Genomic DNA, 53,700 nt, shown 5'->3' with positions numbered 1-53,700 from the left:
CTCTCACTTTCTTTAGAACCTTTCAAAATCATTCTATGGGGGCAGGGGAGAGAAGGTCAAAGTTCCTGCCTGACTCAGCACCCCCTCTGTCCCTGCTTTCTGTCTTCCCTGAGCTTCTTGGGTTCAGACCTCAGGGCCTTTGCACTGAATTCTCTTTACACAAGCCTCAGAGTCCTTCACAGAGGTTCCCAAGCTGCTTCTCCCATCATTTGCTTTACACATTTCTTTCTTTCTTTCTTTCTCTCTCTTTTTTTTCTGGTCTCTCCACCTTACGCGCTTACAGTTTTGGAGTAAAGCAGACTGATGCCTGGATGGGGTGGGCGGTGCAGAAGAAAAGGATCAGGGTCTAACATGCCTGAGCAGAGAATCTGGGATCAGTGAGTCGGGCGGGCTCTGACTGACCCTCCTTCACTTTCATCTGGACCGGAGTGTGGCTGACCGGGTTAGGGTAAGGGTCACATCCCACTCTCAGGAGGAGGGCAGGAGCCCCAGGCAAACAGCATGGGTCAGAGTCATTGGTCGCCCAGGGGCCAAAGAGCTGGATTCTCTTGCCTGTTTTATGCCATCCCCCTGGGTGTCAGGGACGAGGCAGTCCGAAGCTCATGGGATGCCAGGACAACTCGGCTTCTAATTAGGGCAGCGTGAGATGTGGAGAGCACTGGGGAGGCTCCCCGTGTCTGGAGCATGAGCTCCTCTGAACAGGCCCGGTGCTGACCTCGCTGTGGAGCTGTGTTTGGGTTTGCAGACGAAGAAGGAGAGGCTGTGTTTGACACTGGCCAGAGACATGCATGTTCCTGTGTGTGTACGTGTGTGTGTTGGGGTGAAAGAGAGAGGGACAGATAAAGAAAGAGAGAGAGAGAGAGAGATGGGCTTTGAGAGGAAGGGGACTAGCCAGGGAGGCACCTGTTGTAACCTTCTCAAAACATGCAAAGGGATTGTGGGTTCCGCGCAGAAAGTGGGCTAGATTACTCGTGGTCCCATGTGGTTGATCACGGATTACGCAGGTGGGTACTGGCGAATTTCTCAACCTCCTGCTTTGAGGGGAGTCTTAAAAATGTGGCAATGGGGGGTTGTGGCTGACATTTCCTCTAACAGCTCACTTTGCAACAGACACTTGTCACATACTCTGAAAACACCTCCTCTGTGCCTGCTCCTGCCAGGCCATGTGGGATGTTAAGAAGTGCAGAGTACAATCCCTCCCTGCAGGGACTTTCCAGCCTGTTGCAGAGTCCAGAGTGACACAAGTGGAACAGATTTGGGGACAAGCTGAAGAGCGGTTTCAGGAAAGTACTAGAGTCCCACGGCCCCGGAGGGAAATGTCCAGTGGCATTGGGAGCCAGGGTGGCGGCCGCCATGAGCCTGTGGGGTCTCCATTCCCGGAGGAGCCGCCCGGGGGGAATTTGCCGGTTTAGAGGGGAACACTGCACACGTGCACTGGTTATCTGAGCCGCTCCATTTGTGGGTGTGTCCGTGTCACCGCGTTTGGATGTCCAGCCTGTGACACATGGTAGCTTGGAGCCACCCCACTGGGGACCTCATGCTGGGAGGACTGTCAGCTGGAGGTCAGTCCTGGACAGACGGTCAAGCAATGCTTTATCAACGACTGTAAAACCTGCTTAGGCAGAAAGCCATCAGAGGCAGCACGTCTCACACCGTGGACGCCTTTCCAGTGTCTGCCTGCCCTTTGGAGTTCCTCTCGGCCTCACCTTCTGTCTTTCTTGGGACTCACCTGCTTTCTCCAGTGGCCCTTCCATTCCTACTGTTTAAGTCTAGTTGTTTCCCCAAAGCCTTTCCTTACTCCCCAGGCCCAGGCCAGTCCTCCGATGCTGCGGCTTCCAGGGGATGGAAGTGCATGGGCATTTCTCCCTAGTCTAGATGGCCAGCCCCGTCCTTGTTCCCAAGCCAGATTCACCTCCCTGTGAACGTCCCATAGGCTCAAGGTTAACCCTGGCCTCCTCTGCATGGGGTCAGTTAAAGGCCTCCGTCTCCCATATCAGCTAGGACTCTGCCCACCTCGGGCTCTAACCTCTCAAGATGCTAGAGTGTGTCCTCCATGTTCCCTCCTGTCCTATTTCCGTAGCCACACCCTTTCTCGTGCTCTCCCAACCAGTATTTCAGACATGTATGATGAAATATGTATTTATTAGCAGAACTCCACTTTCCTGTGCCCCAAAGCAACCTTCGTTGGAACTCTAACAAATGACATTTAAATAGCGCAGCCTTGTGGTTGTGGCTGGTTCAAGGGCTTCTGTGTCTGTCTGCCCCACACCCGCCCCTGGCCCCCTGACAAAGGACCTCAGAGATCAGGTCATGAACACCCAGGATGGCCTCCTAGGCCATGTCTTTGTCCTTCCTCCCCCTGAATTGTTTCTAAAACCCAGACCTGGCAAGGCTCAAAATCCCCTTTACTTTTCACAATTCACACAGTAAAGTCCAAACTCTGGTACGGTCATCGGTCTGACCATCGGTCTGACCCGGAGTGACCTTTTCTTCTACCCACGCTTCTGTTTCCCTCTGTGCCAGCACTGTGTGGCCATACGAGGAGGCTTGGAATCCACCAGGCCTGTGCTTGCTTCAGGCCTCCGTGTGCTGCCCCCGTTATTCCCTCTGCCCGGGGAATACCTTTCTCCGGCTTTCCTCCTGGAGCCCGGTGGTGCATTCCTCGCGAATGGGTTAGAGGTCGCCTCCACAAAACCTTTCTTTTTTTTTTAATTTTTTTTAATTTTTATACTTTATTTATTTATTTGGCAGAGAGAGAGAGAGATCACTAGTAGGCAGAGAGGTAGGCAGAGAGAGGAAGGGAAGCAGGCTCCCTGCTGAGCAGAGAGCCCGATGTGGGGCTCGATCCCAGGACCCTGAGATCATGACCTGAGCTGAAGGCAGAGGCTTTAACCCACTGAGCCACCCAGGCGACCCATCCACAAAACCTTTCTTGAGCTTCCTTCCCATCACACAGGTTGTTACTCCTTCTCTGGTTCTACGACGTTCTGTTTATACTTAAAAAATTTAATTTCATTTATCTCATTGCACTCTGGTCACACTAAGAACGGGGCAATGTCCTGTTTGTTTTCAGGTCCCCCAAACACCCAGCCTGGCGCGCAGTAAACAGCAGGCATCCATTTCACGTTTGTGGAATCAACAACTGAGAGGATGAGTGAATGAATTTGACATGCGCCGCCAGGGCACTGAGACCTCACCTGTGTCCTCTTTCATTGGCTCATCATCCTTTTTTTTTTTTTTTTTAATTTTTTTTAGTTTAAATTCAATTTAAATTCATATAGAGTGTTATTAGACTCAGAGGTAGAGTTAAGGGATTCATCAGTTGCAAACAATACCTCGTGCTCATTCTATCAAGTGTCCTTCTTAATGTCCATCACCCAGTTACCCCCTCCCACCCACCTCCCCTCCAGTGACCCTCAGTTTGTTTCCTATGGTTAAGAGTCTCTTATGGTTTGTCACCCTCTCTGATTTCGTCTTGCTTTATTTTTCCTTCCCTTCCCCTATATTCTTGTTTTGTTTCTTAAATTCCTTGTATGAGTGAAATCATATGGTCTTTGTCTTTCTCTGATTGACTTATTTTGCTCAGCATAATACCCTCTAGTTCCATCCATGTCATTGCAAATGGCAAGATTTCACTTTTTTTCTAATTAAATTTTTATTTTTTATTAACATATAATGTATTATTAACCCCAGGGGTACAGGTCTGTGAATCGCCAGGTTTACACACTTCACAGCACTCACCATAGCACATACCCTCCCCAATGTCCATCACTCCACTACTTCCCCTTACCCCCCTCCCCCCATGATTCCACTTTTAACAAGACCTATTTCTAATCTGCTTTGTGAATAATTAGCTGGGGGGTGGGCCCAACAAAAGGATGGCCTTTGTTTGCTTTTACATCATTTTAATACCTTGTAGGTGAAAATACAGTACTCTGATAGCAGACGGAAATAGCGTGTTCCCTGAATTGTTAAGACCATAGCACCACACACATTCCCTAGATCTGCCAAATTCTTAGGCCAAGTCTCAGGAGGACAGTCCAGGCATAAGCTCTCTCTGGTGGGGGAACGGGGGAAGCTAGATGAACAATGCAGAGGAGACTCTGAATAATAACCCCGGGCTCCTGGACATCAAACTGCGGATGAGAAATCCCACGCCCCTTCCCCCATCCTCCGAATGCTTGCTTCCCTGCTTGAGGAATGAACCCGATGATAGGATCTCACACACCTACATCAGCGTTCTTGCAGGAAGCACACACCCGTGGATTCGTCAGTTCTGCAGCCTGGCTGAAATGGATTAGATCTCGAATGGGGTAAAGGTTGCATCTCCCCTTCATTCCTGGGCGGGGAAAGGGAGATGAGGTGGCGGTGGGCTCGAGTTTATTTTTAAGATCCTTTATTGTCTTGATTCTGTGGATAACCGCAAGGGCATCCCACTCCCCATCCCCACCCCCACCTCAGTGCTCAGCGTCCCTTCCAGAGGGGGAAAGGATCTGGAGGCCAGATTTCTTCCCCTGCAGCTAAGCCTGCCCCTTTCCTTCCCAGCCAGAGGCACACAGCAACTGGAGCCAGAGCCTGCAGCCTCCCCTTCCCCAGGTGCCCTGGAGAATTCTATCTTAATTAACCAGGAGACCTAAAGCACCGAGGATTTTTGGAAATGGAGCACGCGCCCGCTTTTTGTCTGCTTCCCTTCCTCCGGTCCCCACGATGGCACCGAAATTTAAAAACAAAAACCCAAACCCAACGAACAAGGGATCTCACCTACACATGCCGCGGACAAAGTCTGGCAGAGGACCCAGACCCAGTCGGGCAGCGCCGCCGGAGAGCAGCCGTCCGCTGGGAGGATGGGGACCTGCCGCGACGGGGCGGGGCGGGGCGGGGCGGGGCGGGGCCCGCGCGGTCACGTGGGCAGGGTGCCTATACCCGCGCCCTTCCTAGACCGACGGAACAGAGACCTTAGCGCTCTCGGGATTCGGCCTCCCCGCCGATATGGCCGTCTGGGGCGAGTTCAGGAGCTGCTTGGCGCCGGGCCTGCTGCAGCACCAACTGGCCATCGTCACCGGAGGGGCCACGGGTATCGGAAAGGCCATCGCCACGGAGCTTCTGCACCTGGGTACGCGAGCGGGCCCCCTGGGTCAAGCTACCTAAAATCAAGAGGTCGGCAGAGACACACACTGGCCTCAGGGGGTTTCGGGAGCCAGGAGGTGGGCGGCAGGGCTGGGGGACATGGACTGGCCAAGCCAAGAGGCTGTACCTGTAGGAGACGTTGAAACCGCGGGGGGAAAGGGAAGAGTCTCTCTAAGAAATGCGGCAGAAGCCTTGAAGTATGAAACCACTATTTGTGCACTAAAGGCAACAGTTAGAATCACAGATAACGTGCTCGAGTAGGGAACAAGGAGACCTGTGGAAACGTGCTGTGGAATTCTTTATAAATGTGTTTAAAATGAACCCGTCCTATGGATTACCGAATGAGGAAACGCGGAAAGCCTTTTCATATTTTTCTCTTTATCACTGGTTTATTTAATGATATCGTCATTGCCATTTCTGTTTCTGTTTTTATTAACTTTTCTCCTCATGGTGGGTTGGACTTACCTGCTTTGCATTTAAAAAAATTACTGCTTTACATTTTTAATTTTACCTTGTTGGATGCTGGTTATTTTTATATTCATTTAAATATTCTTGAGCTCTGGGGCGCCTGGGTGGCTCAGTGGGTTAACTCTCTGCCTTCAGCTCAGGTCATGATCTCAGGGTCCTGGGATCGAATCCTGCATCGGCTCTCTGCTGGGCAGGGAGTTTGCGTCCCTCTCTCTTTCTGCCTCTCTGCCTACTTGTGATCTCTGTTTGTCAAATAAATAAAATCTTTAAAAATAAATAAATAAATATCCTTGAGCTTTTGTTCTGTGTTAACTGCATCCCAGAAGTTGTTATTTCTGTTGTTAGGTTCTTTGGAAACAGTTTGATACTTTAAGAAAGACTTGTTATATGTTAAGTATTGACCTGAATAGTCTTTAATCTAGTTAATCTAGAGTAATTTTGCTTCACCACTCAGGCCATACCCTTCTGAGTATCTTACCCATTGCTTTTCAAATGAGGTTTTGCCTGTTTGAAACACTTTAGCGGGGCGCCTGGGTGGTTCAGTGGGTTGAAGCCTCTGCCTTTGGCTCAGGTCATGATCCCACGGTCCTGGGATCCAGCCCTGTATACAACTCTATGCTCAGCGGGAAGGCTGCTTCTCCCTCTCTCTCTGCCTGCCTCTCTGCCTACTTGTGATCTGTCTGTCAAATTTTTAAAATCTAAAAAAAAAAAAAAAAAAAAAAAAAAAAGAAAGAAAGAAACACTATCTCCAGTGCCTTCTTGGCCTACCTTGACTCCCAACTTCATCTCATCCTGGAATCTGAATGGTTCCCCTTCCTCCTCCCTGGGCTGTACCTGGGAAACTCTCCAGTAGCAAGCTGGAACGATCATAGGGCTCACATTGTTTGTTTCCACTCTCTGAGATAGATCACTGAGCCATGATACCCCACGTCCTGTGCCTGAAAGCTGTTCTGCATTATACTTTGACCAGTTTTTTTGTTCCATTGGTCTGGAGGATAAACTCCATTATTGATGTTTGATTTTAACCAGAGGCAGAAGTCCTGATTCACCATTTTTTTTAAAGACTTTATTTATTTATTTGACAGATCACAAGTAGGCAGAGAGGCAGGCAGATAGAGAGAGGGGGAAGCAGGCTCCCCGCCGAGCAGAGAGCCAGCCCCATGCGGGGCTGGATCCCAGGACCCTGGGATCATGACCTGAGCCGAAGGCAGAGGCTTTAACCCACTGAGCCACCCAGGCACCCCCTGATTCACCTTTTTTTAATGGGTACACATGAAAGAACTTCTGAACTTGTTTTGTTCTTAATTTAGACAACCAGTGAAAGTATATTTATCAATGAAAGCATATTTACTATTTCTTGACTGTTTTCTTTTCAGGGTGTAATGTGGTCATTGCATCTCGTAACTTTGATAGATTAAAATCTGTTGCAACGGAACTGAAGGCCAGCCTGCCTCCCAACAACCAGGCTCAGGTCACTCCTATAAAATGCAACATCCGCAATGAAGAGGAGGTAATGCAAATGTGTCTATATCCTTTCTTTATTCATTCATTTCATTTATAGTAGTGTTTCCTAAAACTAGTACTTCAGATGTTCCTGTGGTCGAGGTCTTATATGAGGTTAACTAGAAGCAGAGGCTGTAAAAGAGATTCTTTCACTAATGATATCTGAGGATTACCGCCTGGGGGAGGAGAAGAAAGAAACAATCTTTAAGGAAGCTAAGCAAGGATGTGGGCTCAGCGAGATTACTTTTTGTGCCTTTTGCCCTTTAAGTCATTTCTTTATTTTTTTTTTAAGTTCTTATTTTTAAGTGATCAGTCATTTCTGCACCCAACGTGGGGCTCAGACTCACAACCCCAAGATCAAGAGTCACATGCTGTACCAACTGAGCCAGACAGGTGCCCCTTTTAAGTAATTTTTTAGTGTTAATTTTAACTGGATTTCAGCTACTGGTACTGATACCATTTACTGTGACAGACTGTAAGTTCTTCTCCCAGAGTAAGCTATCAGTCCAGCTAGCAAGTGAAGTTGTTAACCAGTTTACTTTGAACATTTTTCTTTAGGTGGAGAATTTGGTCAAATCCACCTTAGATGTTTACGGTAAGATCAATTTTTTGGTAAACAATGGAGGAGGCCAGTTCACGTCTCCTACAGAACACATCAGTGCAAAGGGATGGCATGCTGTGATTGAGACCAACCTGACAGGCACCTTCTACATGTGCAAAGCAGGTGAGTATGACCAATAACCCAAAAAGGCAAGGTGTCTTTATTTAAAGTCGTAGAGAATCTTTTTTTTTTCTTTAAAGATTTTACTTATTTATCAGAGAGAGAGAGCGCGCACACATAAGCAGGGGGAGTGGAAATGGAGAAGCAGGCTACCCCTGAGCAGGGAGCCCGATACCGGACTCAGTCCTGGGACCCTGAGATCATGACCTAAGCCGAAGGCAGAGGGTTAACCCACTGAGCCACCTAGGTGCCCCTAGATCATAGAGAATCTTCGAAGAGAATTGTTGGGGACTCAGAAACTCCATGTCTGCAGTACTGACTGCCCTGATTTGCTTGCATAGGACACAGAAATGTAAATTGCTGCTTTTCTGGATAGTCATTTGGCAATATTTGTAAAATATGGGAATGGTTTGATCTTACAATTTTATTTCTAGGAATTTATCATGAGAAAATTATTAAGAATCTGTACAAAGATACAGCTACGAAGTTGTTCCTGAAATTAAAACAAACAAACAAAACTCTCACACTTAGTTTTAAAGAAATGAATCTTTTTAATCTCTTGTAACTTGTCAAATCTTCAGGGAAAATGCCTGAATCCACATCCTTTCTGACTAACAACTAATTAGCATGCATGAAGATCTTTGGATTGAAAGTTATATTGCATAGGTGATGATATTCAACCCCTGACATTGAGTAATTCAAGGGTTTTGTTAAAAACGATCGAAGATGTTTTTGTGATGAAAACCACAGAACAGGTAGAATTCCAACCCAAAGGGTCTTCACACTAATATGGATTAGGCTTTATATTCTTAACATCTCTATGTCAAAATCTTGCAGACATTTCCAGCTTTCAACTTCATCTAACTGGTAGTATAAAGCTTTACATTCATTGTGGCTGACTATTTCATGGGAACCTCTAATTTATAGCCCCTTGGTCGGAAGCACATGTGAGAAGCTGGACTTGTGATTGGCACCGGAGACTCCCTCACATTTCTTAAAGAAATATTCCCATGACAGCTCTGAAAGTGTCAGGGGAAAAACACAAAGATGATTTCAGAGTTCTTTTTTCCTTAAGACTTTATTTATTTATTTGACAGAGAAGACACACAGAGAGAGGGAACACAAGCAGGGGGAATGGGAGAAGAAGCACACTTCCCACTGAGCAGGCAGCCTGATGTGGGGCTGGATATCAGGACCCTGGGATCATGACCTGGGCCAAAGGCAGGCACTTAATGATGAGCCACCCAGGTGCTCCTGAATTCAGAGTTCTAACATAGAGTACACTTTAAGCAAAAGCAGAAAGCCTGTATAGGGTAATTGAAATAAATTTATACCTTTTTAGTTTTTCATAGTTTTTTTTTTTTTTTTTACATATTTGATATGGCACATAGATCTTTATTTTCATTTCCAAGCTTTTTGGGCTATTCATGACCTCTTTCTTTCTTTCATTTCTTGTTTTAAAGATTTTATTATTTTGACCAAGAGCAAGAGAACACAAGCAGAGGGAGCTTTTTTTTTTAGTATTTCATTATCTTTTATTTTTATTTTATTTATATTTATTTTTTATATTTATATAGATATATAAAATATATTTATATTATTTTATTATATTTATTATCATTTTATTACTTTTTTATTTTATTTATATTTATTATCTTTTTTTTTTTAAGATTTTATTTTTTTGACAGAGAGCAAGAGAGCACAAGCAGGGGGAACACAAGCAGAGGGAGAAGCAGGCTCCCCACTGAGCAGGGAGCCTGATGCGGAGCTTATTCCTAGGACCCTGGGATCATAACCTGAGTTGGAGGGAGATGCTTAACTGCTGAGCCACGTGGGCACTCCAACGCCTGCTATTTTGAATGGGCTCTTTTCCCAATTATTTTCAGCTGGGATATAGTTGGTTTATGGAAGATCTACTTTTTCAAGTTCATCTTGTAGCTTTATCTAGCAATTTGTAGTTTATCTAACAGTTTTTGAAATTAGTCTTTCAGGTGTTTAGCTACACAATCATGTTGTCTAAAAATAAATAATGTATTTCATTGAGTGAAAGATACATTCAATGTATCTTTGGTGAAATGCACCATCATTTTATACACTACTAAGAAAGTAGAAACAGCGTTATTTGCACCCTAAGAAGCCACCAACTGTAAAACATATCCCAGTTTAAACAATTTCAAAATGATATGAAAGAATTGTCTTAGAGTCCAAAAATACCATATTTTATGTCTTCTTTTCTGGGGGCTTTACCTCCTTTTTCTGTCATCTAGTATGAATTGGGAAGAACTCAACTGGAAAGCTTTAAGTAACGATGGGAAACCATTCTTATTTTTGTCTAAGCTCTTAGTAGGAATGGGTCTTTCCTTGTTCTCTGGCCTTTACATTCTAAAAATTAGATTTCTATTGAAGTGAGTCTTGAGGGTACACATCTGACGTTGTCTTGATTTGTATGAATACAGTTGATGGCTAAATATCAAATGGGGCTTCAAAAAAGGATAAACTACTTAAAGAATGAGAGACACCTGGTGGCGTTGTCAGTTGAGGGTCTGAGTCTTGATTTCAGCTCAGGTCGTGAGCTCTCACGAGATGGAGTCCCGTGTAGGGTTCTGCGCTGGTTGTAGAACCTGCTTAAGAGTCTCTCTTCTTCTCCCTCCACCTTACCCCCCCAGCCCCACTCCCACTCTCTCCCCCTACAAAAAACAGCAGAATTGAAAAGAAATACTTAAAGAATTAACAAAAGAAGGATAAGACTTGTATCTAAAAACGACAAAATATTGCTGAGAGAAATGAATGATCAGAATGAATGGAAAAACATTCAGTATCTATAAATTGGAAGACTTAATATGGTTAAGGTTGTAGTTCTTCCCAAATTGGTATGTAGGTTCAATGCAGTCCCTATTATTTATGCAGAAAATGACAAGGAGATCCTAAAATACATGTGGAAATGCAAAGGACTCAGAGTAGCCAAAACAGTTTTACAAACCAGGAAAGTTGGTGGACTTATACTTCTTGATTTCAAGATAATCATCAAGATAACAGATGAATAGATATTTTGGACAAGTTTGAAAGTCTAGAAATAAACCCTTATAGTTGTGATCAATCCCTTATATTTACGACTTTTGCCAAGGGGGCCAAGGAAGTTCTATGGGGGAAATGATCATCTTTTCAGCAGATGGTCCTGGACAGTTGGATATCCACATGCAAGAAGACCCTTCCCTCATACCATAAGTAAAAGTTACCCAAAAGTACAAAATGGACCGTAGACCTAAATGCAATTGGTAAAATTGTGTAACTTTTGAAAACTAATAAAGCACAAAATCTTTATGACCTTGACTTAGGCAGAGTCCTGAGATACACCATCTAGAATACGATGTATGAAGTAAAAAAAATTGATAAACTTGACTTAATCAAACGCAAATGTTTGCACTTAAAGAGACAACATTAATAAAATGAAAAGATAAGCCAGACTGAAGGAAATCACACATCTGATAAAGGACTTGTATCCAGAACAAAGAAAGAGCTCTTATCATTCAGTATTAAGAAAACAAACCAATTAAAAAATAAGCAAAATATTTGAATAGCTATTTTACCAAAGAAAATAACTGAATGGCTGATAAGTACATCAGAAGATTGTCAGCAGCACCATTAGTCATTCGGGACATCAGATCAAAACCTCAGTGAAATATCACTTCATACCCACTAGAATGGTTATAATAAAAAAAAAATTAGGCAATAATAGCCTGGAGAAACTGGAACCCTCATGCATATCTGGTAGAAATGTAAAATAGTGGCGACACCAGAAAACAGTTTGGCAGTTCCTTAAAAAGTTAAACATACAGTTGCCATATGACCCAGCAGTTCCATTCCCAAGCATCTACCCAAGAGAAATAAAAACCTATGTCCACCCAACAGTTTGTATTCTTCATCACCTGCCAGTGGAAACAATTCAAATGTTCATCCTCTGGTGAGCAGACAAATGAAATATGGCCTGTCTATTCACTGGAATATGATTCGGCAATAAAAATTAACTATTGAGACACGTTACCCTGTGGGTGAACCTTGAAGATACTATTTTAAGTAAAAGATGCCAGACACAAAAGACCGCATATGGTGTGATTTCATTTATGTGAAATGTCCAGAAAAGACAAATTTATATAAATGGAAAGTAGATGAGGGTTTGCGTGGGCATGGCTTGGCTGCAGATGGGCACAAAGCAATGTTTTTGGGGGTGATGGAATGTTCTAAAACTGGATTGTGATAGTGGTGCATGGCTCTATGTTTATCAAAATCATTAAATTGTACACATAAAGTGGATGATTTTCTTGATATGTAAGTTATATTCAGTCAGGCTTTTTGAAAAAGGAATTGTAAATTTAAAAAAGTTTTAAGATTTTATTTATTTATTTGGCAGGGAGAGAGATCACAAGTAGGCAGAGGCAGGCAGAGAGAGAGGGGGTAGTAGGTTCCCTGCTGAGCAGAGAGCCTGATGCAGGGCTGAGCCAAAGGCAGAGGCTTAACCCACTGAACCACCCAGGTACCCTGAAATTAAAAATTTTTAAATAGCAAGCAAGATGGTGGGACGGTGAGTGAGAAGAGAGTCAGGATGCTATTTCATATGCTTGTCATTGGCTGTTTCCTGCAGTTTACAAGTCCTGGATGAAAGAGCACGGAGGATCTATTGTCAATGTTATTATCCTTACTAGAAACGGATTTCCAGGATTTGTGTAAGCATACTTAATATACATATACATATTTTTTTCCTATGTCTTGGGGTTTTGTCCTCTGAATGGGGGGAGTGGGGTGGAGAAGATTTCATAAGTCACAATCCTGAATCCTGTAATGAGTTTCTATCTCAATACTTAACATTGCCCTTTATTTGATCTTCAAAAATGTACTTGCAAAACGTTCCTACGCATATTAGACTTGCCATATTTACCAAGAAAATAGAATCAGGAGGCCCCATTAAGTTTTATATTATGTCTATCCCAAATATTACTTGGGGCATATTTATGCTAAAATATTTTCTTGTTTATCTGAAATTCAAATTTAACTGGTTGTCCTCTGTTTTATCCAGTAACCTAATCCAGATGTCACTAAACTGGTCATCAGTGTCTGAAGAGATTTTTTTTTTTGTTAACATGTGGAAATGAAACATATTTAGATTAATTTAGATTTGAATGCTGTGAATATATATCTTCAATTTTAGACAGAACTGCTAAATTGTTACTTGGTAATAGAGTTGGACATGTTTGATTCTTACTATGAATTTGGTAAATTTTTATGTTGGAAATAGATAAAAAAAAAAAAAAGTCAATCAGTGAACTAACTTAGCCTCCTGGCTCAGTAGAGTCTTAATAATCTAAAAGGGCGTCCACATAGAATAAAGAGAAAACAGTGTGCCAGGAAGCTATTTGAAAACCATACTTTTAGTAGTTAAAAAATCTGGTTTACAAAAAATTCATTTTGTATTTAATTTGTATCTATTTCATTTTTATTTCTTTTGTATCTTTGATAAATTCTGATTCCTTCCATTTTTTAATTAAAATTTTTTAAAGATTTTCCAACATAGAATATTTCTTTTTATGAAATAGACCTATCCTAGTGTTATAAAAACAAAGCATGCTAGTTTTTACATATGTATAAAATTGCATAAGGTACAAAGTTGAGTGCTCCATACCTTCTCATTCCAGAGATATCCTGTTAACGAAGTAAGACCATGACCTGACTTCCTTTATTAGTAATATGTAAACTGTAATGTGCAGGGTGATATTTTGGCACTGCATGAATATCCTGTTTGCCATTGTGATTTTTGTAACCATTATTGATTCTTAGCTGAATCACTTAAGACATTAGGATTCAGAAGATGTTGATTTTTCTGATTTCATAATTGCTTCTGTATTTATTAGCTGATATTCTTCTGTAAAATGACTTTTCTGCAACAGCCATTCCTTCTTTCTCTCTGTATTTATTATTATTATTATTATTATTAAATTTTTTGATAGACCACTATGAGGGACTTACAGATTTCTTTTCAAATTCCTTTATTCAAATGTACGTACTATATCAAACTTAGTAGTAATTTGTATTGTTTCTACATTTTGCATTACAAATAATTTAATTTGTACAGGCAGAGAGAGAGAGAGGAGGAAGCAGGCTCCCTGCCGAGCAGAGAGCCCCGATGCGGGACTCGATCCTGACCTGAGCCGAAGGCGGCGGCTTAACCCACTGAGCCACCCAGGTGCCCCTAATCTATTTTCTATTACATCTTTGCAGGGTAGTTCAGTCTGAGCTACACTGAGTGGGCATCCTCGTCACGTTCCTGATCTAAGGGGGAAGGCTCTCAGCTTTTCTCCATCAAGAATGATTTTCGCTGTGGGCTTTTCATAGATGGTTTTTATGAAATTGAGGAATCTTCCTTCTGTCTCTACACTCTGAAGAGTCTTATTCAGGAAAGGATTTGCTGTACTTTGTCTAATACTTTTTCTACATCAATTGAGAGGACTATATGGTTTTTATCTTTTCTCTTATTAATGTGTTTTTTTTTTTTAAAGATTTTATTTATTTATTTGTCAGAGAGAGAGGAGCGAGAGCGAGCACAGGCAGACAGAGTGGCAGACAGAGGCAGAGGGAGAAGCAGGCTCCCCGCCGAGCAAGGAGCCCGATGTGAGACTCGATCCCAGGACGCCGGGATCATGACCCGAGCTGAAGGCAGCTCTTTAACCAACTGAGCCACCCAGACGTCCCTCTTATTAATGTGTTCTATCACACTGATTTGCGAACGTTGAACCACCTTGCATCCCAGGGATAAATCCCACCTGGTTATGATGGATAATCCTTTTACTGTACTGTTGGATCCTAATGGGCAGGATCTTGTTGAGAATTTTGGCATCTATATTCATCAGGAATATTGTTCTGTAATTCTCCTTTTAATAGGGTCTTTGCCTGGTTTTGGGATCAAGGTAATGCTGGCCTGAAAGAATGAGTTTGGAAGTTTTCCTTCTGTTCGTATTTTTTGAAAGAGCTTCAGGAGAATAGGTATTATTTCTGCTTTGAATGTGTGGTAGAATCCTCCAGGGACTCCATCGGGCCCTGGACTTTTTGTTTTTTAGGAGGTTTTTGATCACTGCTTCAATATCATTACTGCTTATTGGGTCTATTCAGGTTGTCAATTTCTCCCTATTACAGCCTTGGTATTTTATAGGTTTCCAGGAAGACATCCATTTCCTCCAGGTTCCTTAATTTATTGGCATATAGTCATTGATAATAATTTCTAATAATTGTTTCTGTTTCCTTGGTGTTAGTTGTGATCTCTCCCCTTTCATTCATGGTTTTATTAATTTGGATCCTTTCTCTTTTCTTTTGGATAAGTCTGGCCAGTGGTTTATCAGTTTTATTAATACTTTCAAGGAACCAGCTTCTCGTTTCGTTGATCTGCTCTACTATATTTCTGGTTTCTGATTCATTGATGTTTGCTCTAATCTTAATTACTTCTCTTCTCGTGCATGGCTTAGGCTTTATTTGTTGTTCTTTTTCAGAGGCGATTTGCTCAAATATATCTTCTAGATCTCTCTCTCTTTCGCTCGCTCACTCTCCACCCCCTCAGGGATCCCAGTAATTCTGATATTGGAATGTTTCATTGAGTCGCTAATCTCTCTCAGTTTGATTCCTTAGGCTTTAACTTGTTTTTCCCATCCTGCCTCAGTTTCCTTCTTTTCTATCATCTTATCCTCTAGCTCACTAATTCATTCTTCTTGTTTACCCCAGCAGTCAGACTATCCAGTTTAGACAGCGTTTCATTCATAGCATTTTTAAGTTTTGCCTAATTCGATTTCATTTTTGCCCTAAGCGATTCTATATTGTTGTTAATATTTTTCTCAAGTCCAGATTTTACCTTGTAATTGTTACTCTGAAGTCTATTTCTGACATCTTGGTTATATCCACGTCCATTAGTTCTGTGGCAGAGGCCATATTCTCTGATTCTTTCCTTTGTTGGGGTTCCTTCTCTTAGTCATTCTGTTGAGGGGTGGTTGAGGAAATGTACAAAGTACAAATTATTGACCACAACCCTGCAAGATGCACCTACTTTATAGGGAACTTAGGGTTGTCCGCTTCTTGTTCTTTCAGCCTGTCTTCTGGGGGAGGGGCCTGCCACACTGTTACTGAGGCAACCCTGTTTGGGCAGAGTTGCCCTGCCCCCTGTGGGGGGAGGGAGATGGGCTCAGTGAAAGCTGGTTTGGCGAGAGAGGGGCTTTGGTTCTCTGGTGGCTTTATGCGTCTCTTCTGAGGATCTGAACAGAAGTGACCATATCCAAACCTTTGTCCCAGACCAATGAGATTGCAATCTGCTCTTCACTGAGCTCTCCAGGCCACACTGTCTCTCTTTCTGTCTGTGCTGCTAAAAACTGCAGCATCCTGCATTGCAGGCTGCACAGCAGCACTCCCAGCCCTCACTCCCAGGGCTAGACTCTCTGCCATTTGTGCTTCTACAACCGCAAGCTGCACCCCGTTCACACATGTACCCCTGTAGTTCCAGGCTTCAGTCTGGTAGGCTGCCCTAAAGTCCTTTCCCCCTGGCTACCAATCTGTGAGTCTGTGCCCAGTCCCCAGTGTGGGAGGCTTTTGCCTTCCTGGTACAAGATTATGGAGGTTTCCTCCCCCATCCATTTAACTTCCGATATATGCCTGCAGAATCACGGCTTCCCACTTCATACCTCGACGCCATCCACTGCAGACATGCTGTTTGTAGAGATCCAGATATATCTTCTTACATCTGAGGCTGATTTCTTGGGTGTTCAGAATGATGTGGTAGATAGCCAGCTCAATTCAGGGACCGGTTGAAATAGGGTTCCCTACTCCACCATCTTTACTCCTCCCTCAAAATAATTATTCTGATTGAAAGAGGCCTGATGAAAAGGACTGTATGCTGTATGGTGTTATGTATTTAGGTTGTAGAAGCATTGAAAAAATTGGTTGGTGCTATATTCATGGAGAGTCATGCATCCTTCTGCTTCCTATTATAAATTAGAGGAAGACAGTGAGGCATTGTGACAACCTTCAAGACAGCTTATCACTCACAATCTGTTCCAATACAGATTATAAGAGATTTTAAATCATATCTGATACGGAAACGAGGCCTTCATAGTTCAGAAAATTGGTCATTGAAAGAACAGCTGTGAGACTGTCATGGAAATGGTAACATATAATATCAGTCAACTCATAGTCCAAATAAATGTTTGTCCCTCTGGGGTTTTCCTTTAGAAGAAGAGTGACTAGGGCAGCACTTAGTGTGACATAGTCATCACTCTGAAGCTGAATTGTCCAGTATCTGTTCTGTTCCAATGGGAACCACTTTCTCTTCCTGGAATGGGAATCTTCACAAACCCCCATGGCCCATTCAGGCATCTCATCCACCAGGACCTCCCAGGAATGCCCACCAGAATCAAGTCTTTCAGAACACAGGAGTGGATAAACTATAAGTCTCTCTGGATTTGAATGAACTTTCTGCTTTTTTCTTCACAGTTGTCAAAGTTTTTTCTGGGTTTTGGTGTTTGTTGTTGTTATTTATCCTCAGAGAGAAGCAGATTAGGATGTGCTGTTTGGGGATCCAGAGTAACTTCTTTCAGTCCTTGTATGACTTTTAGGAGATCTGAATCCCATGGAGGAAGACTGCATCCTTCTCTCCTTAACTGGGAAGGATAGAGAGCATGGGCCTCAGGCTCCCCTGTTGCAGATGCCCTTGACATCCATCAGCAGTTTCAGTTCTGACGTCACACCCTTTTCTGTCACCTTCTCTGGTAGATTGTTGAGTATGGAAATGTAATCTCAACATGTTGTTATGTTACTGAATGTCCTTCTCTTCATCTGTGAAGCTTGAGAAAACTGTGTAGGGGAGGAAAAAGAATTTTCCCTCTACCCTTCTGAGTTCTTAGTAGAGACCCCTGCAATAAAAGACAAATTAAGAAGACAAAAAAATTTTATTCATAGGTATAAATCATGTGTATGCGGGAGATACCCAGGGAGAAATGAGTAGCTTCCAAGAGTGGCTTAGAGCTCAGACTGAGCCACTATCTTAGTAAAGACAGGGTAGGAAAGATGGAGGCCTCGTAGAGGAGAGCAGATGGTTTTTATGAAAAATGTGTGGCCCCCTAGCAAAATAGGTGGGAGGTATGGTAGCTTGTGACAGAGTATGTCTGGGTGTGATGTCAACTTCTAGTCTTTATACAAATGTGGCCACAGGCAGTCTTCCCTGGGTGATAAACCCCTTGGGGAGGGGATTTATGGTAATCGAGCTCCTTTGGGTGGAACCCAGTCTATATTTAGGCAGATAAGGGGAGTTCAGAGAAAGCTCCTCCCTGCATTTGCTATTTTTCAAGTGCCTACAGCTCAAAATAATCTATCAAAGCTGTGTATTTTGGGTGGCATGTCCTGAGTTCCTACTGTCATATTTTGGAGTGGCATATTCTGTTGCCCTGCATCTGCCTCTTGCTCATGTGTAACAAATTGGTTCAGATGCTGAAATTCAATTACTTCTGTCTCTGGTTTTCCACCTCTGTCTCTCAGTTCTAGTGGCTGTCTCTCTTTGGCCGTTACACCAGCTTCTGAAAGTCTGCCACTTGCTTATTCTTCAGGGGGTCAACATAACTGCTGAGGCTTTTCCTATGTTGAGAGGCAGGACTTCATGTGGTGGCTCTGGTGTTCAGGGCACTGAGTGCAAGGGGACAAACACCTCTAGGTCCTCCTAGAGGGCTTGATTGCATTTCTACGTAAGCATGTTTTTTCATGCCCCTGCCTGTTACTTCTGGTGTTGTGAGAAGCCTGGAAATTTCCATTATCCTTCCAGCTGAGTGCTGCTTTGGGGCCACTCTTAGCACTGTCAGCATTGGGGGCAGGGCAAGGGAACATGTACTATAGATAGACCCAGACTGCTGGATGCAGTAGCAACAGAAGTTGTGGCCATACCTGATGGTGATGGGATCGCTTGGATAATTCTGACAAAGTGGTTGTCTTTTGCCTGGAGTCCCACTAAGGTTACTGTGGCCAACACTGGAACAGAGATGGGTTTTCTCTAAAGAGGTTGGGCTCTGTAGGTCCTCTCTAGTGAGATGTGGATATGCCCCCAGATCTGACATACTTGGTGCCAAGGACCTTATAATTAGAAATTCTACGCCACAGTGTACCTTGTGCATAAGACCCCCATATCGATGCAGACCTAACTATTTTGAACTTTCTATCTGAAAATATATTAAAATTTACTTAAATTTGGGTGTGTCTAGAAATTCTATTGATACTATTCTAGCCCAATGTATGAATATGAATTTCTTATGCCTTCTCATCTAAAATTGATTTAAAAGATAACCGCACTGTAACTCCCAAAATAACCAATCTGTTAATTTTTCTACATAATAAAAGATCTTCAAAATATTTCTCCTATGGTCATGGTGTTTTGAAGAACCTTTGGTGGGCTGGTCACACACAATTGACTATCAGATACCTGTGTTTTGGCTTTAATGTTAAAGGACCCACTCCTTTCCCACTGTTGAGATGAAGACTCCAAAAAACAGACTCAACAAGAACATATCTGTGGGGATCTGACAGGCCACTGACATACCTGTCACTTGAGCTAACGAGAGAAACATTCAGTGGAAGCTGATTGGAATTGTTATGCTTTGTCTTTTAAAGGCATTCTGGAGCCGCTAGAGCAGGGGTTTACAACCTCACCAAGTCCTTGGCTGTGGAATGGGCTAGCAGTGGAGTAAGGATCAACTGTGTTGCCCCTGTAGGTAAACGTTCCATACGAACGCTGTTGACAAGTTGTGCTTTTCTGATTCACTTTGATTGTTGATGGAGGTATTTGTTTTTATGCGTGCATACTAAGAAACACAGGTTTTTAAAAATAGGTAAAATTGGAGAGACTGAAGCTTCGATTTACGACTAGAGTGTTAAGCAGGTGAAAGGAAGCCAACGATTCTCAGTCTTGACAGTATCTTAGAATTATCTAGGAAACGTTTAAAAAATATTGAAAGGTAAGCTTGATTCCCTGCTATGGAGTTGAAGTGTTGGTATTTTTAAAAGCCACCTAGGACATTCAAATGCACAATGAAGATTGAGAACCTCTGCTTTAGAGAACGAATATTTGCCAGATTATGTTGTTATTTCTTGGTGTATCATTAATGCTTCTTTAGGAGAGAGAGAAAAAACTAAGGTCTAATTCAAGTTAAAGATTGATTCGAAGTGAAGAGAAAATGTCTCGGGAACATACTTGAAAACTAGTAAGAGCCAAATCAAAGAATTCCCAAACAATTGAAATTTTATTTATTTATATTGGATTCAAACATTTTATCTGTGGTTTTACCATAATGAAAACCCATGAAACCATTGTATTTTTTATGTCTCACATAACCACAGCCCAGGCTTCTGTTACAAATCAGAGAATCCTGGTGGAAAACAGAATAGACTCCTCTATCACCCCCCTTTTCACACTTAAGTGCCTCTCTGATCTATTCATCGAATTATGTTTTTAGAGAACACATCTTTTCAGGAAAAATACAGGGCTTTGCTGGTTATTCAGGGAGAAGAGTTCACAAAATGAACATTCATATGATCCACTTGTAATTGTGGTTAACTGTACTTCCTTGATGATATTGAGAATAATTAATATTAGAAATGTTGCCTTTTCTATTAAGCCACTGTTTTGTTGGTGTTGGTTGATGATTGCCTTGATGTCTTTGTGATTTTAAAATTTAGTTTTATGGGCTTCATTTTGTTCTTTTTTTATTCTTAAACATAGGGAGTCATTTATTCCCCGACTGCTGTTGAAAACTATGGTCCGTTGGCAAAAAACTTATTTGGAGGGTTCTTTAAGAGAATCCCAGCTAAGCGAATTGGAGTTCCTGAGGAGGTAATGTATATTTCTAAAACTGATTCCAATTGCTTTCTTTTATACTTTGTAATACTTTGACATTTGGTGTCCTTTCTACACATTCTGATAGATGATAGAGGCTGACAGAGATGAGTGGTCCTATTGCCACCAGCCCATTTCCCCTACACTTTCTGGCTCTGTACCTTACACACTCACAGCTCTCTTTATCCAGAACTGAATGCAGTGTGAATGAAGAACAGCCTGGTTTTATTTCATTGCACTTTTCAGCTATGTTATTTTATCACATGGCCTTTGTTGGTACCCGGGACCCTAAGCCAAATCAGGTGAAGTTTCCGTACTTCACTTCCAGAACTGTATGAAGTTCCATACTTGGTTTCTAGAAGGTGACCAGATTTAAGTATGTAGAAATCAGTAGCTTTCTTAAAGGCCAGCAATATCAGTCTTAAAATACAATGGAAAAAGGATATTGTTTCTATGATAATAATAAAAATGGAACTACATGGTATAAACTTAGCTCTAAACAATAAGAAATTTATTCTTGAAGAATAGGAAAAAAGAATAAATAGAAGCATGTCATAATCCTCAATGGAGAGAATCAATTTTATTAAAATCATGGTTCCCTTTTTTTGATAACTGAGGGTAGCTACACTTCTGCCGAGCGTGGCATAACATAGACTTTTGAGATACTATGGTGTATGCTTGAAACTAATGTAATGTCGAGTGTCAACTGTACTTTAATAAAAAAGAATAATAAATAATAAGGTGCCTGGGTGGCTCAGTTGTTTGAGCGACTGCCTTCGGCTCAGGTCATGATCCTGGACTTCCAGGATCAAGTCCCGAGTTGGGCTCCCAGCTCTTTGGGGAGTCTGCTTCTCCCTCTGATCTTCTCCTCTCTCATGCTCTCTCTCACTCTTTTTCTCTCAAATAAATAAATAAAATTTAAAAAAATAATAATAATAAATAATAAAAATAAATAATATCAAGTTTTCCTAAACTAATGCATACATTTAATATAGTTTTGGAATTAAACACACTGATTCTTAAGTTCATCTAGATAAATATTAATGCACAAGCATCCAAAAAATGTTTTGAAAAATAATAATGTAGGGGATTTGACCTTCCCAATATCAAAACATATTATAAATGGTCATACTTATTTAGGGTATATGGTGCTGACCCTGGAACAGAATAAATTTAGTGGAACAGAACATACTCCTTTATCAGTACCATGTGTATATAAGGAGTTTAATAGGATAAAAGTAGCATTTCAAGTCTTCAAGGAAAGGATTAACCATTTAGCATAAGTCTTATGGCAATTGGCTGTTTAATTAGAAAGAAATTAGGCCTCCTATCTCATATCACATACAAAATAATTTTCACATTTATTGAAGTGCTAAATGTAAAAGCAAAACCATAAACTCTTCAAAGAAAAAGTTTTCTAATTTCTAAATGCACTTTTGTTGGCATTTTGATGTCTTTCATTCCAGAAATTTACTAGGCATACCCCAAAAGACCCATATTTACCAACCTTTTTATAGATTGGGATTCTACTGTATGTGTTTTTCTGCAACTTGCCTATGGCTATACCATGATATGTTTAATTAGATTCTACTGTTGCATGTTTAGATTCCCTTTATATTTCTGATATTGTGGTAATTCTGTAGTGAACATCCCTGAACACAGATGTGCACTCTTGTGTCAGGAGTGACTTTCTAGAATTCTTGAAGTAAAATAGTTTTGCATATTAAGTTTTTGGAAGATACTGTTAAATCAGACATTTGATGGGCCATTTTAAGCACGATGTTGGATTCCTATTCTGAAAACTAAGAGGGGTTTTAAAAGATTTTAATCAAGGAGGTGAAATGATTAAATTTTTATTTTGGACAGAACACAACCTTTGTTTATGTGAACTATATTATCTCTATTTACTGTATAGAAATCAAAATTGAGAAGTTTAAGGAATATTTATCAGTTCAGTTAAAATAATAGTAATAAAGATATTATGTGTTAACATAAATAATATTTTTAGTGAAAAGTTGCTGTACTTTGAAAAGCAAAAGAAAACCATTTTTTGCACTTGCTTTACACTTTTCCAACTCTCTTGCATGTATGGCTTACCAAAATACAGCTGGATGCTCACGTCCATGTCTACATTCCATATGCTGCTATATATTGTTTTGTTTAAAGCGTATGAAGAAAACCAGTTTCATGTACATGAACAGTTGGAAAAGGGAGGAACATTTTAATGGCCTTTTTAGATAATTATGGATATTCTTCTTTGATATTTGACAAGTGGCTCTTTCTTAAAGATGGGTTGCAATGTAGATTGGCCTCAAACCATGTCAATGAATCTCTTGTACCCTGTTACATGAAAACCCACTAGTGTTTCTTACACTTTGATTAGATCTTTTACCCAAAGATGATTTTGTGACATAAGTTATTGTTCTTTTGGGAAAAACGAGTCCACCGTGTTATGGAGAACTTCTAGATGTTGACACACAATCCATTATACAATATCAAAAGATCACATTTGTGAGGAGTCCAAGATGGCGAGAAGTGGGAGACCTCATTCTGAACACCTGCAAACTTAAGTAGAGATCTAAGAAAAGACTTGCTAGATTCTACAAATAGAAAAGTGAACACTTTCTGCAAGAATGACAAGATAGAAAAACTTGCCTCAAAAAAGAGAATAAGAGGCAGTACTGACTGCCAAGAACTTAATCATTATGGATATAATAAGTAAGATCAAAACTAGAGTTCAAAATAACGATTATACTAATTGGTCTTGAAAAAAGCATAGAAGACACTAGAGAATCCCTTTTTGAGAAAAAAAAAGTGGGGGGGCTCTAAAATCTAATAAGTCAAAAATAAAAAATGCTATTAATGAGATGCAATAAAAAATGGAGGCTAAATTTTTTAGGTAGGATACATGAGGCAGAAGAGAGAATTAGTGATACAGAAGACAAAATGTTAGAGAATAAATAAGCTGTGAAAAAGAGAGATAAACAACTACTGGATCACTTGGGGGAGAATTTGAGAGATAAGTGATACCATAAAGCAAAATAGTATTAGAATACTTGGGATCCCAGAAGAAGAAGAAAGAGAGGAGGGTGCAGAAGGTATATTGGAGCAAATTAGAGCTGAGAACTTCCCTAATCTGGGGAAGGAAACACACATTCAAGTCCAGCAGATGCAGGGAAGCCCCCTCAAAATCAATACAAATAGATCAACACCTCAGTATAAAACAGTGAATCTCGCAAATCTCAGAGACAAAAAATGTCCTGAAAACAGCTCTGGACAAGAGGTCCATAACCTACAAGGGTAGAAACATTAGATGAGCAGCAGACGTTTCCACAGAGATCTGGCAGGCAAGAAAGAATTGGAATGATACATTGAGGTGCTAAATGAGAAGAACATGCAGTAAATATTTTTTCAACAAGGATGTCATTCAAAATAGAAGGAAAGATAAAAAGCTTCCAGGACAAACAGAAACTAAAAGAATTTGTGATCACCAAACCAGCCCTGCAAGAAATATTAAAGGGGATCCTTTAAACATCAAGAGAGCTTAAAGGTGACATAGACCAGAAAGGAACAGAAACCATGACATTACAGGTAATACAATGGCACTAAATTGATATCTTTCCATGGTTACTCTGAATGTAAATGGACTAAATGCCCCAATCAAAAGACACAGGGTATCAGTTTGGATAAAAAAGCAAGACCTGTTGATATGTTATCAGCAGGAGAGTCATTTTAGACCCAAAGATACCTCCAGATTTAAAGTGAGGGCTGGAAAGTCATTCATTGTGCTAGTGGACATCAAAAGAAAGCTGGGGTGGCAATCCTTATATCAGACAAAGTAGAGTTTAAACTGAAGACTGTAATAAAAGATGAGGAAGGATGCTATATTATAATTAAAGGGTCTATCCAACAAGAAGATCTAACATGCCCCTACATGGGAGCAGCCAATTTTATAAGCCAGTTAATAACATAATCAAAGAAACACATCAATAATAATAGTAGGGGATATTAAGGCCCCCCTCACTGTAATGGACAGATGATCCAATAGAAGATAAACAAGGAAACAAGGCTATGAATGGCATACTGGACCAGATGGACCTCATGGATCTATTCAAAACACTCCATCTTAAAGCAACAGAATATACATTCTTCCCAAGTGCTCATGGAACATTCCCCAGAATAGATCACATACCTGGTCACAAATCAGGACTCAACTAGTACCGGAAGATAGGGGTCATTCCATGCATATTTTCAGACCCAATGCTTTGAAACTGGAACTTAATCACAAGTGGAAATTTGAAAAGAACTCAAATACATGGAGGCTAAAGAGCATCCTACTAAAGAATGAGTGGGTCAACCAGGAAATTAAAGAAGACTTTCAAAAATCATGGAAACAAATGAAAATGAAAACACAACTGTTCAAAATCCTTAGGACGCAGCGAAGATAGTTCTAAGAGGGAAGTATATAGCACTACAGGCCTTTCTCAAGAAACAAGAAAGGTCTCAAGTATACAACCTAACCTTACACCTAAATTAGCTGGAGAAAGACCAACAAATAAAGCCTAAGCCCAGCAGAAGAGAAATAATAAAGATTATAACAGAAATCAATGAAATAGAATTCAAAGGAACAGTAGAACAGATCAACGAACCTAGGAGCTGGTTCTTTGAAAGAATTAATAAGATTGATAAATCCCTGGCCAGACTTATCAAAAAGAAAAGAGAAATGACCCCAATAAATAAAATCATGAATGAAAGAGGCGAGATCACAACCGATACCAAGGAAATACAAACAATTATAAGAATATATTATGAGCAACTATATGCCAACAAATTAGACAATCTGGGAGAAATGGATGCATTCCTAGAGACATACAAACTACCAAAACTGAACCAGGAAGAAATAAAAAACCTGAGCAGACCCATAACCAGCAGGGAAATTGAAGCAGTAGTCAAAAATTTCTCAACAAAGAAGAGCCCAGGGCCAGATGGCTTCTCAGAGAAATTCTACCAAACAGTTAAAAAGAATCAATGCATATTCTTTTGAAGCTGTTTCAAAAACTTGAGATGGAAGGAACACTTCCAAACTCCTTCTTTGAGGCCCCCATTACCTTGATCCCAAAGCCAGACAAAGACCCCATCAAAAAGGAGAACTACTGACCAATATCCCTGATGAACATGGATGCAAAAATTCTCACCAAAAGACTAGCCAATAGGATCCAACAGTACATTAAAAGGGTTAGTCACTACGATCAAGTGGGATTTATTCCGGGGCTACAAGGTTGGTTCAACACCTGCAAATCAATCAATGTGATATACTACATAAATAAAAGAAAGGGCTAGAATCATATGGTCCTGTCAGTAGATGCAGAAAAGGCATTTGACAAAGTACAACATCCTTTCTTGATCAAAAGTCTTTACAGTGTAGGGATAGAGGGTACATTCCTGAATATCTTAAAAGCTGTATATGAAAAGCCCACAGTGAATATCATTCTCAGTGGGGAAAAACTGAAAGTTTTTCTACTAAGGTCAGGAACAGGACATGGATGTCCAGGCTCACCACTGCTGTTCGACATAGTACTAAAGTCCTAGCCTTAGCAATCAGACAACAAAAAATAAAAGGCATCGGAATTGGCAAAGAAGAAGTCAAACTCTCACTCTTTGCAAATAACATGATATTCTGTGTGGAAAACCCAAAAGACTCCACTCCAAAACTGCTTGAACTCATACAGGAATTCAGTAAAGTGGTAGGATATAAAATCAGTGCACGGGAATCCGTTGCATTTCTCTACACCAACAATGAGACAGAAGAAAGAGAAGTTAAGGAGTTGATCCCATTTCCAATTGCACCCCAAACTGTAAGATACCTAAGAATAAACCTAACTGAAGAGGCAAAGTGTCTGTATTCAGAAAATTGTAGAATACTCATGAAAAAAAAAATTGAGGAAGACACAAAGAAGGGAAAAATGTTCCATGTTCATGGATTAGAAGAACAAATATTGTTAAAATGTTCGTGCTACCTAGAGCAAGCTACATAAATCAATGCAATTCCTATCAATATATCATCAACTTTTTTCACAGAACTGGCACAAATAATCCTAACATTTGTATGGAATAAAAAAAGACCCCAAATTGCCAAAGGAATGTTGAAAAAGATAACCAAAGTAGATGGCATCACAATTCTGGACTTCAAGCTGTATTACAAAGCTGTAATCATCAAGACAGTATGGGACTGGCACAAAAACAGACACATAGATCAGTGGAACAGACGAGAGAACCCGGAAATGGACCTCAACTCTATGGCCAACTAATCTTTGACAAAGCAGGAAAAAAGACAGTCTCTTCAACAAATGGTGCTGGGAAAATGGAGCAGCCACATGCAGAAGAATGAAACCAGGCCATTTCCTTATACCATACACAAAGATAAACTCAAAATGGATCAAAGACCTCAAAGTGAGACAGGAATCCACCAAAATCCTAGAGGAGAACACAGGCAGCATCCTGCTAGATGCGTCTTCAAGGGCAAGAGAATAAAAAAGTTCACTTAAAAATGAACTACTGGGACTTCATTAAGATAAAAAGCTTTAGCACAGGGAAGAAAACTGACAAAACTAAAAGACAACCAGCAGATTTGAGGAAGATATTTGCAAATGATATATCAGATAAAGGGCTAGTATCCAAAGTCTTTGAAGAACTTATCAAACTCAGCCCACACAAAACAGACAATCATGTCAAAAAATGGGCGGAAGACATGAACAGACACTTCTCCAAAGAAGACATACAAATGGCTAACAGACATATGAAAAAATGTTCGACATCGTTAGCCATCAGGGAAATACAAGTCAAAATCACAATGAGATACCACCTCACACCAGTCGAAATGGCTAAAATTAACAACTCAGGAAACAACAGATGTTGGTGAGGATGTGGAGAAAGGGGAACCCTCTTACAGTGTTGGTGGAATGCAGGCTGGTGCAGTGACTCTGGAAACAGTAGGGAGGTTCCTCAAAGTTAGAAACAGTACTACCCTACGACCCAGCAATCACACTAGTATGTATTTATCCAAAGGATGCAAACACAGTGATCGAAATGGGCACATGCATCCCAATGTTTATAGCAGCAATGTCCACAATAGTCGTAATATGGAGAGAACCCAGATATCTATCAACAGATGAATGGATAAAGAAATGTGGGGTGTGTGTGTGTGTGTGTGTGTGTGTGTGTGTGTGTGTACAATGGAATATTACTCAGCCATCAAAAAGAATGAAGTCTTACCATTTGCAATGACATGGATGGAACTAGAGGGTATTATGCTAAGCAAAATAAGTCAATCAGAGAAACAAATATATGATCTCACTCATATGTAGAATTTAAGAAACAAAACATTGGGTCATAGAGGAATGGAGGGAATTATAAAACAGGATGAAATCAGAAAGGGAGACAAACCATAAGTAACTCTTAGCTACTTGAAACAAACTGAGGGCTGCTAAAGAGGAGGCAGATGGGGTCACTGGTGATGGGCATTAAGGAAGGCACATGATGTGATAAGTAGTAGGTGTTAGAGGAGACTAATGAATCACTGACCTCTACCTCTGAAACTAATACACTATATGATAATTAATTGAATTTAAATAAAAAGAATGAAAATAAATGATCGCATTTGTTAATATCACCACTGATCTCTTCAGAAAAATCTTGAAACATTAAGAAACTGTCAAGCTCATATTTTCCAAAATTCTGCTTTTCACTTGCATACTCAGATCTTGTCATTGAAAACAAATACAAAAACCAAAGTTGTTGTCCTTTGAAGTGACATTCTCACTTCATTTGTTTGTGGGGGTGGGGGGAGTCTGCCAAGTACCCCAGTGTGAATAACCATACTGCGGTTCTTTCAGGTAACAGATGGATTTCACGAAGAGAGTGACTAGTTCAGTTCATAGCTGTCAGATGTCCCTACGAAGCAGAAAAGCTTGATGTGCAGTTCCTAGTTCATGACACTAGATATTAAAAAGGATGTTGTACCCAGTGGTCAAGGTCAATACAACAAGTAATTTTTGCTGCTTCATCTAGCGTTCTAAAGTGGAACGGGCTTTCCCCCCATGTGTACTTGCTGGTGAAGAGGACAGTGACCCCTAGTGGAAGGACCTCTAGTTTCCGTTTCATGCTCTCGCTGCCATTTGCAGGGAGGCTCCAGCAGTTTTTCCCACCATTGCTCTGGCACCATTACTGCAAATGTCAACACAGGGAGAAGGACAGACAAAGACCTAGTATCATAATGAATATAGTCTTATTTTTGAAAATCACCTGGAAAGACTTATGGTTTTGCTGATCATGCTTTGACTGATGGAGGTAAAACCCTCAAATATCTCACTTGAGAAGGGAAGGGGAGAGGCTGGGAGCTTCTGTGAGATGCAGAACAGAGGATGCCTGTTTGACTGTCCTAGCATCCCTAAGTCCTGTTTCCAAAATATTCTGATTACCCTGGCTAATCATCATTGGGGGGACCACATTCATACCAGACCTTTGGCTGACCTGCTTAGTCAGTGAGATGACAGTAAGTGACAATAAGTGACAGTCTCTGGGGTAGAGGCAGGAGAGTAAGAATGTAGCTGTAGTTTTTGTTGTTGTTGTTCTTAAGATTTTATTCATTGGAGAGAGAGAGAGAACATGAGCAGGGGGAGTGGAAGACAAAAGGGGGAATCACACGCCACTGAGCAGAGAGCCTGATGTGGGCACTCGATCCTAGGACCCCAGGGTCATGACCTGAGCTGAAGGCAGATGCTTAACCAAATGAGCCACCCAAGTACCCCTATAGCTATAGTTTTCAAAGGAATAGCCACAGCTCACTTGATGTCTCTCCACATCTCCTGGAAAGGAACACAGCACTTGGCAGACCCGACTCAATTTACAAAATTAAGAAACTACAAAATTAAGAAACTAAGGGCCAAGGAGGCGCAGTAATCCATCTAAAGCCATACATGGCTCATGGTACTGAGATTCAAACCCCAGCTTGCTTATTTAAAATCCCTGTTCCCTTTAAGAAACAGAGCTGAAAGTCAACAGATAAAAGAGGTGTTACCCACATAGGAAGTGGCTACAAGTTGCTAGTCTTTAATCGTGATTACCGATGGATAAAACTCTTGTGAATGGCTTGGTTCCTCAAGTCCATCTATCGAATGGATTTCATTAAAATGAAAGGAAGACTCTGTCTGAAGATAGTACAACAGTGCCTCGTTAATTTGGTAATTATAAAAATTGTATTGGTTCAGCTTATCGCTGTGTTGAGCTCCCAAAGTAAACCAGGCATCGTGAATATTTAGCTGTCTTTTACCTAGCAGATCATTTCAATTCAGTGGTGCCTAGTCTGTGGGCAAAACCCTGTAGCGGGAACTGGGTGATGCAACATCCGCTCATTTTAGAGGAAGAGATGCATGAAGAACCTTTATTCTGTAGACATTAGTGAAGCGCTTATTTTACGTGCAACACAGGAAGCCATCAGTCAATATTTCAAACAAAATTCAGCACAAAGCCACGTTCACACTAGTGCAGGACAGTCTCTCTGAACAGAGTATGGCTCTTTACCATTTTCTGGAGCCGGTGTGGTTTTAGGGGTTTGTAGACTTGGAGGTCATGGTTACTGGGATGAGAGGGTTCTTGTTTGGGTGGTATTCGGGAAGGTGCTTATGGGGTGAGTCTTCCTGATGTACCAGGCAAGTCATCGTTGACTGTTTGCACAGGCTAATACCAGTTCTGGTGGTTACCTTCCACCATCGTTCAGAAATCTATGCCCTTCTTCAGGAATGGGGGAACTTTTCCAGGATTAATTCTCTGTGCTAGTGCTGTCCATTAGACATATCATAATTGTTACGTGTGTAACTGTAAACTAACCAGTAACCACATTAAGAAATGTAAAAAGATGAAATTAATATCATTGCAGTAATTTAGTAGACAATAGATAATAATAGAAATAATTATATATGTATATATATACATATATATAATTGTTAATAAGGTTTTATTCAGTCCAATATATATCTATAGTTTCATCTTTGGTTCTTCTATAGATTTTGCCTTCTTCTCTCCATACCAAGTCTTCAGCATCTAGTGTGTGTTTTATACTTAAAGCACATCTCCCTTCCAACTAGCTGTGCAGAAAGTGGGCTGTGTTGTATGGCTAGTGCCCGTTTTAGTGCAGGTCTACACTAGCTTCTGGTGGCACAAGGACAGACAGAAGGCTATGCCTTGTCTACAGGTCTTACAGTCTCACAGAGGCATAACTGGGTAAACAAACACTCTAGATACAGGACCCAGACTAGGGTGAGGCAAGCTAGGCGTGGACATAAAACTTAAGGACGTGCTCACTCTTAGGGTCGTCCAGGCGCGGGGTCTGCCCCAAGAGTGAGCACCTCCTTAAATACTGCATCCTAAGCACCCCTTTAGCCTCCCCCTAGTCTCAGTCCCACTGGGGAGCCTCATCAAGTAGAAGATTCTGGGTACCCAACCCTGGACCTTACAATTCAGAAGGTCTCAGGTAGGACCTAGGAATCTGGAGTTTCCATAAACGTCCACAAGAAGTCGTCCCCCCAGTATTTGGGATCTCCCTTTGAGAAACTCCAGCTGTGCCAAGAGCCTCCCAGAGAGTTCCTTGATATCCAGGGAAATCATTTCTTTCTTTCTTTGTTTTGCTTTGGGAGTAGGTGTTGCTGCGGTTATCAATCACCTCTGAATTTTTAGAGGGTGTGCTGGGATTCTGCAGTTCCTCTCAAAGGAGGTTCCTGTAGTCTCCGTTCCTGGCCTTGCAGCCTACAGGGCCTTTGGCGAGATGCCAGCTTCGTGTTCCATAGACACATTGACTACGTCAGGGGCAAAACCATAAAAGGCACATGGTGGTGTGGTGAGTGAGTTATGGTAGGTGCTGAGAGGTGTGCCAGGAACTGGGTGGTCTGGGAAAAATCAAGCACTGTGTTTGCTTTCAGCTTCTTCACCACGTCTAGCTTATTTGACACTGCGTGGGCGCCTTCATATCCCTCCACACCAGTCACGTTTCAACAGGCCTCAAATAGAAAAAGGCGGTTAGTCGTCTGTGATCTGTCAGGTTGCACACGGACTAGAGACTGTGTGTTACAGCTGTGTTTCGGGATGCGTTTCCTTGGGCAGGGGAGCAGCTCCAGGTGGGGAGCATCTGCTTTTCTGTGTGCATATGTGTGCTTCTGTTTCTAGATCTCCCCGCTGGTCTGCTTCCTGCTGTCCCCTGCGGCTTCCTTCATCACCGGACAGTTGGTGGATGTGGACGGGGGCCAGTCCTTGTATACGCACGTCTTCGATGTACCAGGTGGGCCCACAAGAAATGACCACCACTAACTTTGTGCCTTTTCAGCTTCAAGTTCTCAAAATCTCTTTCTTTTTGTAAGATTTTATTTTTTTATTTGTAAGAGAAAAAGAAAGAGCACAAGCAGGGAGAGCTGCAGGCAGAGGAAGAGGGAGAAGCAGGCTCCCAGCCTAGCAGGGTGCTTGATGTGGGACTTGATCCCAGGATCATGACCTGAGCCGAAGGCATACGCTTGACTTACTGAGTCATGCAGGGTGCACAGATTTTCAAAAAAATTTTAAGCAGTTACAGAGAGGATTATGGTTTTCTCTCACGGGACATAAAAAATGTACAAAATGTTTATATTCTTGAAAGCATCTTTAAAGGAAATGTTCCCAGTCAAAGAAAATATCTAAATATTTTTTGTCATAGCACATATTCATATATTTTAAGAAATTGCCTTTTGTATATAGGCTGGTGGATTTTTAACCTTGAAAAATATTCTTGATATGAATATATATGTATAAGGAGGAGATAGAAAAGAGGAAAGACGTTGCCGTATTTTTAAGATTTAATTCCTCTTTGTTCCTCTAATAAGTAAGTTGTATATCTGAGCAGAAGACTCAGACCTATGAGGTGGCGAAGGGTGCTATGGTACCATTTTACGTTATCTTTGGGATATATATAGAGTGATACCATAGGAATTTGCTATATTCAACCATTTTTTTCTTTTTTTTAAATTTAACTTAATTTTTTTTCAGTGATCCATAATTCATTGTTTATGCACTAGACCCAGTACTCCATGCAATCCGTGCCCTCCTTAATACCCACCACCAGGCTCACACAACCCCCCCATCCCACTCCCCTTCAAAACCCTGAGTTTGTTTCTCAGAGTCCACAGTCTCTCATGGTTTATCTCCCCCTCCAATTTCCCCTAACTCACTTTTCCTCTCCATCTCCCAATGTCCTCCATGTTATTCCTTATGCTTCACAAGTAAGTGAAACCATATGATAATTGACTCTTTCTGCTTGACTTATTTCATTCAGCATAATCTCTTCCAGCCCTGTCCATGTTGATACAAAAGCTGGATATTCATCCTTTCTGATGGAGACATAATATTCCATTGTAGATATGGACCATATCTTCTTTATCTATCCATCTGTTGAAGGGCATCTTGGCTCTTTCTACAGGTTGGTGACTATGGCCATTGCTGCTATGAACATTGGGGTACAGATGGCCCTTCTTCTCACTGCATCTGTATCTTTGTGGTAAACACCCAATAGTGCATTTGCAGGGTCATAGGAAAGCTCGATTTTTAATTTCGTAAGGAATCTCCACACTGTTTTCCAAAGTGGCTACACCAACTTGCATTTCTACCAACAGTGTAAGAGGGCTCCCCTTTCTCCACATCCTAACACGTGTTGTTTACGGTCTTATTAATTTTTGTCATTCTGACTGGTGTAAGGTGGCATCTCCATGTGGTTTTGATTTGAATCTCCCTGATGGCTAATGACAATGAATTTTTTTCATGTGTCTGTTAGCCATTTGTATGTCTTCTTTGGAGAAGTGTCTGTTCATGTCTTCTGCCCATTTTTTGACGGGATTATCTGTTTTGTGTGTGTTGAGTTTGAGGAGTTCTTTATAGATCTTGGATATCAGCCCTTTGTCTATAGTGTCGCTTGTGAATACCTTCTTCAACCATTTTTAATATACAAAACCAGTAATTTCATGAGCCAGATATAGACATTTTTAATATACAAAACCAGTAATTTCATCAGCCAAATATAGACATTGCACACAAATATAAAATTCAAAGGTATTCACACTGTTACTGAAGAGTGTTAAGTGGCTACCAGCAAATTAAAATGTGGTTGAGGTAATGCATGTGTTTTGTTTTTTTTTTTTAAGAGTTATTTATTTATTTATTTCAGTGAGAGAGAGAACATGGGAAAAGGGGCAGGCAGAAGGACAGGGAGAGAGAATCTCAAGCAGACTCTTTGCTGAGCATGGAGTCCAAAGCAGGGCTCCATCTCACGACCCTGAGATCAGACCTGAGCTGAAACCAAGGGTCGGACACTTAACCGACTGGGCCACTCCAGACTCCTGCATGTGTATTTCAGTTTCATATCAGGGACCAGGGTTCACCCTACTCTTTTGTGTACAAACAGTCTACTCCAGGCTTCAGACCTTCTTTGCATTAATAAATGATACGTATGGGACTTCAATATTATTATTTCCCCCTCCTATCTAGATTTCTTTACTAGTATTTACAAGTAACATCAGTGTGGTGATGTGCAGAAGATATCGTGGTTTTCGTTTTTTTTTAATTTTATTTATTTATTTGATAGAGATCACAAGTAGGCAGAGAGGCAGGCTGAGAGAGAGAGAGGGAAGCAGGCTCCCCAATGAGCAGAGAGCCCGATGCGGGCTCGATCCCAGGACGCTGGGATCATGACCCGAGTCAAAGGCAGAGGCTTTAACCCACTGAGCCACCCAGGTGCCCCAGATACGATGGTTTTAAGGCACCTGGTTAGAAAGACAGAAACACCTCCATGCTGTACAATACCATTTTCAGGTAGCAGTTAAAGTGGCCACTTCTCTCCCCGGCGATGCTGAGGGTATTTGTCGATTCCGTTTAGAAAGAGAAAGGAAGTCCAGATAGTGGCTTCTCCAGGCCACCAGTGAAAGATTTTCCTTATTAATTCCAATGCTGGTTTTTTGTTTTGTTTTTTTTTTTATTTTATTTATTTATACTAGAGAGAGTGAGCAGGGGGAAGGGAGAGGGAGAATCTCCAAGCAGACTCCCTGCTGAGCCCAACGCTGGGCTCCATCTCAGGACCCTGAGATCATGACCTGAGCCAAAATCAAGAGTCGGACATTCACCCGACTGAGCCACCCAAGCACCTCAAACACTGTATTTATTAGTGTAGAGATTTTTTTTTTAAGTTTTTGGTGAAATCAGCTACAGCAGTTTTTCAAGAACATTCTCCCTCCACCACCGAGGGATGCCTGCCGGGGGCTCAGTTGGTTAAGCAGCTGCCTTCAGCTCAAGTCATGATCCCAGGGTCCTAGGATGGAGTCTCACATCGGGCTCCCTGCACAACGGGGAGTCTGCTTCTCCCTCTGACTATTCTGCTTAATGCTCCCACTGCTTGTGCTCCCTCTCTCTCTGACAAATAAACAAAATCTTAAAAAAAAAAAAAAAAAAGAATATACTTCTGCCCCCACCCCACCATGAGTGGGAATACTGAGCCTTTCGTCCTATGTTTTCTTGAAGATTGCCAGCCCAGGAGTGACAAGTCCTGGGAAAATTAATATCTGTAGGCTTCTATTTTTCTTTCTGTAAAGTGGGGTCACTTACAGCATTTATTGGGTAAATGGTTGGAAGCGTTAAATTAGATAATGCACATTTAAAGCCTTGTGTCAGATAGCACGTTTTTAGCTGTAGCTCATACTGGCCTGAGCAGGAAAGGCATTTATTGGCCCGTAACTGAACGGTCTGCTAGACTTAAATTATCCGCTCATCGAGCTCTTTGGGGGCAATGTTTTGTTTTTTCTTTTCCCTCTGTTTTTGCTTCTGTGGTGTTGGCTTTCTCTTAAGACAGACTCTCCTAAAGGGGAACCCTCTTACACTGTTGGTGGGAATGCAAGTTGGTGCAGCCTCTTTGGAGAACAGTGTGGAGATTCCTCAAGAAATTAAAAATAGAGCTTCCCTATGACCCTGCAATTGCACTCCTGGGTATTTACCCCAAGGATACAGATGTCGTGAAAAGAAGGGCCATCTGTACCCCAATGTTTATAGCAGCAGTGGCCACGGTCGCCAAACTATGGAATGAACCAAAATGCCCTTCAACGGACGAATGGATAAGGAAGATGTGGTCCATATACACTATGGAGTATTATGCCTCCCTCAGAAAGGATGAATACCCAACTTTTGTAGCAACATGGACGGGACTGAAAGAGATGATGCTGAGTGAAATAAGTCAAGGAGAGAGAGTCAATTATCATATGGTTTCACTTATTTGTGGAGCATAACAAATATCATGGAGGACAAGGGGTGTTAGAGAGGAGAAGGGAGTTGGGGTAAATTGGAAGGGGAGGTGAATCATGAGAGACTATGGACTCTGAAAAACAATCTGAGTGGTTTGAAGTGGCGGGGGGGTGGGAGGTTGGGGTACCAGGTGGTGGGTATTACAGAGGGCACGGATTGCATGGAGCACTGGGTGTGGTGAAAAAATAATGAATACTGTTTTTCTGAAAATAAATAAATTGGAAAAAAAAAAAGACGGACTCTCCTGGTTGCAGAACGGCTTCCTTTCCTCCGAAAGCCCCATGCTTCTTTTTCCCCAGCCTGCTGGACAGAGAGAAGGGAGGGGAATGACGTTTTATAGCATTTCTAGCAGAATTCTGAGACCTGCTCTGTTTTGGACCAACTGACTTGTGTAGCCCTCCCCAACCAGTAGCCAGAGGCATGACTTAGCTCAGTTGGAGGTCAAAGTGGGGCCACTTCCCCAGAAACTCATGGATTTCCCCAGTGCAGGTGGAGGCTCTTGGAAAGAGGGGATGAGGGACTGGATGCTGGACAGGCAGCTGTGTGTGCCCGGTACAAAGTAAGTACACGGCTTTAAAGTCATCCTGGTTCCTAAGGAAATAGTACGTGTGGCCGAGCACTCTGCAGAGGCCGTCACATTTAATTTTCACAACTTCAGAAGAGCAGATGTTGTTAGCAACCACCGCCCTCCCCCCACCCCACCCCAGGAAAACAGGCTCAGGAGGAGGAACCTCTCCAAACTTGGAAATGCTGGTACCTGGCAGGGCTGGGATTCCAAACCAGGATTTTCTCAGGACCTCTGCCAGTTGTCCTAATGATTTCTTTTTTCTTGCCGAGAAAAGAAAAGGGGTGAACCAGGGAAAATAAGAAGGGAGTCTGCTGGAAACTAAGATGATGAAGGAGGTTAATAGATTTATGCTTGACGTGAGCTTTTCCGCTTACTCACCAGACCACGACAACTGGCCTGACGGACCAGGGGACCTTTCTGTCATCAAACAGATGAAGGAGGATTTCAAGAGTAAAAGCAAGCTCTAAGCTAAGGAAACTACACGTGTCTTTTGTCTCCAAATGCCTTAATATCTCAAGAATGCACTTTGGTACTTTCCAGGAGCTGATAATATGAAGGGAACTATCACTTTCTGCTTTTAATGTTACCAGTCATGCCTATGCAAAAACTGTTCTTGAAATAATGCCTGTTTAAGCCCCAAACAACACTGTTTAGCCTGTGATTAAAGATTTCTGTTTTAGGAATGGGCTTAACATACTTTATGATGACGCCTTTCATTTCTAAGCAAGCTAATTGAAAAATGAAATCATTTCAAATTATTCATAGAGGTATCATGATCTCCCAAAAAGGTTTTAATATTTGGTGGGCAGTAAACCTGGCCTCTGGATGATTCTTAAAACTCTGTATATAGAAGATATACAGTGTATAGAGATATACAGTGATTCATGTCTCGTGGTGGGTCATGCTTTTGGAGCCATAAAGCTTTATGATAATAATCGATGATGATTTGTTTTGTTCATGAAGTTAGATTTGCATAAAGCCTCTTGAATCAGAAGAGAAGTAAAGTCATGTGCAGCATTTCTTGGAAGTATTTCATTTGTGTCTTGATTTCCAATCTAAATTATTCCCTTTTCTTCATGTTTCTCTTTTTGTATGCAAAACAAGAATTTTAAATGAAATGTTATGCAAATTAGGGTTCAGTATCCTACCTTCACTTGACTTGTTTGGGCAATGATCCCAACTTCTGAAATGCCTTTTATAAATTATGTACATTCATTTTTTGTATTAATTAAACATCTTTTGATTGACTTATTCCCTCTTGAAGTCAAGTAGATATTTTCTTTTCTTTATTCTCAGTGCAAAGTACAGATCTTCCTTGGCTTAAAAAGGGGTCATGTCCTGATAACCCCACTGTTAGTTGATAATAGCATTAAGCCAAAAATGGATTTAATGCACCCAGCTTATTGAAAATCAGTCACTTAGCCTCGTCTCCCTTCAACATGCCCAGAACACTTACGTTAGCCAACAGTTGGTCAAGATCATCTCACACAAAGCCTACGTTACACTGAAGTGTTGAATATCTCAAGTAATTTAGTGAATACTGTGCTGAAAGTGAAAACCAGAACGGCTGTATGGGTGCAGAATGGTCTGTAATTCCTGCTGAAAGTCTTTTCACTTTCACACCACAGTGAAGTTGAAAAATCTCGTCAAACTATCGTTAAGTTGGCGACCGCTATATGTAATTTTCCATGCTCCGGGAAGGGACCCACAAATCTGCCATTTTATGAGGCTCCCACATGGGGCCGGGACCAGGGTGAGGCTAACTAGATGCCTGTTGGGGGCAGCATGAAAGAGATGCTCACTCTTGGGTGAGCCCAAGTGCAGAGTCGCCCCTGAGAGGACACACACTACTGTACATTTTGTGTCTGTGCTATTCACAGGGAAAGATCAGAAATCTTTTCCTTCTAGAAAACACTTGAAAATGGCCTTCTGGATACGATAATATCGTAGTTGCTAAGCATTCAAGCCATAGGTTAACCCTAACATTGGTTGGTGTGGAAGACAAAGAGGCAGGGAGGGCTTCCTTTTCTAATTTCCTCATGCTCATAACCGAAAACAACCCCACAGTTCTCCATGATGTTGTCGCATGTTTATTTCTACGTAAGGCATGAAGGCCACCCCACATAGCATGAGACGTAGCTACCACTCCTCATTAGATCTTCTTGTTAACTTAATGATTGGACAGCTGACCATTATCTATGTTCTAGAATTATAAGGCTACTCCCCAGGATTTCTGTACATTTCATGATAGTGTCCTCTCAATAATGTTCTCTTGCTACTACACTTAGTAAATTTTGCTATAGACTGAATATTCCTGAATAAGTTTAATCATTCAGTAATTTTAAGCCCCTGTGTGCTCAGCATCATGTTAAGAATTGGGTGTGCAGGGGCACCTGGGTGGCTCAGTGGGTTAAAGCCTCTGCCTTTGGCTCCAGTCACGATCTCAGGGTCCTGGGATTGAGCCCCACATCGAGCGCTCTGCTCAACAGGGAGCCTGCTTCCCCCTCTCTCTGTCTGCCTCTCTGCCTACTTGTGATCTCTGTCTGTCAAATAAATAAAATCTTAAAAAAAAAAAAAAGAATTGGGAGTGCAATTTTGAAAACAAAACAAAACAACAACAAGAACAAAACCACACTGACCTTGCCCCCCAACAGAACTTACAAGAGTAAGAGAGAGAGAGAAACATTAATCAGGCCACATAGAAATTTAAGCCTCCCTAAGTGCTCTAAGTGCCATAAAAGGTAAGGTCGTGGTGCTAAAGGCATATACCAGGAAGAAAAAGATATCAAGAGGAAAAAACAATTCTGTTAATTGCGTTAAAAGAGTGGACATTCTCCCCCACCCACATGCTGCTCCTTTCGTTCATGGCTTATGCTAGTTCAGGTCCTCTGGGAAGCAGGTGCCAAGACAGAATGAGATGTGCGTGAGCCGTGGGGGATATGCCTGCAGCGGCGGGGAGCCCTGGAAGACTGCAGCGACCTTCAGACCGTGGAGCAAGTGTGACACCCGTGAAAGAGGGACGAAGACAGGAGTGAGCAGAAGGCAAAGGGGAGGTTTGCTGCATGCGCACATTCACACCACGGTGGGGCCTGGGGGCACCAGGAGACACTTGGTAGATGACCTGGGTTCCACATGGTCACTCTTGTCCTCACTGTCTAGGAGTAGCTCTGCTCCTCCCGCTGGCCAGGGATACTCCTTTTTTCATCAGCTCGTGCCTGCACACAGGCAGGCCAGTGGTCCCTGAACTGGGCCATAGTTCATAGTTCAGTGGGACCCTCCTGGGTCCCTTGGCAAGAATTGCTTCCTTTGGAACCAGGACTTCCAATGCTGCAAGATTCAGAAATGGATGGGAAGCACCAGGTCCCACGGTGGAGCTTTGCAAGTGTTGGTAAGTAGGACCACTCCGTCTTCCACTCACTGGTTCGCAGAAATGTTCCCAAAGCCTTTGGGGAAAGGCGTCCTGACAGATGGTACTCCAACCTTTCAGAAGGTTGCTGGCACTTAGGCTGTGCATTGGTTGTTCTAGTCCTCTGTGGAGCTGGCTCCTTCTAGAAGCACCGTGTGTGCAACGACTGATGGTTTCAAGGTCAGGGACCCAGTCTCACACAGTTTCCTGGGAAGTGGGTCACCTGATTGGATGCTGATGTGTGGGATTCCGTGCCTGTGGATCAGTCTTTGTATAAGCCCCAGGAGAGTGGTGTCTGTGTCCCTGCGAGCAGGAATGGTAAACTCTCACCTGGATTCAGTATCTCACACTATGAGCTACCACAGGGGATGGGAGCGATGAGAGATTGGCTAATAGGAAGTAAGGAGAACTGTAAAGAATAATGCAATAAGGGCACCTGCCTGGCTTAGTTGATAGAGCACAAAACTCTTGATCTTAGAGTAGTGGGTTCGAGCCTCACATTGGGCACAGTGCTTACTGAAAAAACCAGTAAGGGAAAAGCAGATATAAAGAGCAACTACTAATCTACTAGAGCCGAGATGGCAATTAACTGTTGCCCACGGCCTAAGGGGTGCATTTTGAAGCTGCCACATGCCTATATCCCGTGACCATCAGCCCCTTTTATTTTCAACACTACCCCAAGGCTTGGCTCAAAAAAGTGTCACCTTGTGGTTAATTGTGGAACATGAGCCTCTCTGGACAGGGCCTTCTTGGGAAGCCAAGACTTGGCTGCAAAGTTTCCACTTGAGCTCTAATGTCTTCTAGTATTTCTTCTGTTCTCCTCCTTTACAAGGGTTTCACTTTGATGAGGAGGACAAAGGCAAGAAAGATGTTTTTTAAAAATGAAACTTAGAGCTTGCAGTCCAGGGATATTCGTTGAAGACTAGAAGCAACGTTATCTTGATGATACCTAGATCTTCACGGTCCTGTAAGACCCTGCTTTGCGCATACAGAAATTCCTTAGGAACCTATGTTATCTCTATCTCCCCTCCCTCCACAAACGTAAAATATATAGTCAGTCACCCCCACACTCAGATGCAGCTCATCTGCCTACGGGGCCTGTCCCCCTACTATAATAAAATCACCTTTTTTGGACCAAAATCCTCTCAAGAATTCTTCCTTGGCCATTTGCTTATTGAACCAAACTTCAAATCACATCCACTTCCCTGAAGTGTTGAAATTTGATCAACTGGCAGGAAGATTTGAAACCATAATCCAGAAAGGTGTATTAGAGTAAAAGCGGGTGATCATCAAGCGCTTGTTTTATGACAATTATCCCAAGGAATATCGAAATTTCTGCTTATCCAAAGGGATGTTTGGAATCCTGCGGGCAATGCTCTGATTTGTTTGGTAACCAGCGCCCCCTTTCGGTTCGTGCCTGCTCTGCCCCAAGCCGCGCCGCCGCCCAGTTTTCTCAGCTGGGTGTGGACCAGAGGCAGGTCTGCCCTCTGCCTAGGTGGGAGTCAGATCGTGCGGACCCGCAAGTCCTAACGCTGTCCGCATCAGGGCTGCATCGCGGGGGGTGTCCTTACTCCTCTCATCGAGCGAGCCCGCCCATCCCTCTTTTCCATCTGCAGCCTCCAAACTTGGTCTTCTGGAGCTTGTCCGTTCTCTCCTGATTGACGCCACTTTGATGACGTTAACAACAACCTGTCTGCTCACAGGCACCCTTACATCCTCTCCCCCCGTTTATTCTGCCCTTTCCTGCCCTTTCCTGCAGAGCCCTCCGTGGACTCTCTCCTTCCATGAGTTAGGGCTCTTAGACTCTGCTGGCGTCCAACTGCCTGGTTTCCAATCCCAGCTTCTACCACTGACTCTTGTCACGGCTTTGAGACAATCGCGACGTTAGAATATGGACTGGGTATTAGCAGATGTTATGCAAGAGTTACTTCTCATTCGATGTGATAATAGCAGGGCAGTTACTTTTTTTTTTTTTTTTTAATGTCCTTCCCTATTAGGAAAGAAACGGTATTTGGGATTTGATTTTAAATACTCCAGTTTAAAGATTTATTTATTTATTTATTTATTTTACAGAGAGAAATCACAAGTAGATGGAGAGGCAGGCAGAGAGAGAGAGAGAGGGAAGCAGGCTCCCTGCTGAGCAGAGAGCCCGATGCGGGGCTCGATCCCAGGACCCTGAGATCATGACCTGAGCCGAAGGCAGAGGCTTAACCCACTGAGCCACCCAGGCGCCCCAAGAAAAGTGGGGTAAGGGATGGGAGGAAGTGAGACGAGATTGGAAGCATGATGGTAATTGTTTAGGCCACTGACAGATACATTATATGTTGGTTAATTCTATTCTTTTCTCTACATTTGGGTAAGTTTGGAAATTCCTCAAATAAAAAAAATTTGCAAAATAAAAATGGTCTCATTCATTACTTGGATAGTGGGTAACATGGCGAAGAATTAGTTGGTTATAAAGAAAGGGGAGAAACAGGACAGAGTTTGCAGTTACATCCAATGCTTCTTGGGGGTGCATGGGTGTGGGAGAGAGAGAGGAAAAGACCAGGTTCCAAGGAGCATATGTATTTGGTGTACAAAATTATTGCCCCTTAACCTGAATTCTGTCCTGCAGGCACTGGGCATAACACGAAATTCTGGCCAGCCTTCCATCCTGGTTGGTTAGCATTACCAGTTAGTCAGGCCCAGCACAAGCCAGTTGGGTAAAGATGTAGAGTTGCAGGAAAGGGACAATGGTCCAGTTATTCCAGTGACATTGATACAGTTGAGTTCATACACTTGAATGGGGAAATTATATCCAATTGGTAAATTTGGAAAAAATCAAATAGTCAAAGCAATACCAATATTCCTTGGTTTTCTTGACTATTTGGACCATGAAGCTTGTTTTCATCTGTATAGACTGAGTCACAAATATAGTTAGAATTTGTAGTTTTAAGTATAACTCAACAGAATTACCTTTTTTCAGATACTAATAATTACCACAAACTCAGATAGTAAAGATTTCTTTAAAAAAATAATAAGGTCATTTCCATAGGTGTTTAGGTGATTCAGAGTAATTGTCAGAATTTCTTACCCTTTAATTTTAGCCTCTAAAGTAAAGGCTATATATACAAAAGCTGATTTTGTTAAATTTCTTTAGCTTCTTGTTTTCAGATGAGCTGAAAACAGAGGACTAGTCTGTTTCTTCCCCATGGGAAGATTTCCAAGTGAGGCATTGAGTCTGGATTGGGGGTTGGTGGTATTCACCGTGGTGGGGAGGGAGAAGGAGCAACCCTTCTCTTCTGTATTGTTGGGATGGAGATTGGGGAATTGGGGAGGATGGATGCCTTCGCTGGATTCTCATTAGTTCTTACTATTTTGCTTGGAGTCATAAAATGGAGAGGATTTCAGTAAGATATAGAAGAGAATATTTTGTTGAGCAAGCAAAGCATGTGTGGATGGAAATGGGCTTTTTGTTTTCTTGGGAGTTCAAATTGGAGAGCAGAAACATACTACCCACAGAGCTATAGAACCAATACGTCATAGGTAATGATAACTATCATTTATTGAGTGATTACGACAGGCCAGATAGTGCCAAACACTTTCCATGCATGATGTCATCTTACCCTTACAAAAACCACATGCGGTAGGTTTCATCACTAGCAGCATTTACAGTTGGGGAAACTGGCACAAACAGGCCCAATGCCTTGCTCCAGATCTCACCTAGTGAATGCAGAAGTGGGATTTAAGCGGAAAGAGTTTAACTGTAGAGCTGGTGACCAATGTGATATCCTGAGAGAGACAGACTCTCACCAAGACATCAAGAGATAATATAAACATTTTGTTAATGGAACCATTCAAACATACACTAGAGAGAAGAGTATCATAATACCCATTACCCAGATTTAATAATGATGTATGTTTTTCCAAACTTGTTTATCTCCCCTACTTGATTTCTAAGTATCTTAGAGTAAATTCCAAAATTCCCTATCATTTCACAGCAATAATTCATTTTAATTTAGTTTAAAATACAAATGTGAGCAGAGAACATGCAGCCCTCCAAAGTGGGAGAGTGATCCATCATCCAGTGTAGGAACTGGTCATAAGACACACACCCCACCCACAGGCTACAAACATTTGCTTGGCTCAGTGAGTACACACCTGTTTTGGAAAAGGGTGCATCAGACTTTCAGAACTGAATTCGTTAAACCAACTCCCTTCCCTCCAAGTCCATGTCCAAAAAGGAATCTGAAAAATCTGATTTTCTGTGCAGTTTTGGCTAAGCAGAAATAATGGGCTGCTCTGGCCCATCAGAATGTCGAGCCACTGTGAGACTTTTGTGTCAGCCTAGACCACGTGCTTTAATTCCCGGTGGGTTTATGATTGTGAACCAGTATCCCTGAGTTCTGAGAACTCTGGAGAGAGCAATAATAAGATTGAGTTTTTATTTTTATTTATTTACTTTTTATTATTAGCTTTTTAAAAAGATTTTATTTATTTGTTTGTTTGACAGAGCACAAGCAGGAGCGGCAGGCAGAGGGAGAGGGAGAAACAGGCTGTCCACTGAGCAGTGAGCCTGACCAGGGCTCAATCCCAGGACCCTGGGATCATGACCTGAGCTGAAGACAGAAGCTTAATGGATTGAACCATGTAGGAGCCCCAAGTTTGAGTCTTTAGACATGCAAACCCAAATGCCAGCCTCCAGGAGGTAGGAAGTGTTTATTACACTTTCTGCCTATTCTAAATCATTTGCCTTAGTTGCCCTAACTCAGCAGCCCAATCCTTCTTAAATCACCACAAAGCTACCTTCATCCTATTATTTTATTTTCTTTTTTAAAAGATTTTATAATATTTATTTGATAGATCACCAGTAGGCAGAGAGGCAGGCAGAGAGAGAGAGAGAGAGAGAAGCAGGCTCTTTGCTGAGCAGAGAGCCGGATGCAGGGCCCCATCCCAGGACCCTGAGATCATGACCTGAGCTGAAGGCAGAGGTTTAACCCACTGAGCCACCCAGGTGCCCCTGTAATTTCAATACATGATTTATGAAGAAGATAACGTGTCCCTTTGCTTGTGCTAGTATTTTTATTGGAATTGCTCTTTGTAAATGCTCTGATCACAGCATTGTATCTATTGAGAGGTCTACACTTAGTTTTATATTTCTGTGGGGAAAATCTTCAGAAACGCTTGTCTCTTTCTCCCTCTCATAGATAGATCGATCGATAAATATACATCATATCAAGTTTGTCAATTTATTCATATCATCTATTTATGATCCTTAATTAGTTAATTAATTCTGCCGTAAGATAGAATGCCAGTTTCCAAAATAATTGAGGATAAGTTCAGATGTGCATTACATTGACGTTATATAAATTTGAATTTCCAAGTCCAGGTACAATTGAGAAAATATCCAGAGTGTATCAAGATAAAATAGATTTAAATTAATACACAATGAATGTCAGATGTTATCTATTTAGATACTGCCTGGAAAGATCAAGTGAAGAATCTTCTGTTGATTGGTATATATTTTCAGTCTTCTAGGGGTTTTTTGGGGAGTCAATTTATTTAAAACAGATTTCTGTTTTACAAACAGGACACACTTCAAATGTAGCTTATTTCCTTTCAAAGCACTGTTGTGTGTCCTATTTACATGAAGCTTGGCTCTTTGGGTCTGGTGCAGAAATCCAGATTCTGGTATGGAATTCAAAATGCCATGCCTCAAAATGCCATGCCTTAAAATTTTTCAGTCCAAAGTAATTGAACTGGAGAGGAAAAGAAACAAATTGCATTCTTGAAAATTAAGATAACATTAAAATTTTGTATTTCGTTTTTTAGAGTCCATAGTCTCTCATGGTTCCCCTCCCCTTCCAATTTCCCCCAACTCCCTTCTCCTCTGTAACTCCCCATGTCCTCCATGCTATTTGTTATGCTCCACAAATAAGTGAAAACAATCTGAGGGGATGGAATTAGTGGGTGGGTGGGAGGTTGGGGTACCAGGTGGTGGGTATTATAGAGGGCACAGATTGCATGGAGCACTGGGTGTGGTGAAAACATAATGAATACTGTTTTTCTGAAAATAAATTAATTTAAAAAATTAAAAAAATGAATACTGTTATGCTGAAAATAAAAAATAAATTTTAAAAAATTGTATTTCATTATATAATAAGTCTTAGGTGTGTTTTGAAATTTAGAAAGCATTTTATACAAAATTCTCAAATTTGGAATACTTAGAAAAGCAATGACATTTAGAAGTGGTTCTTCTGTCAGCGAGGGTGGGGGAGGAGTAGAGATTTGGCTGTCAGTTGTCTAAAACAGGGAGTTTAGCTATCGGCGTATTTTAAACTCTTTTTTCTTTCCTTCTTTGAAGATTCCGGTATCTTCACTGTTTCATGGCTTTTGGGTTATTCTCTTTACCCCAAAGTTATATTTCTTTTGGAATTCCGGATGATGTTGGGTCATAGTGGGGGGTGGGGGGATGAAGGGATGTTATTTGTTTCAGTAGTGTTTAATTCACTTCCATGCTCGCTTCAAACAAATATATTCACTCTGTTATGCTTTCTGTCACCCAATACTGAACACATTAAAGGAAAATATTCAGATCCATGTTTTACCTAGAAGAGAGGAATGACTTTCATCAATTTATTTTTATATTTTTTAAATATATTTTTAAGATTTCATTTCTAAGTAGTCTGTACACCCAAGTTGGGACTCGAACTCATAACTCGGAGATCAAGCGTCACCTGCTCCACTGATTAAGCCCGCCAGGCGTCCCGGTTTCAGGAAACTTTTAGTGGCGTGTGGATCACAGTGCTCTGAACTCCTTTTGAAGGAAAATATTCCTACACATAGAAATTATCTCCCATGTTTAAAGGAGTTGCTTATTGTTATGTGTAATTATATATAATTTTGTTCCCATTCAGTGTCTACGACTTGAATAGGAAGATTGATTTTAAAAACAAATAGTTTTACCTGACTCACCTAATATAATATGATGCTACCCTGAGGACAGAGTAACTATATATATTTTTTAAGGGGGGAAGGGGCGAAGGGAGAGGGAGCGAGAAAATCATAAGCAGACTTCGCAGTGTGGACCCTGAGATCATGACCTGAGCTGAAAGCAAGAGTCAGATATTTAACCGACAAAGCTACCGAAGCACCCCGGAGTAACAGTTTTTTTTTAAAAAGATTTTATTTATTTATTTAACAGAGACACAAAGAGAGAGGGCACACAAGCTGGGGGAGGCAGAGAGTGAGAAACAGGGTTTCCACCAAGCGGGGAGCCCGATGTGGGCCTTGATCCCAGGACCCTGGGATCATGACATGAGCCGAAGGCAGCCACCTAACGACTAAGGCCCCTACGTGCCCCAGAGTAACAATATTTTGATAACATCCAGGTACTTAAAAGAGAAGTCTTCTACAATAGAGGGTTGGTTTTACCATAATAGACTGCATCCAGGGAAGAAGTCTTTTTAACCCATTTTGTTTTTTAAAGATTTATTTATTTATTTGACAGACAGAGATCACAAGTAGGCAGAGGCAGGCAGAGAGAGAGGAGGAAGCAGGCTCCCTCCTGAGCAGAGAGCCCGACTCGGGGCTCGATCCCAGCACCCTGGGACCATGACCTGAGCTGAAGGCAGAGGCTTTAACCCACTGAGCTACCCAGGAGCCCCTAACCCATTTTTAAAAATTCGGGCAAATTTGGCATACCATAAGATGAACAGTTTTTAGATAATTCAGTGGCATTGAGTACATTCCCAGTGTTGTGCATCCACCACCTCTGTCAAGTTCAAAAACATTCCCAAAAGGAAGCTCCATATCCAACAATCGGTTGATCCCATTTCCTCTCCTCCCAGCCCTGGCCCCCAGATGAGCTGTCTTTTTGGATTGACCTATTTTGGATATGTCACGTAAATGAATCATAGGGTATGTGACCTTTCCTGTCCAGCTGTTTTTCACTTACCATAATGTTTTGGAAGTTCACCCACCTGTAGCTTTTATTTTTAATAAATTTAATATGGATGGGATTGCCTTCCCTGGGGAACAGAATTCTATGCCTATGGACAAAAAACAGGAGACCTCGCCTTCTTATGGGGCACATAGGGAAGACGTGAGGGATAAGGACGGTGGCTCCGTGTCAAATCCCTACCTGGGGGACAAAGGCCTCTCTGTACTGAAAACCACCCAGACAGAGCTAATGGAGAAAAGACCCTTGTGGGGCTCAGCAAGGGGAGGGGGAGTGGCGCTTACAGGCCTAAGCTGGCCAACTTCACAAAGCCTTTGAGAAGGGCACTCATAACATATTCAAAGGGACCTCAGCTTTGGTCAAGTAGAAATTAAGCATCCATCAGTTTAAGAGTCTCACTCTCCTCGTCTGAGTCCTGGTGTGTGGCGCTGTCCTATTCTGGAAGGATTCACTGCCACTTTCCTTCACACACAGCTAAGACAGGTGCCCTTCTGGTACTTTCCTCCCTCCTTCCTGCTTCATCTTCCTTCTGGTTTCTCTCCAGTCCTTGGTCCCCACACCAACTCTTGCTCCCCCCCCCATTAGTATGCAGAACAACATAGTTCTAGGCCATTCATCCGAGGGAATTTTTACACAGCGAAAGTGGCCCATCGACACATTTCACCAAGGACTGTTCTTTTTCTGGGGAATTTTGCTCCCACCCTTTGATTTATGTCAAGTTGTTTCCACGATAGATTTGGAAGTACTTTTTTTTCATTTTCATTTTTAAATTTTTAAATAAACATATAATGTGTCTTTATTCCCAGGGGTACAGGTCTGTGACTCGCCAGGTTTACACATTTCACAGTATTCATCATAACACATACCCTCCCCCATGTCCATATCCCCACTACCCTATGGAAGTACTTTTTATTCCAAGAAGATAAAAAACAAAATAAATAATAAAACTGGAAAACAAAAACGCTTAAGTTTCAGCCACTTATTTAAATTATTTCCTCTATATAAGATAGTAAATCAATCTAATAAATCGAGTAGCAATAATCCGATCGAATGAAACAACCAACCAAAAAAAATCAATCATGTGTGCCACATGCTGATAAGAAAAGGGGACGTATTGCCCCTGCCCCGTTCAGCAGTGCCCTAGCAGGTTTAGAGTTTGGTTAGAGACCGTTGAAGCCTCGCATTTGAATATTGACATGGTCCTTTAAGATCTAAGTCTGATTAGGTGGTGTAGAGAAAGCAAGCTTTGGAACCCATTTCAGATCCTTAGTCCATCTCCCAAGAAACTACGATTCCTTACGAGGGATAGGCACTAGGTGGCAGCATGGAGCACTAGAGGAGCGGAGACGTGAAATCTTCCTGGGGAGGTTTACCTGGTACTCCCCGCTTGGGTACACCTTGCAAGGAAAAGTTGTGGGATTCTGGCCTGTTTCTGTATCTCTGTGAGTGTTATGGAGAAAGAATTAATATAATTGGGTGGAAAACTAAAAACCCACCGTCATAAATTTGGGTTCTTTATGAACACTCGGATTGGTGCGATCTGGGCTTAAAGTTGGAGCAAAATTTGGGGGCCTTTCTCAGTCAACGACGGTGCTCATGTATTCTCCAATATAGCAGTTAGATGAATGGCTTCTTCTGTTTTGTATCTTCGTGTCACCTTACATATAGCGAGTGCTTAATACGTGTTTGTTGAATAGAGTTTAATCACATCAGGAGCAAGTGTGGTATAACTAATGGATCCAGGCTGATGGTTAATTTTAGTTGGCTGTACTGGGGAGACTTGGCAGGCTGTGGAGCAGTTGGGATTATACGGAAGGGTCTTCTGGAGGAGCAAAACAGTTTCATCCCTGAAGAGGTGAGGATTGAGCCTTGATGTCTAAACAGTGTGTCCCAGTAGAGTTAGAGGAATAAAGTTAGAATGGGAACATTGTGGGAAAAGTACAGTTAGCTCGGTGAGTCTGGTTAAGATAGTTCTATGTGAAAATTGTGAGGAACCAAAAATTTGAGCATCTTGGGGCACAGGGGAATAGAGAGGATTTCAGCATCATAATTCTGCAATTTTTGTTGTGGGTAGATGTACTCTGAGTAATGTTCTGGGGACGAGTGCTGCTTATTTTTCATCTTTGCATTCTGCAAGAGGTTTAGCACAGTGCCATGCTTATAAAGTAGACATTCAATGAGTATTTGTTAAATTGAATACTTTTAGGTGGTCACAGTTGGCTGTGTAAGGGGATGGAGTAGAATCTGATTAAATTATGTATTTAAAAAATACATCTGTATTTATTTTTATTTATTTTTAAAGATTTTATTTATTTATTTGCGAGAAGGAGAGAGAGAGAGAGCACGCGCTTGCGAGCAAGCAAAAGAACACCAGCAGGGGGAGCAGCAGAGGGAGAGGGAGAAGCGGATGCCCCGCTGAGCAGGGAGCCTGACGTGGGACATCCCAGGACCCCGGGGATCATGACCTGAGCTGAGAGAGAGAGAGAGAGTGAGTGTGTGTGTGTGTGTGTGTGATTTTATTTATTTATTTGACACAGATTGAGAGCTGGAGAAAGCGAGTGCGCATGTGCAGGAGAGAGGCTCAAGGGAAGGGAAGAGGGAGGAGCTGACTTCCCGGCTGAGGAAGAAGCCCGATGCCGGACTTGATCACAGGACCCCAGGATCATGACCTGAGGGGAAGGCAGATGCTTAACCCACTGAACCACTCAGGCACCCAAAGGTATGTATATTTTTTAACAACAATAATTGTAGCTGAAGTTCACGGAGCACTTCCTGTTTTCCGTATTTCACCTCGTCCCGACCGCAGCCACACGGGCGCGCTGTGACGCCAGAGCCCCTGCTGGGAACCTGCCAGTGGTTCTCTGGTGTCCTCTGTGTGTCAGTCTGCCAGCGCTGCCCTCACAGTCGCCATACACTCGGTGGGTGAAGCAGCAGAGATGTACTTTCTCACGGTTCTGGAAGCTGTGAGGTCCAGGTGCCAGCAGGGCTGATGTCATCCTGAGGCCTCGCCTCGGCTTGTGGATGGTGGTCTTCTGTCTGTCTTCACCTGGTCTTCCCTCCGTCTCTGCATCCCAAGCTCCTCTACTTATAAGGAGGCCCGTCACGTCGGATTGATGACCTCACTGAACCTCAGTGATTCCTTTAAAGGTTCCATCTTTAAATAGGGTCACGTTCTGAGGTATGAGAGATTAGGACTTCAACATGTGAATTTTGGAGGGCACTCAGTTCAGTCCGTAACCGCGTGCCTCAGAATTCCCAAACCTGGGAAGTGGGGCCGGGACTAGGGTCTTGAAAGTGAGGGGCGGCTCACTCTTGGGGCTGTTTGTACAAGTGCAGGGTCTGCCCCAACAGTGAGTGTCCCCTTAACTGCCGTGCCATAAATACCTCCTCAGCCTCCACCGAGGACCATCCCTACTGGGGAGCCTGGTAAAATAGCAGAGTCCGGGGCCCCAAGCCAGAGCTTATGATTCCAAAGGTCTCCGGTAGGGCCTAGCAATCTGGTGTTTCCATAAGCCTCCCCAGGGATTCTAATGCAGGTGTTTAGGATCACCTGAAACTAGAAACTTATAACCAGTGCAATAATTTCTCTCTTCCTTTTTGGTCTGAGAATAGACGTCGCTGAACACATCAATTACCTTTCTGAATTTTTAGGGAGTGGGGTGGTATTCTTAAATCCCTCCTGCAGAAAGCCCCTGTAGTCCGAGTTGCCGGGCATTGACCTTGACAGACCCACGGACTAGCTCTTTTTTTGTGGGGTCCTTTCTAGCCGTTCCAGAAGGCAGAACTCCTTGCACACACACAAGCACGTGAGAACTAGAGCATCAGCGGCTGCCATTACAGAGTGCGGGTTGCACTCTGTACTTCCTACGTACGAAGTTGTTTGCAAGAGTCTCTACTAAATTTTGAGGAGAGAGCCAAGATGTTTGTTGCTTGACACTGAAGAAGGAGCGAAGACTGGTCAGTAAGGTTTTCTCTGAGTCTGCATTCTGGGGGCAGGGAAGCAAGTGAAATTGATCAGCAGACTCTACAAAATAAAAATAGTATGACAATATGGAAAGTCATTTGCTTTATGGAGAACCACAGAGTGATACAATGAAGGATTCTTGGGTGGCAGATCTTTATCTGTTTCTCTTTGGGGAGGAGAAATCAAGCAAAGAAACAGACAAAAATCTCACCTGACTTCATCAAACTTTGGCCTGTTGTGTGTGGCCTAAAAGAGAGCTGGTCTTTCATGATTCTCTCTCTGCACACAATCACTCCTTTTTTGTTTCTTAACCCTCGTCAGTAGGACTGTATAGATTTAACTGTGAAAGCAACAGATTCTGACCCTTGTTGACTTGAAGCAAAATAAAGGAAAAAGAATATTGACTTGACAAGTGATAGAATAAGCCTCAGAATGATGGGCAAACTCAACAGGTTGAACAACGGGATTTTGGAAGATCCGGGAACAGGCAAGGTCCAGACATCTAAACAGCAATTGCTGTTGGACTTCTTTAGGATGCTCTTTTGAAAATAATTCACGTCTCCACTCCAGCCATATTCTGTCTTTGGCTCATTGTCCTTAAGATGTGAATTTCAGGAAGCGTGTCTAATCGGCCCATCTTGGACACACACCCATCCCTCATTGGGGGTTAAAGTCTGAGGGTTTGGGGGGGGAGTACATTGATCATCAGACCCAACCCATGGGATCGGAGGGGGGTCTCCCTCAAAGAAAAACAGCAGACGTGGGGCGCCTGGATGGCTCAGTGGGTTAAGCCTCTGCCTTCGGTTCAGGTCATGATCTCAGGGTCCTGGGATTGAGCCCCACATCGGCTCTCTGCTCAGCAGGGAGCCTGCTTCCACCCCTCACTCTGTCTGTTGCTCTACCTACTTGTGGTCTCTCTCTGTCAAATGAATAAATAAAATATTAAAAAAAGACAAACAGGAGACGAGAGACATATTGCAGGGATGGAAACAAGAGACCCAATAGGGACCCTTGGCTCACTTTTATCTTGGTGACGGCCTGTCATTTCAGTCCCTGATGTGACTTCTTCAGAGACAGGAGGCATGTTAGCTGTCCATTTTCGGTCACTTCGGTCCACTTTCGGCACTCACAGTGATGAGGCTGAGGTCTGCTTGGATTACTGGCTTGTCTCAGAAGATGGTTGTTTTCTATAAGGAAGACAGCATCCCTTACCTCTCTACTGGATATGGGTAGCTCATAAAGGGGCTCCTCAGAAATTAAAGATAACTTAGTGCAAACTCTGGACTCACTCAACAGCCCCTTTTTTCTTTTCACACATTTCTTTAACACATTTGTTAGGTGCCTACCCTGTCGCTGCTTTCTCCTTGATGCTGTGATACAGAATTCCCTTCTAGAGTCCTTCCCTTCCAGAGTCCCTACGCTGGATCTGCATGGCTCAAGGTGCTGGGATATTGCAAGAACAAAACAAAATCCTCGTTTTCATGGATGGAGCCCACATTCTCATTCACCATTGCATCCCCAAGACCTGGTGCAATAAATATTTGCTGAATGACTCTATGAGTGACATCAGCTTGAACTATGTCGTTGCAAGCCTCACTTTCCTGTGGAATGCAGTCACGATGTGCTGTTGGAGCCTAAGAATGTGATTTTCTGATCTGTCCTGCCCTGTGGATGTCTCTACCGGTAACTCACAGGAATCATCAATAAATTCTTAAAGGAGACTCGTTGTTTTCAAAGCAGGCTCCAGAG

General features: G+C 42.2%; 1 protein-coding gene across 1 annotated transcript; it reads left to right on the top strand.

The window, feature by feature from the left end:
- The first annotated feature begins 4,932 nt into the window (after positions 1–4,932).
- Positions 4,933–37,894, top strand: LOC122902282 (peroxisomal trans-2-enoyl-CoA reductase-like). Its single transcript, XM_044241563.1, has 8 exons — positions 4,933–5,113; positions 6,972–7,105; positions 7,657–7,822; positions 12,459–12,540; positions 19,496–19,592; positions 20,604–20,714; positions 31,935–32,046; positions 37,024–37,894. The coding sequence occupies exons 1-8, from the start codon at positions 4,990–4,992 to the stop codon at positions 37,107–37,109; spliced, it is 912 nt and encodes a 303-aa protein (XP_044097498.1). The 5' UTR covers positions 4,933–4,989; the 3' UTR covers positions 37,110–37,894.
- Positions 37,895–53,700: the final 15,806 nt, after the last annotated feature.

Source organism: Neovison vison, chromosome 3, assembly GCF_020171115.1.
Source record: "Neovison vison isolate M4711 chromosome 3, ASM_NN_V1, whole genome shotgun sequence".
Classification (NCBI taxonomy): domain Eukaryota; kingdom Metazoa; phylum Chordata; class Mammalia; order Carnivora; family Mustelidae; genus Neogale; species Neogale vison.
Note: the sequence above shows the minus strand (reverse complement) of the source record. Positions and strands in the feature narration are given on the sequence as shown.

Excerpts from the sequence above, each read along its gene's own strand:
- LOC122902282 (XM_044241563.1), top strand. The coding sequence starts at position 4,990 with ATGGCCGTCTGGGGCGAGTTCAGGAGCTGCTTGGCGCCGGGCCTGCTG. Across the intron at positions 7,823-12,458 it reads CTTCTACATGTGCAAAGCAG|TTTACAAGTCCTGGATGAAA; the intron begins GTGAGTATGACC and ends TGTTTCCTGCAG. Across the intron at positions 12,541-19,495 it reads AACGGATTTCCAGGATTTGT|GCATTCTGGAGCCGCTAGAG; the intron begins GTAAGCATACTT and ends TGTCTTTTAAAG.